The sequence below is a fragment of the Homarus americanus genome, unplaced genomic scaffold (assembly GCF_018991925.1).
Source record: "Homarus americanus isolate GMGI-L3 unplaced genomic scaffold, GMGI_Hamer_2.0 scaffold7626, whole genome shotgun sequence".
NCBI classification, from domain to species: Eukaryota; Metazoa; Arthropoda; class Malacostraca; order Decapoda; family Nephropidae; genus Homarus; species Homarus americanus.
In genome coordinates, this window is record NW_024718273.1 from 18,089,847 (window position 1) to 18,161,935 (window position 72,089).

The 72,089-nt window shown below is 42.3% G+C and overlaps 1 protein-coding gene across 1 annotated transcript; it reads left to right on the forward strand.

The window, feature by feature from the left end:
- Positions 1–10,688: 10,688 nt before the first annotated feature.
- Positions 10,689–49,794, forward strand: LOC121859629 (cytoplasmic polyadenylation element-binding protein 1-like). Its single transcript, XM_042356561.1, has 14 exons — positions 10,689–10,856; positions 16,513–16,666; positions 18,904–18,977; positions 25,239–25,361; positions 27,170–27,294; positions 29,142–29,259; positions 30,079–30,319; positions 36,414–36,605; positions 37,501–37,577; positions 37,754–37,909; positions 40,283–40,375; positions 42,611–42,776; positions 43,219–43,346; positions 49,055–49,794. The coding sequence occupies exons 1-14, from the start codon at positions 10,842–10,844 to the stop codon at positions 49,262–49,264; spliced, it is 1,872 nt and encodes a 623-aa protein (XP_042212495.1). The 5' UTR covers positions 10,689–10,841; the 3' UTR covers positions 49,265–49,794.
- The last annotated feature ends 22,295 nt before the right edge of the window (positions 49,795–72,089 follow it).

The following is a 72,089-nucleotide window of genomic DNA, read 5'->3' on the forward strand; positions in this document are numbered from 1 at the left end:
AGCTTAAATGATTAAAGGTTTGGCTTAATTTAAGATTAAAGAAATGTTATAAATATACTGTATATATATATATATATATATATATATATATATATATATATATATATATATATATATATATATATATATATACTGTATATATATAAATGTGATTAATTTGTTCATTACTTAAGTAGGCTACTTGTCTATTTACTTACCTATAAGGTTGTGTATATAGAAACATTACGTGGCAGGAAGTACATACATATAATATTGCTGCCATATGACATCACAAAAATTGTGACCAAGTCCCAGGTTGCTCATCTGACTTACTTTTATCCTCTTCACCACTGATCGGCTCGTTAGCCGCTTGGGCGATCGGTCACGTCTGTGTTACCCACTGTTGGCAAGTACTGGGCATGCACCGGCTCCTGAATGATTGTACTTGAACCTGCTCCAGTGATGGTCAAGTCTGGTCTTGAAAGAGCTTTCGCTCGGTACCGTTGTAGCATATTGAATGTGGCCAGTTGTCAAATTTCTCTTTCTTAGGCTCACTTACATAAGTACACGTAGGAGATCTCGCACTTAAGAATGGAGGTGCGAAAGGAAACTCGCAATGCAGTGCTAGGGAGTTGCCGTGTGGTCAGGAGCTAGTTGAGAGGAGGTTTTGTTTGTTTGAGAGCGTTGAATAGAAAAACCTTCACGGCTTGTTGTTGTTGTTCTGTTGTTGTTGAGATTGTCGGACCGTAGTCCGATACGGGCCTTTGCCTGTAGGCGGTCCGTTTGGTGGTTCCGGCTGGAGCTCTTGGAGCAGCCAAACCGGATTTGGGATTGGGGATGGAGGTTGTCCTACCTGCAGATATAAGAGGATACTGCAGGTTTGCAAGTGTGAGCGGATCCTCGGTCAGTGAGCGCTTACCACCAACCCCCACTCTTGAACGTGGTCAGTGAAGGTTACTAGTGTGCCCTGAAGAATGCAGTGATGGCTAGGGAAACACTGAGTAACACTGAGTTCGTTTATTGTGGATGAGAGAAATACAAGCGGTGACCAGCATGTGCCAAGCACAGCTCACACGGTCAGACTGAGGCGCCTTGCCATATGGCAGCCTCGGGGCAATGTTGCCACATAACACGTGCAGTGTTGCCACGTGATAATATATATGAATGCTACTCGGCACAGTAGCTTATGTACAGGGTTGCTACTTGGCACAGTAGCTTATATACATAACCTACATCTCCCTCCCCCCTCACGCTCATAGTCTTTGTCTTGAGCGGACTTCTTAGTCCTAAGTCGCTCCGAGCGTCGAGGTGCACTGTGGGGGGGATCCTCGTGAGGTGTAGGGGACTCGTCCTCGGTCAGGGGGCCAGCAGCAGGGGGTGGGACTGGCCGGAGGAAGCAGCGGTTCCTCCACCAGACACGGCCGCTCGGCATCCTGACCTTGTAGTCCCGCGACCGGCCGACGCCCATCACTATGCCCACCTTGTCCCAACGTGTCGTCGTCGGGTCCTGGACGCGGGCAAGGGCACCAATCTCCAGTGGCTGAAGAGGGCGGGCACGGTCGTCATACCGAGCCTTGTGCCGACGTGTCGTCGTCGGGTCCTGGACGCGGACAAGGGCACCAATCTCCAGCGGCTGAAGAGGGCGGGCACGGTCGTCATACCGAGCCTTGGCGTCCTGGGCACGTGTAGCGGTGCGGCGGTAGCAGCTCTCGGCTCTGGTCTGCCAGTCCTTCGCAAAGGCCTTGGTGTGTGCAGGAACGCAAGAGCGGAGAGGGTGACCATACAGGGTCTGGGCAGGGGTAGCCCTGGGGCGTGTGGTCGATTCCACCCTCCTGATGTGACTCCGCTGCTGCTTGGGGCTGCGTGGGCCATCTGGAGGGGGCTGTGTGCGAACCACCCCGAGGGAAGTGCGCTGCTGTCCTCCTCGTCTCGGGCTTTTGGGCTTGGGTTGGCGGCAGCACTTGTCGTAGTGTCCATAGCGACCGCAGGCCTGACACTTGTGGCCTCGTGCAGGGCACCTGTCTGTGTTAGACCAGTGGCCCTTACGGTCACATCCACGACACAGTGCGTCGGCGGCCGGGCAAGTCTTGGGGCTGTGCTGCTTTCCACAGCTGCCACAGGAAGCACTAGGCGGAGGCGTGGAAGAGCGTGTGGCAGCCTTCGCGTTGTTGGCCGCCTTCTTATCCTTCTTGTATTGTGAGATAGCTCTCACAGCAGGTGGGGCCCGTAAGGCAGAGGTGGCGGACTTGGTGGCCTCGTATGACCGACATTCAGTCACTACCACCTGGAGTGTGGAGGAAGCGTCCAGGGGGATGAGTCGCTGCATCAACTCTTCGTGCCTGACACCTGTCAAGATCCCGTGCTTGATCCAGGCTTCCTCACATTCCCGGCTGTGCGCCTTGCAGACGTCGATCTCCTCTGACAAACTCTTCAAACGTACAAAAAAGTCGTCAAAGGATTCGTTCTCCGCCTGCTTGCAGCTGGTGAAGGCACGGCGACGCAAAGCCTCGTTGTTCCGACCCTTAACATGCTCCTGTAGAAGGTCGAGCACATCCGTCACTGAAGAGGTAGAGTCGGGAGGCACGTGCAACGTGTGCTCCAAAACTCTCTGGGTCTCCAGCGACAAACACATCCGCAGTTGGATGAGCTGTTTGTTTGGAGGCATGCTGTCAAGGTCCACCATCGTGGAGTAATCTGTCCAACGCCGCCTCCACTCACGAAAAAGCTGAAACGTGACGTCTGGTGAGAGGGCGGGTGGGGGTTGAACAGATGCCTTGGGAGCTGGAGGACGCTGGTGTGGTGGAGGAGGGAGTGTACTGGTGCCTTGAAGCGCGCTACCTGCGAGTGAGGGAGGGTGGGTTAGCGCCAGGGTCGCCAATAGTGCCTCAAAACGCAACTTTTCCTCCTCTCTTCGTGTCTCCTCCCTCTGAAAATCCATTTCTCTACGTCGCTCGTCCCGGTCGTCCATCCACCTCAGAATTGTGGCAATGTCCGTCACAGGAGGTGGAGGATGAGAGTCTGCGCCGGGTGGAGGGGAAGGTGGTGGGGAGTCGTGTCTCCCATCTTGACGTTGTCCCTTCTTACCTCCCATCTTTGTGTGTGCGTGGACTGCACTGTTTAATATATAAAGTGGCGCCTCAACAGCTCGAACCACATATATGTGACATAAACAGCTCAAAAATCACGCATATGGTCCAGGTCCACTGTCCTGTCCGTGAGTGAGTGAGTGCGTGCGTGCGTGTGTGTGTCTCAGAGAGCTGAGCGTGGTGGACGGCGGACTCGGGCGGAGGCAGAGTCAAGACCAGTGTCCCACTGGATGTCGCACGAGAAGGGTATGCGCCTGCGTGCTCCGTGGGTACCGCAAAAACACAGGCCAATGCTCAACTCAGCTCTAGGCACACACTAATACACTGACACTAACACTGGCACCGTCACTAAAACGCACTGTGACGGAGCAACACTGCACATCGCGGCGAAACACAGCGCAACACAACACACTGAGTCGACGTGCATCACCGGCAGACGTAACTGTCGGCATTGTTCACACACTTAGTAAGTCCACAGATCCTAGACACTGCGCCATGAAGGTTACTAGTGTGCCCTGAAGAATGCAGTGATGGCTAGGGAAACACTGAGTAACACTGAGTTCGTTTATTGTGGATGAGAGAAATACAAGCGGTGACCAGCATGTGCCAAGCACAGCTCACACGGTCAGACTGAGGCGCCTTGCCATATGGCAGCCTCGGGGCAATGTTGCCACATAACACGTGCAGTGGTGCCACGTGATAATATATATGAATGCTACTCGGCACAGTAGCTTATGTACAGGGTTGCTACTTGGCACAGTAGCTTATATACATAACCTACAGTCAGTTTCGGAGTGGCGCGCCCCCCGAACTGGGGTCCGCACTTGCTGGGAGAGGATACTTCCTAAGCTATCTGGGTGGTGGGTATCGTGTGATGACCCGGAGAAGGTGGTGAATGTGGTTTGTTTGGGCCTTTTGGGCTAGAGTGGCCGCTGGTGTTGTGTGTTCTTCTTGGAAGTTTCGAATTCTGTTTCGGAGACTTTGTGTGATTTCGCAGTCAAGGAGGTAGTGTTCCAGTGGGTTAGCCGCTGGCTCCTGACAGTAGGTGCATTCCCTGACGAAATTTCCGATCGTCTGCCAGGTGCACTTGTACCCTAGTCGTAATCGATGAAGGCTAACTTGGGTTTGTATTGGTGTTTTCTTGTCCGCAAATGGTGGTTCCCCTTTTGTGGCCACCAGGTACCATTTGGCTGATTGGGAACCAGCGTTGAATGCGTCAAGGAAGCTCTTTTGGATGTGGAGCTTGGTAGTCTTTCTGAAGTGGTTCTTGATCTGCTGCACGCTTGCTGGCACTTGAATGTGTATGCTTCTAGAACGTGTGGCTGCCTTGGCTGCTTCGTCTGCCATGTCATTTCCACCGATCCCTAAATGACTGGGAATCCAGTGTAAGACGACAGTGCGATTTTGTCTTTGGAAGTTCTGTAGCTGTGCGAGGATCGAGGTTGTGATGTGGACGTTGTCTCTTGGTTGACTGTGTTGCAGCGCCTGCATGGCTGTTTTAATGGACTTGTTGTGTTGTGTTGCAGCGTGTTGTAGGGCCTTTGAGATTGCTATCAACTCTTTTTGTAGGGTGGAGCAGTCATTAAAAAGTCCCCATAGGAGGGTCTGACCTTGGGTGTAGAAGGCCGCTCCGGATCTATGATATTTTGGGTCCACCGAACTCTGTGAAGTATGATGCTGCATCAGCCGGTGTCTCGGTGGCTATGGCTCCCCGAGTAATTCTTTTGAGGTCCTCCTTCTGGAGGTTGGCTTTGCTATCACCTAGTTCGGTGATTTTGGTGGAGGGCTCCATGGTGGCGGAACTACATAATCCCTGTCTCGTATGTCTTGGTTGTTCCTGGCGAGTGTTTCTGCTAGTAGGTGCCCGATGACCTCGCTTGCCTCGTGCGACCAGGTGGCCCCTTGCGCTCTGTGGTCGAGGTGGAGGGAGGCACTGATTCGCGTTTTGGCAGCTGTGGACTTATCTGATCTACAGATTTTGGCGAGGAAACCGGCTGTCACCTGCTTGAACTCGTACTGCCAGGGGTGGTAGTTCAGTTTCCATTTGCCAATTGCAAATTCTGGTCCACATGGGTGCTCCGACCATGGTCCTGAGAGCATTATTTTGGATAACTTCTAGCTAAGCGATCTGGTCTACTCTCAGTCCAATGAGTGCTGTAGCACTGTAATCTACCAGCGATCTGATGGCGGCCGTGTAGTAGGATTTGAGCACGTGTATGTTCGCTCCTGCGGTTGTGCTGGTGAGCGACCTCATTATGTTGTTTCTGCTCTTCGTCCTGTGCTTGAGATACTCGAGTTGCGTCTTGAAAGTAAGTTTCTGGTCGAAACAGATTCCAAGACACTGGTGGGTGTTGGTCCAGACTACCGGCGTGTTTTGTATGGAGAGCATCATGTCTGGTGTGTCTATGCAGATGGCCATCGCTTTCGACTTGGCTGGATTTATCTTGAGTCCAAGTCTGTTACACGCCTCTTCTATAAGTTGGAGTGCATGTTGCGTGTTGACTAGTCTGTTTGCTCCTCTTACTATGAGCTGTAAGTCGTCTGCATAGCAGAGGAGCTTGGCTGTTTGTCTAAAAGGAAGTCTGACTAGATTTTCCATCTGGATGTAAGGGGCACGTTTCTCCTTTATATCATATTTCATTTATCTATTCTCTTCAATACTTATATTCTTCCATTCTTGCTTCATATATATCTTTTATATTAATCTTTTCTTGTGTATATTTATTAATAATTTTATATTCTAAGTCTTTCTCTCTATAAGTATATATCTTATATTTTTTTGCTTGTATTTCCTAAGTCAATATTCTTTTCCATACTTCATTTCTTCTTTCATATATATTATTGTATTTTCTGAATTCCATGTCCTTAGTTTCTCTCAATTATATATGTGGTTTAGTTATATTCTATACCATGGATTAATCTGGGAAACCATGTCATTCTTACTATAACACTTCTTATACTTACAACAGTAGCCTGCCACCACCCAGACTTTTATTAGAATATAACATATCTTAGTGGACCGCTAGGTATCGTGCTAGCGAGATTCTAGGCACGTGAGTTACAAAAGTTATTATATTTTTTACTTTTATCCTCTTCACCACTGAGCGGCTCGTTAGCCGCTTGGGTGATCAGTCATGTCTCTGATTACTTTTCCGATGACGCCAAGTTATTTCGGGAAATCAAGAACCAAGCGGACTGTGAAGAGCTGCAGAAGGACCTCTGTGGGCTCCAAGAATGGTCAAAGAATTTTCTGCTGAGATTCAATGTCACGAAGTGTTAGAGGATGCACCTGGGGTGTACCAACGGTAAGGAGGAGTATCATATGTTCCAATGGGATGAAGAAACTGCACTATTTGAATTGAATGTGAGAAGGACCTAGGTGTGTATGTTGACAATGAGCTAAAGTTCTCGGGCCATTGCGAGAAGAAGGTAAATCAGGCAAATAAATTATTGGGTCTTATAAGAAGGTCGTTCAGATATCTAGACGGTCCGTCCCTCGTAACGATCTTCAAGAGTGAAGTGTTTCCCCATCTGGAGTACTGTCATCCTGTCTGTTCCCCTAGATATGCTAGGGACTGTCAGTTGGTTGAAAATGTTCAGAGGAGGGCCACCAGACTGGTGCCTGCACTTCAGCACCTCAGCTACCCTGAGAGATTGGAGCGCCTGTACTTGCCTAGCTTATACTACAGACGGGCAAGGGGTGACCTAATTGAGGTGTATAAGCATCTCAAGGGGCACTACTCAGTCGAGTGTCCTTACTTGGAGCTGGAGGACGCTCGCCCCACAAGGGGTCACAGCTCAAGTTTGAAGAAGCCGCAAGTCCAGAAAACTGTGAGGGCAAACTTTTTCGGAGTGAGAGAGTTGTGAACTCTTGGAACAATCTACCAGGATGTGTTGTGACGGCACCGAGTGTGAGCTCTTTCAAGACAAGACTTGACCAACACTAGAGCAGGTTCAGGTACATTCAGGAGCCGGTGCATGCCCAGTACTTGCCAACAGTGCGTAACAGAGACGTGACCGATCGCCTAAGCGGCTAACGAGCCGATCAGTGATGAAGAGGATAAAAGTAAAAAAGTAAAAGAAGATGGCACGGTGGTGGATGTGAGGCACGAACGGTCTAGGCTGCCCACAGGACATGTAGCACCACAACTTGATGTTCGTGCCGGGAACGGAGAGTTCTTGGAGGGCGAGACCTGAGGGAGATGTCTTGTATGCTGCAAGGTCTTCGTCGTTCTCTTGAGCTACGGCGAGTTGTCTGTAATTCATGGGTGGAGATGAGGGAAGAATGCTGTATATACAACGAGAGAGGGCGTCAGCGATCTCGTTGTGGCTGCCCTTTATGTGTTGGATGTCGCTGGTGAACTCCGAGATGTAAGCCAAGTGGCGAAGAACACGAAGAGTAAGTGTCTGGGAGACTGAAGCGAAGGCGTGGACGAGGGGCTTGTGATCAGTGAAGATGGTGAACTGACGGGCCTCGAGGAAGTGCTGGAAATGCTTGACAACAAGATGTATGGCCAGGAGCTCTCGATCGAAGGCACTGTACTTGAGTTGTGGTGGTTGAAGCCGCTGTGAGAAGAAGGCAATGGGCATGAGAGTTCCGTTGATCTCCTGTTGTAAGACGGCGCCCACGGCAGTAGAAGAAGCGTCTGTTGTGAGAGTGGTCCTGGCATTAGGGGCAGGGTGACCCAGCAGGGTAAGACGTGTGATGTGCTGCTTGATAGTGGTGAATGCTGTAAAAGCCTCTTGAGTCCACATGAGAGGCTTGTGAGACGTCTTGGGGAGTCCCTTGAGAAGATCGTAGAGGGGGGACGAGAACGGTAGCAGCCTGGGCAATGAAGCGGTGGTAGTAATTGACTAAACCCAGGAATTCTCGGAGTTTCTTCGCTGTTTCAGGTGTTTCACCTTCTGTGGTAGGGGTTGCATGCCTCTCGACGAGACTCTGTGACCGAGGAAGTCGATGGAGGAGGCTCCGAAGATGCATTTGGTGGGATGAACTTTCATGTTGTTATTCTGCAGGCGTTGGAGAAGGAGCTGTAGGTGGCGATGATGCTCGGCAGGCGTCGGAGATGCAACGAGAATGTCGTCTATGTAGACAGTGACAAAGTCGAGGTCGCGAAGCATGTGGTCCATGTACCTCTGGAAGGTCTGAGCTGCATTGCGTCGTCCAAAACTCATGTAGGCATACTCGAAGAGACCGAACGGAGTGGTGAGGGCTGTCTTCTGGATATCTGCAGGTGCCACTGGAATCTGATGGAAGACACACTCCAAGTAGATCTTCGAGAAGATGGTCTTGCCGTAGAGTTTGTGGTGGAAGTCCTGGACATGCGGAATAGGGTACCTGTCAGGTTTGGTAACGAGGTTCAGGGCTCTGTAGTCACCACATATCCTCCAGTAGTTGGATGATGACTTTGGAACCATGTGAAGAGGAGATGCCCAGGTACTCTTTGAAGGTCGAATGATGCCGTCTCACAGGTGTCTGTTGAATTCCGCCTTGGCTGCATTCAGGAGCTCAGGGCGAAGGTGGCGAGGGCGTGAGGTCCTGTAATCTCGATGTGGTGGAAGATTCCCGACGTAGGTGGTGGTGGAGAGACTCGGGGTGAGAAAAGTTCCTTGAACTCCTTGAGCAGGGGGGAGAACTCGTTGGACGGCGAGAGGCAGGTGATAGTGTCAGCGACTGCGGCACCTGTACCCCGGAACGTGTGTGCTGTAGGCTCATGGACGAGGCAGAGGTGGCTTTGGTCGACGACAAGCTTGTGGAAGGTGAGGAAGTCGAAGCCAAGGATGGGTTGAGAGATGTCTGCCACCACGAAGGACCAGCGCAGAGTCTTGGGAAGACCAAGGTCTAAGGCGAGGATGTGTGCGCCGTAGGAGGCGATGGGGTTACCGTTAGCAGCGAACAGGTCATATGAGGGTTGCTTTGATGTGTCTTACGGTGAGGGAGGGATGATGCTGACCGATGCCCCTGAATCAACGAGGAATTTCCTGCCGGAGATGCGGTCGGTGATATGCAGCAGTCAGACGCCTGAAGTGACGGAGGTTGTGGCGTCTACCAATCCCCGTCAATGCCGTTTCCCGAGTAGTTGAAGGGAGCCTCACAACGTCTAGTGTTAGCACCGAAGCGTTGATGGTACCAGCAGAGGGTAGGTGCACTGTACTGGGAGTTGGCGGCGGTGTCCGAGGCAGGACGAAGGCGTCGGGGTTGGTAGGACACTGCGTGAGGCAGGAACAGGAGCAGCAGCAGCAGGCATGGAGGAGCAGAACTGCTCGAGGGTGTCCATCCTGCGGTGTAGAGGCTGTAGCAGGTCCCTCATGTGAGGTGTTGCTCGTCTGAGGAGCGTTGATCCGGTTGACAAGATCGGAGGAAAGTGACGGTGTGGCCGCTGAGTTGTCCGCGGCAGCATGGCGCACAGCAGTGTATTCATGGAATACTCTGTCTGCCATGGCTGCGTAGGTCGCCGGGGTTGTAGAGTAGTCCAGTGCGGACAGGGCGAGGCGAACTTCTGCGGAGAGCTTCTGGGCGTGAAGCTGGCGCAGGACAGTGTCAGGAAGCCTGTCTGTGAGGCGGGAATTCAGTCTACGCAGGCGTTGAGTTGCCGAGGGGTAGACTTGATAGTTATGACTTCTGAGACTTGCGTGGAAATTTCTGTGGGCAAGGAACAGACCAGGGCGACGTACTTTTGCTCGTCTTTAGCTGTTGAGCCGGTGAGAGCCGGGGGATGGGGGCTTACAGCGCCGCCAAAACCCCCCCAACTGGGTGGACTCTCTGCGCTCGCCGTGTTCCCCCGCCCACAACTTCTTGGATCCTCGTTTTGATCACTTTCTTCCGTATCCACACCGCAAGGTCTTGTGACTAGTCTTGTCGCCCCCTGGGGTGTAATAATTTAATGAAATAATAATTTAGTGACGTCAGAAATAGGTGGTCTGAATCGAGCATCACTACGCGCCCCGCCGTATGTCATGTGCCTCAATACTGTATCCGGAAATTATCATTTGGTATATTTTTATTTATCGCCATTACCCATTGTCAGCAGTCGGTTTGTTCTATGTTTTGTACATCTTGTCTGTGTTATGACTTTCACTGTACAGTACTGTTACAAAAAAGAAAGCAAAATACTGGAGAAAACCTGCGATATATGGTAGGGTTACTCGCTTCTGACCTGAGGAATGAGGGATCGTACTCGGGACGTAGTATGACAGGCAACCAGTGTACAGCCATCTCCTTCGTATATTACAAAAACAAAATATGCAAATTATGATTTATGACAAACTATACTGTTTTAATAATAGTTTATGGTACCGCCGCATTAAAACTATAATTAACTTCAGTTATATAAGCGAGAAATCAGCCTTGGCCTCTGATTGGCTGAAATCCTCAACTATGTAAATGAGTTGGACGTCACGCACCGGACTATATACCTTTAAGAAATTTCAGGTGTTGTCTTCTCCAAATATGACAATAAATTTCAATAGTCTTTTTTATATTAAATTTAAAATAACAACTAAAATAATATTGGTGAAGTTGTTATGTTTTTATTTTGGAATATATTTGTAAAAGTGTCGGTGTAGTGAGGGCGAGGAAGAAAGGCGAGCACGTGAGGCGCCTCAGTCGGTGAGTGCCAGGTCCTGTGGATATGCGAGGTTCACTCTTGTTCTTTATTTTATATGTAAAGTAGTGATACGTAGAATTTTTAGTGTTGTTATTACAAAGCCAAATTTAAGAGTGTGACGAGGAATTGACTGAAGGTGAGGTGAGGAAACAAGATTGGAGGAGTCATCATGCCTAACGGGCTGGTTAGTAATTTATTTGTTTAACTTGTACATTCTCACCGTGTATGATGGGTCTGTAACTTATATTTGGTGATTTACTATTCAATATCAAGAGGTGTTGTAGAAAATTAGAACTGGATCTCACCCATTTTACTCATAAGACCGCATTGCATCTGGAGGAGATTTAAATAGTCCAGTCGTTTAATACCTGAACACAGCCATTAATAAGTCGGTGTTGTGAGTTACGGAGGTTCTTAAGTCTTGGGTATTGACGAGTTGAGGAACTGCTGATAATTGGTGCATCTTATGTTTTACCGAGGTCCTGCCAAGGTCTCTTAAGTGGTTATGTAGAAATTGAGGTAAAACCCCTGGCTGTCAAGAGTGACACAACTAGAGCTCCGTAGTTAGCAGTGGAGGGTGATAATGGCGGTTAAGGTCGTCCGCTGGAAGTCTTCCATTGTGTGTGGGGTGGTGGGGTGGGTGTTAGGGCACCGGGAAGCCTACACGATAATTATTGGTTTTATTGACGTTCGTGTTTCTTATTTTTACATGAAAACCTATTTTAATGGTGTTATGGCATGTTTTCATCGAATATAAACTTAATTTCCTTGAAAGTGGTTTTCAAGGGAATGACGATTTTACATGTCAGACTGAATTAGCCAAAGAAACAACTTATTAGCCGGAAGGTGTACCCCGCCATATTAAAGTATTTTGGGTAAATTTGCGTAAGTGGGCCAAGTCTTTTCATTAAAACACGTTTTTGGCTTCGTCCAGACTATTTTAATTATTCTTTTCATGACATTTCCGTCGGAAATTTATATTTTTGGAGTTTTCAAATCCATGAAATGGTGAATTTATAGTTTTACAACGGTTATTTTTCGCCGTTATTAATGTTTATACAAACTAAGACAATTTTCTTGGATATTTCCAACCGGAAATTAAGGATAACATTAATTTTTCAATATTAAATTTGGGGTCAATTTATATTAATGCACCGGTCTTTATTTTTATATTAAAAATAGGTTTTCCCTTAGTATTTGAGGAGTTTCGAACAAGTTTGATATTCATTAACTCCTGATTTTTTTAAGTCTCCCCTCCCCTCCCCACCCCACCCCTCCCACAATCATAACGGAAAAATGTATTTTTCGAATAAATCGCAAATAAAATGCCAACTAGCCAACAAAACCTAACCAGGGTTGCACCTCTTCCGTTTTTCTATTCGGCTGAAGAAAACTGGTGACAGCCAAATGTGTTGTTCACGCAGTGTACAGTACATCGATTACACTTTGGACTGTTTTCTATAAAAAATGCCTCGCTATTTTTCTGATGAAACTCACCAATTGATATAAAATAATCTATCACAATGTCAGCACATCTCTTCCATCTGTTCAGCCAGGGTCTGACTAATTACCCAAATGTAGCCAAATATAGCCGGAATGAAGTCAAATAATGGTCCTACATGAATAAATCGGACTGCTAATCACTTCTCGACTTGTATTTGGTGTCAGAAAGTCACAAAAAATTGGAAAACTTTAATCTGAGATAATAGATCGCGTGCATGTACCGAGGGAGCGAGGAATTACCCAAATGTACCCAAATGTAGTCGCAATGAAGTCAAATAATGGTCCTAGATGAATAAATCGGACTGGCAATTACTGGGCATGCACTGGCTCCTCAATGTATCAGAACCTGCTGCTGTGCTGGTCAAGTCTGGTCTTGAAACCGCTTGCTTGGTTCCTGTCTTTAGTACAAGCTAGGCAATTGCTGGTGCTCTAAGCTCTGGGTTGCTGAAGTGCAGACACCAGTCTGGTGGCTCTCCTCTGGACATTTTCAACCTACTGACAGTCTTGGGGACCAGACGGGGTGACAATATTCCAGGCGGGGAAGTGCCACTCTCTCCAAGAGTTACGAGGAACGGACCGTCTAGATATCTGAAGACATTCTTATAATACATAATAACTGATGCTTGATTCACCTCCCGACAATGGCTCGAGAACTTCAATGCATTGTCAACAAAAACACCCTGATCCTTTTTTGCATTCGTTCTATTAATGCAGTTTCTTCATCTTGTTGGGACTTGATACGCCTCCTTACTATTGGTTGTCCCAGGTGCATCATTTTACACTTTTAATATTGAATCTTGGCAGCCATTTCCTCGACAATTCTTGAAGTTTGGAAATATTTCTGCAGCTCATCAGTCAGTTTGATTATTAATTTCCCTAAATAACTTAACATCGTCCGCAAACATTTGTATGGAGGTGTGTATAGCTTCTGGCATGTCATTTATGAAACAAACTATCAAACAGTGGGACCAATACACTGCCCTGTGGTTCTCTGCATTTCACGGGTACACATGACGATTTCATACCATTTAATCACCACACACCGCTTGCGATCAAACAGTCTCCGATCCACGCAAGGACACTTCCCTGAACCCTGTACCCTTCCAGTTTAATTTTCAGCCTTTCTTGGGGTACGCTGTCAAAAGCCTTGGCAAAATCTAGGTTTATATTGTTGACATTGCCACCCTGTTCCACAATTTGGGTCCAAACATCTGGTACCGTGAGTAATTGTTACACAGGAGCTTCCTGGCGTAAGTGTTGGCAATCCTTTACAAGCTTGTTTATTAGATGTTCCATCATGGCATCTCTTATAATGCTCTCAAGTACTTGACAGGCTCACTGGTCTGTAATTGTTATTGAAGTGATGATCGCCATTTTTGAAAATAGGACTCGCATAAGCCAATTTCTAGTCACTGGAGGCCTTTTTGCTCATCCATGATTTTACAGAACCGGATCTTCAGGGACTCCGCATGCTTGTTGCACAACTCTTAGCACTGGGATGCACCAGGTCAAGGATGGGATTCATGAACCTATAGCTGACAATTTTTTCTTAAAACCCCTTCTGAGAACAAAGAATTGGTGCTGTCGACCCATCTTTCCTTAAATGCAGGAAGGTGGTTTGCTTCCTTTCCTGTGAACACCAAGGAAAAGAAACTTAAACGCCTAGGCCTTGTCCTGGTCAGAATCTGCGTAACTACCATCAAGCCTCGGGTCCGATACACCTACTTGGGTATTTAATTTTGACTTAGTGTAGCAGTAAAATGCCTTGGGTTTGACCTTGCAGTTTGCCACTAGAACTCTTTTATTAGCCCTTCTACACTGACTACTTGGTTCCTGGATTTGGCATACATCCTCCTGTGCTTAGTTTGTCCTAACCCATGTCTCGGGTTTGAGTTTTCTTCTTTGTCGATTGCCGCACGGTTCATGTGGAGCGGTATTCTTTTTTTCTTAGGGGCACTGGGTTTGGTCTTGGGTATAATTTTGTTGATCAAATGGTTCACCTACTGGCTATGATATTCAGCATAGCATTCTTAAACCTTTGTGAGGCAGGCCAGTGGATACCCCTCATCTCCTCCCTCATCCCGTTGTAATTTCCCTTGTAATATTTTGAACCTTAGCCTAGTTTTGTCGTGAACCAAGTTCAGTAGACTTGCAATTTACGCGTATTTTTCTTATGTGGCTTCAACTAACTGTATATGCGAATTACCCTGGGGGTTAGGTTACAATTTCAAATTTCAAGCTCAAAACTTAAAAATGGGTTGCAAGCGCACCAAACGCACCACCCTGCCATCCCACTGGCCACCTGTTTCAGTTGCTGACGCTTTGCTGCGAGTGCATCATCGGAGTAACAGCTGCCTCTTGTGTGTCAAATTTAGTGTGCTTAAACCTCTCTTATACTCTCTCATAATGCCCAAACACAAGCCAACCACTGCCTCTGGTCAGCCAGCAAAGAAATAACGCTCTTTGATGACCTTGGAAGAAAAAGTGGCTGTGTTAGATTTGATTAAAGGCGGCATGTAGATCGCTGCTGTGGCGCAAAGGTACGGACGGAACGAATGAAGTTTGAGATCTATCAAGATTTGGGAGAGGGAAATTTGTGAAACCGTGTCTACAAATGCCGCATTTACTGCTAAGGTGACTAGCCAGGTTTGAGACATAACTCTAGTGAAGGTGGAGATGGCATTAAACATCTGGGTTGAGGATATGAACCTGAAACGTGTTCCCATCGACGGCAGCTTGCTCGGGGAGAAGGCACCGAGTCTTTATGACCACTTTAAATCCGGGGTTCCTGAGAGCGAAGTATCCACTGGCTCGTGAAGAATTTTAAAGCCAGCGCTGGTTGGCTCAACAGTTTCAGGAAGCGTTTCAACCTGAAAAATATTACTCGCTAGCAAATCGGCATCAGCTGATGAGGCAGCTGCATGGCTGTTCCCTGAAGAATTCAAGAAATGAGGAAAATGGATATCTTCCAGAGCAGGTCTTCGACGCTGATGAAACAGATTTGTTTTGGAAGAAAATGCCAACCAGAACCTACATTTCCAAGTCTGAGAAGCAGGCCCCCTGGTTCAAGGCTGCGAAGGATCTCGTCACCATGCTTCTGCGGCAACGCAGCAGGGCATATGATAAAGCCAGACGTGATTTATAGGTCTGCCAACCCTCGTGATCTGGAGGGAAAAATAAATCATTCCCGTGTGACAGTCAGAACAAGAAAGCCTGGGTGAGAGCGGACGAAGAAGGCAGCAACGACGATGAAGAGGAGGAGCCAGCTTGTTGGGTTATACACAAGTTTAGTGAAGTGTTTCAGGTGGCCGAGCACTTGAAAAACTTAGTGTATGTGTATGACCCCCTTGGAGTGCAGCATCAACTTCTCGGAGGTCTTACAAGCCTTATGGTTTGGTATAAGAATGTGTTCCAGCAGCTTAAGAAACGACAGCTTCCCATCACCATGTTCTTTAAGAAAACTTCGGCATCAACATCGTCAGCAGATTAGCCAACGCCCTCAACTTCTCAGTGACCTTGAGCTTTCCACATCCTCCCCTGTATTGTTATCTGAGTTTGACGATCCCCAGAGGTGGGAAGGGGATGAATAATCTCGAAATGCATGTCTGTCTACATACAGGTAATGTCTGTGCTCTATTAATGCTGTTATGCACTTGTTACAGAATGTATTGCATTAAAGTGGTGATTTAGGAGTTCTTGTGTATATGTACATACATATATTGTGATTTAAGGGCAATTTAGGGGATTTTTAGGCGTTTCTGACTTGACGCATTTGTGGGCTTTGTGCGTTTTTGGCTTTACACCGGGTCCCATTTTTGTAACCCCCTGCGTAAATCGAGTCGACTGTAACTTAAATCTGACGGACAACATTATGTGGTGACTGGTGCTAACTGTTCCAGCTTGGCCACCTTACACTAATCGTTTGCTATGAGTTTCTGTTGCTTGGGTGTTTGCTCCCCTCTGTAATGAGTCGGGTCTTTAGCATATGGGAACAGAAAATTATCTCTTGGTTTCTTCAAAGAGTAGTCGGGTTATTAAAGTTAATTGGCGGGGTCTCCTTTCTCCAGTCGATGTTGCCAAGATTGAAGTCCCTCAGGACAAGGTGGTGGCTAGGATTGAGCACTGTGGTAATGTCTATTAAGGTTCTTAAATTTCTTTGGTTTAATAAGCTACTGTTTGAGGATCTGTAGATACACCTGACAAAAAAAAAGTCTCCCCTTTAATTTAATTTTACACCACTTGAACTCTTCAAATACATTGACATAATTGTCTCGACTTTTTCTACACTTAATAACTCCACAGTAAATGCCTTAACAATTGAACAAATTTCTTTTCAGAATGACCTGACAGACCTTTATGGGTCACTGAACATTGGTGGCACGGAACATGAAGAGAGTAATAAGGATGCAATCCTGCGGATCAACTCCTTTCTAAACAACTCCTTAGATCTTCGTAGTCTGGCTTCAGAACATTCTCGTAAAACTTCAATTGGTAAATTTATTGGTTTTCTTTTGTGTTAATACAAGGTGGAAATATTGTAAGTTATTTCATGTACAGTATTTCTATACAGTAAGTACTGAAAGCAAGGTATTGCCGAGTGTTCAGATCCAACCTAGAAATAAGAGTGGACTGTACTCTTGGTTACTGTACTGAATATGAAAAAGATTCAGTTGCTAGCAATTTATACTCCCATAATGAGAATTGACCCAGGAAAGTGGGGGTAGGTAGAAAAAATCTGATGTGATCTTTTCTGAGAACTATTGCTTGTACAGTGGTCCCCAATTCGTTCCAGAAGGTCGTTCGTTAACCGAAACCATTGTTTCAATGGGACTTTGAGGTGTGTATGTAGAAGACTCCTGGTTGATGATGATGATGGGAATTAGAAGTGGGGGTGGAGGAGAAATCACCCCATGCTTCATGCCATCATTTAACCCATAAAATTTTAAGTTCACTAGGTGTAATTCAAGATTATTTTCTTTAAATCAACACTGCACTCCACTATATATTGTCAATATGTAAAATAAATTTCAGAATAACCAATAATTGTACTGTACAAACGTAAAATTAGTTTTATGTTCAAGAGTCTCAAGCAAGATGTTACATCTACTGACCAGAGATATAAACTGACGCATGTTCGGTGAGTTTAGTGGCTGTTTGGCGCACTAAAAACTAGTTTCCTGTACTGCAATTATGTTAAATAATTGTTAAAATGGCACCTGTTGCCAACATTCTTTCTCCCAAAAACTCTCTGCTCATTTTCCTTGACCCCTTTATCAGATAAAGATTTCACATTCAATGATAGTTTTTAAGAATGTCTATGAACCGATTTCTTGCCTGAGAAGTTGACTATTCATAATGCTTGGGTTGTACAGTACACCATTTGCAAATAAATGTAAACAAAATTGATTGGTGTGTAGCAAGGCTGGCATTACGGTACGGTTGATATTTAGTCAGAATGTACGGTACAGAATTACGGTACGATATTTTCCTTAAAGTACGGTACGGTACTATTTCGGAATGGAAAAATGAGCAAAATTCCGTACCGTACCCCAGGCTTAAAAACATGATCATGCAATTATTAACCCCTTGAGGATTGTGACGCATTTTGACAGTTTATTCTGGTTATCATTAGACACTTATGCAGCTTAGGAAGGATTTATGGGAATAAACACTAGACTAGCTGAATTAGCCATCTGTCTATTGTCTTTCATATACCCTTCACAAATTGAATAAAATCATCTAACAATAGTCGGAAAAGAGAAATGTCATCGATCTTCAAAGGGTTAATGCGTTGGTGCCTTCAGTGAGTGATCAATACCGTCCGCCAGCTGGTAGTCTGGTACTGTTAGTACTGATCACGTTGCGTCACGCCAACTATTCATGTCGTATAACTTTAGTGTCTCCAACTCTCCTTCCATTGTTGGGAGGGAGCAGTCATCCGAGGCAGGCAGGCAGTAGTAGTAGTAGTAGTAGTAGTAGTAGTAGTATCAATATTATTGATATTTTTATTATTACAGTATTATAAAAAATTTTCATATTACAATTTAATGTCTTCTGTGTATAGGCTAATACAATTTATCTCCAGTGTCCAATCAAGTTCAACACAGCACATTTACATCTATAGTCACTTCGTAATTGTTCCTTTTCAAATCCACACATGTACTCGAATACATTGTTCACAAATTGAGAATTATTTTGATTTAATTACATTTTGCCGACTGTACGATAAAAGTACGGAATTACGGTACGGTATTTTTTCCGTACTGTACGGTACGGAAAAATAATGGGGATGCAGTACGAAATTATGGTACAGTATTTTAGCCGGGTATGGAGTACGGAAAAATATTCCGTACTGTACTACCGGCGTTTGGTGTGTAGCAACTGGCTTGATATATGCTGCATGAATATTAGTGTTTTACCTAGTGTAAATTTGTCATCTTCGTTGATTTGTAATGGTTCCCTCGCTTTAAAACAATAACAATAATAATTTGGCTTCAATTCACTGTAATGTGTGTGCTTTTCAGTAAAGCCGAGGGGCAACCGCAACCCACAAAAAATTTAGTTGCGGCTTAAAGCTCCTGATGTCTTTTCTCTTGTACACTTAAACCTCAATAGTTTTGATTAGTGTTAATGAATTTGACCTGACAAGTTTTTTGAACTGAAATGTTCAATTTACATGAAAATATTTTGTAACTGCTTTTAACCATTAACTTTTTTCTGTTTAACAGATGCGTTATTGACAGAACTGATGAATGGCACAGATGGGAACAGTGGTGATATTGGACCCAAGAAAACTGGCCAGGTAATGGAGTTCTTGTTGTATCACGTGTTAAAATATGTAGACCTGTAGTACTTTCATGTTATTTTAAAGCTAATACAGTATTAGCCATTTGAACATACCAGGTACATTACAGTAAAGCCTAGAATAATGACGGTAATGTGTCCTCCAATATTGCAGTGTAAGGTGAATCATTAATTACCATTAAAAGAAAGCAATAATAATGAGATGTGTTCTAAAGTCTGACTTTTTCATATCTTTTGTGGCTTTTTGCCTTCTTTTCCCCCAAAACAATAAAATTTATAAAAAATGCAAACTATATTCTTTAAATAATGTTTATGAATGCACCTTAAAGTTATACAATATAAGTCAATAATAATATGGTCACACAAGAGATGGGATGCCATTGTTGTTGTCAGTGTTTACACTCATAAACCCAGTTATCCATCTGAAACTTCAAGAAAATAAGTCCCTGGTTGTAGCTGTAGTAAAATTAATGTTAAAAATTTAATGCGAGTTTTAAGTAATGTTATTTAATGTTAATAAATGGACAATAGAAGTAGCTAACCACTAATGGTAAAGGAAAAAAGCGAGATGGATTGTGCAACTCCAGTAATATGCAAGTGCATACATGTGAAGTCATTTCTCTACATAAGAATATGAAAGCAACACTTATTACTGTTCATATAGTTTTCAAATAAGACTTACGAATGTAAGACAAAATTTCTACTCGCCAATGGTGCAACTAGCAGACCTATTGTTAAGGGATAGGAGGAACAATGGGGATGTTTCGAGCGCAGGAACAACGTAAAACTTTATGGAGTCCCTGAGAGCCAGGCGGAGAGTAGGGAAACCCTATACGTTGAAGTTTTCGAATATTTGTACGGAGGTTCTGAAATAGCCATCCCACCCTCCATATGTGAGGAGGCTGCAACATAGCAGGAGGACATGCCTCGGTCTCTCAGGATCACACTAGTGAGTGAGGAGGAGAAATGCGAAGTTATTTGTCAGGCAATAAACTTGGCAAGGAGCGGGACATTTTGGGATGTATTCATTCACCCAGATCGCACGATATTACAGAGGGAACAGCACAGGAAGCTCATGCAGAGCTTGAAGCAGAGGAGGGAGGAGTCGAGGTTGAGAGGGGATGGGTTTACATGGATTATATCCTGGGGGAGGATAGTGGAGGCGAGTGCACCAGCGCTGAGCCAGAGGGCAGCGGTACACCCCTCCACCCGCTTTACCTCCCACCCAGGAAGAGGTGAGCGCCGTATAAACGATGACATATCGAACCTCACCCTGCAAAAGACAGTGTACTTAGCAAATGCTGCAGCTGCTGAGAATGGGGGGAGGGGGCCGGAGTTACTACCAAGTGCAGAGACGTTACCGAGAACAAATTCCTGCTCGAATGTCCTATACACTAATGCTGACATAACTCGATAAGAGGAGTTTGAAACACTACTGAAGGTACACCAACCCGATATAGTAGTTGTAGAACTGTTGTACAAGAATAGAAGCCACCCAGAGGAATGCAAGTTCTGTATTGTCGGATTTGACTGATTTACAAACCTTTCTCGAGTAACTTGCAAGAGGGGTGTGGGTATCTGCTCGGCAAGACCTTGGAGCAAGCCAGGTGAGGGTACAGGGAGACTGTTTTTGAAGAATCAGTGGTGTAAAATTAATTTGAGGAGAGATGTACTTATTGTCGGGTGCATCTACAAATCCCAAACTGCAGCTTGCCAAACCAAAGCAACTTAACTTGATAAACAACCCAGCGAGGCTCGGCCCTAGCCACCTCCTTATTGAGGGAGACTAACTATAGCGACATCGACTGTAGAAATGAGCACATGCCAAATGACTTGAATAACCCTGCTACTCTTTTTGTAGAAACTCGGAGATAATTTTCTGTTCCCAACGCATTACAAATGGAAGCAAACACCCAAGCCACTGGACCTCATCATAATGAACGAGGAGGGTATGGTGGCCAAACTGGAACGTCTTGCCCCAGTTGGCACCAGCCACCATGTAGTGCTGTCCTTCACAAATACCAGGCCAAGGTGCAAATATTAAAAGGGAAATTTCGACGGGATGAGGAGGAGATGAGGGGTATCCACTGGCCTGACTCCCTAAGGCATAAGAGCATGAATGCTACACTAAATATCCTAGCTAGTAAAGTAAACCATTTGATCGAGAAATACATACCCACGACCAAACCCAGTGCCTCAAGGAGTACAAGGAGACCGCTTCACATGAATCGTGTGGCGGTCGACAAAATAAAGAAAATCCTGAAATTAAAGACGTGGGTTAGGTCGATGATTGGCAAGACAGGAGGATGCATGCTAGGGCAGAGTGTAGAAGGGCTGAAAAGGAGTTCCAGAGGCTGGTTGTAAGCGTGGTCAAGACAAACCCAAAGACAAAATTAAAAATGCGAGTAGGAGTATCGGATCCGAGGCTTGATGGTGGTAGTTACGCAGAGTCTGATCAGGACAAAGCCGAGGCATTGAACACCTTCTCTACCTCGGTGTTCACAAGAGTGGATGCAAACAATCTTCCTGTGTTTGAGGACAGGCAGTATGACAGCACTGACCCATATTGTGTTCACAGAAGGTTATTAGAAATACTGTCTAAACTAAAGGTTCATAAGAGTCCTGGACTGGACATGGTGCATCCCAGAGTGCTAAGGGAGTTGTGCACTGAGCTAGCCGAGCCCCTGAAGATCCTTTTCTGTAAATGCCTGGCTGAGCAAAAGGTCCCCCAGTGATTGGGAAATAGCTTCTGCGAGTCCTATCTTCAATAACTATAGACCAGCGAGCCTAAAAGGCATATGTGAATTATTTGAGAGCATTGAGGTGCCATGATGGAACCTTACTACTAAACAACCTTGTAAATGATTGCCAACATGGTTTTATGCCCGGGTGCTCCTGCTTGACAATTATCCATGGTAATGGATATTTGGACCCAAATTTTGGAACGGGGAAATATCGACAATGTTTACCTAAATTTTGCCTAGGTTTTCGACAGTGTACTCCCATGAAAGGCTGAAAATTAAACTGGAAAATTGTGGGATTTGGGGAATTGTCCTAGCGTGGATAGTAGACTTTCTTCACGACTGCAAGTGGGGTACCACAGGGTAGTGTATTGGGCCTGCTGCTGTTTGTTTCATAATGACATGCCTGATGCTGTACACTCATCCATACAGAAGTTTGCGGATGATGCCAAGTTATTTTGTGAAATTGAGAACCAAGTGGACCGTGAAGAGCTGCAGAAGGAATTTAACTGCTACTTTATTGGGAATATTTTCTGAATTTTCCGGAAAATGTGCCCCTTGGAAAATCTCTTCCAAAGCCGTAATTTTCCAGAAAATTACGGCTTTGGAAAAGATTTTCCGAGAATTTTAATTCCGGCTATCGGAGAGTTCCAAGTTTGAGGGATTCCGGCCAATGGAGTTATTACTGTACGTCTTTATGTATAGGTCATAAGCATTTTTCACATCCCTGATCATATTAATGCTTTGTTCTGTTAATAGATCCACTTCAGCAAAGGTTCATTGCTTGCTCCATATAATATCCACAGACCTCTCGCCTTTTTCGTATCGTTTTAACGTCTAGTTTCTTGGCTAAGCTTGTACACTTTCTTTTGGCTTTTGAACTGACACTACTATCACTTGCTCTCTTGCTCATGTTGAATTGGGTTGCAAAAATGCTGTAAGAGACCAGAGTTTTTCTCCTTTTCCTGTTCAGATGCGTGAAAACAAAAGGCCCGCCAAGCTGTGACTGTTAATACTAGTGATGCTGGCGTCACCACTCGCAAGCCCGGCAGCCTCTATGAACTAGGCATGGTTTTTTTAGTTGTATAATACATATTGGAATTTAGTTATTTATATGAAAAAGTAATTTTATTTAGTTTTTGTTTTCGTCGTAATACAAAAAAAAATACCGTAATGGTGTAAATTGAATTGGGTCCTAAATTAACCAGGGCCTTAAATATGAAGCGTCGTTATTGGAGGCTTTCCTGTATATGAATTGAGTGACTTTATGGAAGGTGACTTGTGTGGAAATATGTTCAGAGAGTATCAGTATGGTATAATGAAGACGTTAAGATAAAGAAAATAGTGAGGAGAAATTTTAGGGATCTAGTTTGATAAAAAAAATGGAAGATAAACAAAACATTGAATGTGTTCTGAGAAAATGATGAAATTGAGAAGGTGGACGAGGATTTTGGGAAGAGTAAATATATCAAGGGAAGCTAATCTGTAAAGATAAAATGCAAGAAGTATTTACCAGGAAAGACTTTTAAATCATCATAGTTTTCTAGTTCAACATTTGCGTGGGTTAGCTGTGATTACTTAATGGCAGCTTTTCAAGCTGCATGGCCTCTAGCAGTCTCTTAAGTTATTAACTTTGTCATGTCTTGCCTCTCCCTATGTCATTCTTGTGCCCAACTCTGGCACACCTCCCCTCCACATTTAGGCTCCTGTACAGTCCACAAAGAAATATTCTGCACCTTTATGGTGTTCTACAATGACACTGGACCAAGAATTCTGAACAACACTCATTTATGTGGGTGATTCCTGTTAATTTTGCTGTATTGGCTATATGTGATATAAAAAAAGTAGATCATACTGGTTATAAATGCTTCACACAACCAGAAATACCAACCTTACGAAAGTAACATGGCATCAATCAGTGATCGTTGCAAAGGCCATCAGACCTAGTTGTACAGAAAAATTTTTTTTGTCGACTGTACCACTCCACTCTCTCATCCATTCTCTCCACATCAAACCATCTAAGCCTACCTCTATGCAGAACTTTGCCAGTATAATACCCAGCTACCTTCCTTTAAGTTTGAACAGGGTCTACTGTCTTATTACAAATCCATCTTGCCATTCTCAGTTCAGCTTTCCCAGTCCTGCCTGTTTCCTCATCTGCCTGTTTCACCGACGTACAGCATCTCGCTTCTCACACCAGCTGCATACATTTTGTGAAGTCCTCTTCCCACCAATGAAAGCTGCAGTTCACTGTACTTCCTCAGTCACCGAGTCTTGCACCGAAGCAGAATTCGGGCTCCTCACCAGCATTGATCATGTCACCCAAGTAACAGAACTCAAAGACACAGACCAGGGACATATCCCCAATGTCAATATTCTCTAGCCTTGCTATGGGTGCATGGTTACCTGCACATGCAGAACATAGTTGGCAACATCCAGTAATCTGCCATATTCTCCACTGCACCTCTTTTGTACCCTTCTTCCACACTTGCTGCACATACAATATAGAGTTTGCTGCCAACACCTTTCTTACACAGCATATGACCACTTTCCACTATGGGACCCTTAGTCACACACCTCAATAAAATCTTTTGTTTTGGTCACATTCACTCTCGGGTCCGTAATATTCCATCCTTCCACTTTTGAAATTTCTTCACTGACTGCCCCTCCAGTAGTCATCACCAGCATACAACTCCCAGTCCTTAAGTCCTCAGATATGTCCTGCAGCACCATGATAAACAGGGTCTCAAGATAGGTGTATGCAGCTAGAGCATCTTGGAACTAAAACTACTTGTTTAAATAACCATGCTTGTAAAATTACTTATTAACAATGGCTTCTTTGGCTTCAATAAGATTTCTTTTGATCATAGCCATATATGATTTGCTATTTGCATCAAACTTTGGTCAAGTATCTCAACCATAAATTGTGGTCCAACACAGCACTGGTCATGGAGTTTCCTTTTTGAGTTTTGGAGATTTTCCAGATGATACTAAGCACCTTTTCTTTCTCTACAGCACTTAGTACAACCATTTTGTATTTGTTTAGAGACTATTTAGGGCAGTATGCCTTGTTTGAATCGACAATGCTTTACTTTTATCCTCTTCACCTCTGATCGGCTCGTTAGCCGCTTGGGCGACCGGTCACTTCTCTGCTACGCACTGTTGGCAAGTACTGGGCATGCACCAGCTCCTGTATGTACCTGAACCCGCTCCAGTGTTGGTCAAGTCTTGTCTTGAAAGAGCTCACACTCGGTGCCGTCGCAACACTTTATGGTAGATTGTGAAGAAAGAGTACTGCAGACAGCACAAACCTGCCATTTGCTGGCGGACCTAGACAATGTCGAGTGATGATATTTGGAGGGAATTTTTAATCTGAAAATCAATTGGGGGGTGGAAACGGTTTACATCTAATAATGTATTTTTAGATTCCTGATATTCAAGTGTAGTTGATATCCCAATTTAATTGTGTGAAGCATGATAAAATGTATCCCATATCTGTATTCCTCTTTCCATTACAGAGTGGGAGTCCCAGTGTTGATTCCAGTATTCCTCTGAGTCGTCTACTGGCTCAGAGCTATAGCTATAGCTCTGACAGTACAATTTCACCACATGTTCCACTCACACCCAGTACCACCTCACAGGTTAGTGATCCTTCAATTACAGCATAGATTTTTTCTCCCTTCAGCATAAGTGGACATTTCGTCACCTGACTGTTGAATACCTTGCTGATATTTATTAAATTATATTTTGGAGGTGGGAGAAGCCATGGGTTAGGCTATGTTAAGGTAGGTTACTTTTGTACTGAACCAGTGATGAAATGTCCAAGAACCATAAGACATGGTAGGAGTGAGTATAGCCAAGTGAAGGTGTGTGTGAGAGACCAGGTATTTTGTGTATACTTGATGCTTAGAAGACAAAATATCATTGATTTTATATCGGTTTTGATTTTATATGAACCCAGTACCTTCTATAAATATAGTACTTTCAATAAAAAAATTCTGGATATGTACTTGTATACTGAATACAGTGGTCCCTCCCTCAGTTAACGAACACAATTCGTTCCAGAGGGTCGTTTGTTAACTGAATCCATTGTTTCAATGGGATATTGGGTAATTGGTTCCAGCTCAAAGAAAAGTACATACAAAATAAAAATAAAAATGCAGTAAAGTACGCTTACTTTGAGGTGTGTATGTAGAAGGCTCCTGGTTGATGATAATAATGATGGGAATTAGAAGTGGGGGGGGGGGTGGAGAAGGAAGGAAGGAGAGAAGGAAGTGGGGGTGGAGGAGAATCATTTTAATGCTTCTTGGAAGGCGAGTTACCTTCCATAATCATGTCAGGAACCTCTGGACTGACAGACTCTCCAACAGTAAAATCCTCTCCTTTTTGATGAGGAACACCGAGGGGAAGTATCTTTCTCACGCTGCCTTTTAGAGAAGAAACTGTCAATTGTTCTTTGTGTGGCATTTCTCCTCTGATCATTAGCTGGTTCTTGGAGGAGACCACTTTGTCCTCCACAGTACATCAGGGTGTCTTGAAGCCAGTTTCCTGAACATCTCCCAGTGGTGAACAACATCTTTTAAGTCTGAATACATATGGTCATCACTTTCCTTTTCCTCCTCACCCACTGTCTGTTTCTAGCATCTCATCCAGTGGTTTCAAATCTTCAGGAGTAAGTTCCTGCTCATGAGACATCACAAGGTCTTCAACATCATCCTTCTCCACTTAGAGTCCCATTGACTGACCATTGGACACAATCTCCTTGTCCAACTATTGTTTCTTCCTCAAAATCATGGCTGCTGTTGGCCACAGTGCTTTCCATGCAGAATTTGGGGATTGAATGGAGACTTCTTGCCATGCTGACACAATCAATTTTACAGCCTCCAGGATGTTGTATTGCATCTTCCAGAACTGTGCTAGTGATAGATTAGGATCATTGGTAGTTGCCTGATGACAGCTGAACATTTTCTTCATGTACAGCTTCTAAGTTGCTGATTACATTTTGGTCCATTGGCTGCATAATTGATGTAGTGTTGGGAGGCAAATAAAGCACTTTGACAAAGTCAAATCAGCCTCCAAAGTGCTGGCAAGTTCAGGGTCATGACCAGGGGCATTATCCAGAAGAGCCTTTAAAGGAAGTTTATTGGTGGTTAGGTAACTCTTCACAGAAGGGCAAAACACCTCAACTGCCCATTCATTAAAGAGCTGTCTCGTTACCCATGCCTTACGGTTTGACTTCCAATAAACTCCAAGTTGTCCTCTTGCCGCCTTTCGTTGCTTGAACTCCCTGGGCTTCTGTACATACTCAAAGAATTTGTAATATTTATGTTAAAACTTTTGTAACTGGTAATTTTTACCTGTGCTGTTGAGCTAATCCAACAAGATACTGGTTGGGCTGGTAAGATATTTCATGTGGCTGATTGAGAAAAATGCAATACTTTTTTTTCAGATGTGTGGGCGTAATAATGTGTTCAGTTACTTGGATAATAGCCCACACTCGAGTGGCTCAAGTGGTTCTCGTTACTCGCCAGCACCTGCAAGCATCACACACCAAATGAGAGCTTCCAATACCAGGTATACATAAATTATATTTTTGGTGTCTGTACTGTGTATGGTAGGAATCATTCATATGTCATTGATCTATGTATAGTCAGGGTGATGAGTTCACTTCTGCCCAGAAGGAAGTGGCACCGACCTGAAATGAGATGAAATTGTCGGGATAAGTCAGTTCAAAGACTTGTTCCCGTGACTTGTTTTCACCATGGCGAGCGAACTTTTGCCCATGACTGTACAGTACTTGAAAAGGAAATAAAGGTTACAGGACTGCAGCCCAAAAATATTCCTTTGTGACATTTTACCTGACTGGATTTCACTGCCAGACCACTTGGATGCCAAACCAACTTGTCACACCACCCAATGCATCTAACACTTTCACTTACCTTTATACTTTTCACCATTGATCGGCTCGCTAGCCGCTTGGGTGATCGGTTACGTCTGTTATGCATTGTCGGCAAGTACTGGGCATGCGCTGGCTCATGAATGTATCTGAACCTGCTCCAGTGCTTAACCAGTCTGGTCATGAAAGAGCTCGGCAAACATTTGTGTGGAGGAGCGTATAACGTCAGGCATGTCATTTATGAAACCAACAAACCACAGCGGGCCCAATACACTGCCCTTAGTGCAGGAGGAAACCAGAGTACTGTACCCAACTTGCTATGGTAGTGTCACTGGATAACACCCTTCTATGTCTTGGTCAGGAATTATACACAAGACACAGGGTGAGAGGAATTACCTGTTGGCACCATGTTATAATTGCCTCATTATATATTTGCTGCTTCATGGACAGTCTTCTGCTTAGATGTTGGCTTTCATAATAAGAATACATTAGTGTTCATAAATCAGAGGTGTATACAGCTCATTAGGTTCTGTGGGGCTTGTTGGTTACTTCAAAATGTCATAACCCAATTGTTCTTGGACCTTTATTTTACCTTCAGTATTCCTAGTTCCAAGTCTTTTCTATTAGCTCTTATACCATATGCTGCAACTCATCCCAGAACTTTATTTTTATTTTGTATTTATTTATTTTTTGGGGGGCTGTGGTGATAATCAGTAGAAGTCACTTGATATGAAGGCCAGGTTCCATTCCTAGATTGACAAAAGAAAAGAATGACCAGTGCAGTGAATTCTGTTCAGTGGAAATGATGCAGGTTGAATTGGAGTGGTGGCCTAAAGGTTTTTTTTACGGGGCTAATTTATGAATGCTTGCGAAAGTGATCTACCTGTACTCTATACAGTAATAATTACTGTACAGTATCCTGTGCACGTAATAACTTGAGATACTTTGATACTGTATATGATAATCTCAAATGTTTTAATCGCACGCTTGACTTGGAAAATTTGAACGTATACTTAGTGAGTTGATCCGACAATCAAACGAGTAACAAATATCCTGTGTCACTCCAATCGAACTCAAAATCATAACTGAATCTTAATCCATGCCAAACTCAACTGTGTTGTTAGTTATGAAATAAATTTGGTAATTTCTTAGAAATATTATAGGAATTCTACCATTTGTAACCTTATACCCTCTGATTCCTTTTCTCATTCTCACTGTTCCATGCTCAGTTTTGTGTTCATGCTGCTGTTGGTTAGTAAAGTATATTGTACAGTATTATTTGTAATATTGTTAATACAGTACCGTAAATGCAAATTTTCCAGGAAGTTTAATTAACATATCAGATGAAAACAATCATTGAGTGGAAGTGAATTCTAGGGTAATATTTTAGGACCCTATTTCACCTTAAATGCAGTTGATAGACAGTTCATAATAAGTGTTTGTTTTGTCTGTAGGAACAACTGCAGGATTGATGGCATCTATTATCTTGATACAGTATTTGAATAGCAAATCTCCCTCCCTACAGTGAACCTGGAAGCCCAACGATGGAGGATGCTATTCTAATGGGATGTCAGGACACAAGTGTATTCAACCATGATATGAATGCAAACAAGTTCAATGACATTACTATTGTGGATCTTGTAGTAAGTACAGTATAATCATTTGTTTACTGGAGGTTAAAAGTGGGCATAATATAGATTTGCTACCCATATTGTGCCAATTTTTGGCTTGTAAATTAACTTGTTTTTCTAATGGCCACACATTAGAGGTGGCCATGCTGAGGGAAGGAAGCCAGTGGCCTGTGTAGAATCCTGCCAAAGACATTTCTGTAAACAGGGGATACATGACTGTTCCATGCGTAGTGGTAGTGATAAAAATTTTAATTCCCAAAAGATGTGTATACTGTACAGTTTAACATGTGGCAAGTCTAAACAAAATTAAATACCACCATATATGGAGTATGTGCGTTTTTTCTCCCTTTTGTCAATGATTGTAGGGGCTGGTGTCCAATTATTAGAGGATCCAAAAAATTATAAAGTACGTTACTTGTATGAATCAATATCCTAATATATCGCATTAAAATATCCTAAACACTTGGGTCATGTATGAACATTTTATAAAATACTAAAATTGTGATTAGCCTAGGTCTTGGAAGGTGTCTCTGCTTCAGTGTCTGACTTAGTGGTTTTGTAGTGTACATATTGACTACTGTGCATTACTTAAACCTACCCCAGATGAGACACAACTGCATGGGTTCATATGAGATGACCATTATGGCTAGTGATTACTGTAATTTATTCCTTGAAATGATCTGGGGAAATTGATTAACCCAATATAACCCTTAATGGGACTAATTAATGGTTGATATTATAACTTTTCAGAAAGTTACAGCACTAATTTAATACTTTAACTTGTGCAGTACTATTATCACAGTTTTGTTTACCACTGGAGTGTTCTTGCAGAATTCATTGAGTCTGGGTAGTAACAGGAACATGCCCACAAGTCAGATTGGACACCGCACTGTTGATGGACTGATTCGAAATAATGGTGGTGTTAACAATAATCCCTTGATGAATATAAGTCAGCATGCAGTACCAAATACATTCATGGGCTTACAACAGCATCAACCATTAGGAAATCTGGGCCCCTTGAACAGTAGCATCACAAATGGCTCCATGAATTCACATACACAGCTACCCCAAGGTTGGTGAAGTCTTTGTATTTTAGCTTAGCTTGTAATGAAGTTCATTTGAAAAGTTTTTGGAAAGGTAAAGTTTTTCATTTACTTGTGTATGTCTTCTACCTCATATTAAATTACAACTACCGAATCAGAAGTCTGATTCTATTTTATATAGCTGATCACATGTAGACTGTTAAATTAGCAGATTCCTGTACTGTATTCTAGCAGTGCACTGTGGTTCTGGGTGTATTAACTAAAGGAGCATAAGAATTTGCTGGCATACAAATTATGTACTGTAATTGTGGGTCTTGGATGTCTGCCCCACAAGGTTGAAGCCACAGGTCCAGGGAACAGAGGGCAAGTTTTTTCAGAGAATTGTGAACTCTTGGAACAATCTGCCTGAGTGTGTTTTGTGATTTGTTGCATTAGCATTGTAAATAAATTAGCTACAAACAATTTACCAGTAATCATAAAGTAATTATTTCTATACCATAGTAGTTGTAGAACACTTTTTTTTTTTTTTTACTCTTAATGAAAATGCTCATACTGTACATCTTCATTATTCCATGCGATTGCAACATGAACTTTATTCCGTTATAAAACTCACACATTTAGGACAAAAATAGTTAAAGGAAAGTTGTGAAAAAAGCATTTCACAAATAGCGGTGTAAATTTTGTGTTCTGATGAGTGTACCCAGGCTGAGAACAGATCATTCATTTTTTTCCCTCTGGGCACAAAAGATAATTATACATATTGACTCCTAGAACTGAATGTTGAAGGGCCAGACAAACTATCACTTCTGCTAGAAGGGCTAAGGACACTGGGATGGGCACCAGAAGGTGCCACATAGTGCGATATCTTTGTACTTTGTTTTCCCACTCCTCTACCCTCTCCAGCAACAGATGTGGTTCAAAACTGAACACTTTTATAAATGAAATCACTGATGTGCGAGAAATCAGCATAAGGTGAAAGAAAATGCATGGAAAAGTAGTCAAGGTTATCCTAAGGGGCGACCTAATTGAGATGTATAAGCATCTTAAGGGGCACTACTCAGTCGAGTGTCCTTACTTGGAGCTGGCGGACACTCGCCCTACAAGGGTCACAGCTCAAGATTGAAGAAGCCGCAAGTCAAGAAAACTGTGAGGGCAAATTTTTTTGTAGTGAGAGTTGTGAACTCTTGGAACAATCTGCCAGAAAGTGTTGACGGCACCAAGTGTGAGCTCTTTCAAGATCAGACTTGACCAACACTGGAGTGGGTTCAGGTACATTGAGGAGCCGGTGCATGCCCAGTACCTGTCAACAGTGCGTAACAGAGCCAGTACATGCCTAGTACTTGCCAACAGTGCGTGACAGACATGACCGATCGCCCAAGCGGCTAATGAGTCGATCAGCGGTGAAGAGGATAAAGGTAAAGTAATATCCTGAAGTAAAAGGGTCCTTTAAACACAAATTGGGAGACCGGTGTGGTGGACTTGGAGTGCAGTCTACATAGTTGCCAGTTAACGCTGACGTGGCCAAGTGTGCGTCTTGTCTATCTAGTTCAGGGGGTGTCAAACTCGTTTGCCAAGGCGGGCCAGATTTAATATGAGTACACAGTATGTGGGCCAAGTAACATAATTATGAGCACTTCGCAATCACCACTTAGGTGAGTGGTACGACAAAATGAGAAAGGCGGATTTAGTCTGCGCTCGTGCGAAACCCTTAAAAACAAACAAGTAAAGTGTTTACTTACCTTGATCAATCTTATTGTTTGCTACTACTGCTTCCTGATAATTGGCACCTCTTGGTATGGACCAGTGCATCAAAGTTTGGCACTAACGACTGAGCTGTAGCAACCTTCAGTATTGAATTAAGGTGTGCATCAGTAAGTTGAGACCGAAGCTGACTTGTTCATTACAAAAAAGAGTTGTTCACAGACATGTGTATTTCCGAACATTGACTTAATCTTAGAGGCAAAACATTTAATCCTGGGATAATTTGGTCCAAAATATTGATAAAATGTGCCAACATCAGCATTCGAAAACTCGCTCCTTTACACGGGTAAGGCTGGAGCAGCAAATGGGCCGCGGGCCGCATGCAAGAGTGTGTCGGGCCGCATGTTTGACACCCCTCATCTAGTTCATACGAAAACAATTATTTTTTTTACTTGCGCAAATTTACGTATGAAAACCCTAATGCAATAATTTATATCATAGGCAATTTTGTGCTTGAAAACTCCAAGAGTGTTGATTCATTCATTCAAGCTCTGTCCCTTATTGGGAGGATCCCCTTAATGGAAGGGGTTTTCTTTTATCCTGTGTAGCCATAAAATAGTACTGTAAAATAAAAATTTCACAATTTCAGACATCATTACCTATATCTTATGGAAATGAATATTTTACAGTATAGAGAAATGCACAACTTACTTTAATTATGGGGCTTCAGTACTTGTACTTCATTATTGCCTAGCATAAAGATGGCACTGTAACAGATACTGAAGATAATGCACAAAGTTCATTTTCATGACGTAGTCAAGCAACACGCTGATGCTGATGCATAACTACATTCAGCTTGCATTACTAAAATTTTCTCTAAGCGCACTTAGTTTAAGAAAAATCATAAATTCCTATTTTCGGTGCATACTCATCTGATGTTTAGATAATAACCTGTCTAATGGTAGACTCTGCTGCCATATGGCATCACAAAAATTGTGACCAAGTCCCAGGTTGCTGATCTGACTTAATGCCTCATTTACACACAATTGTAGGGTCTCAATTGTTTCTCTTCCTACTGACAACACAACATGCATACAGTATATTTTCTCATTCTTGATTTCTTTTTCTTTTTTTATTTGTTTATTATTTTTAGTATATTATTTATATTTTTAGTACAGGTATTGTTATTAGTTTTTGAATTATAATAATAATAATAATAGTAGTATTTATTATTATTATTATTATTATTATTATTATTATCATCATTATCATCATCATCATATTTTTGCCCCCCAGGCTCTGATGTGGGTCAGTGACCTGTTCCCTGGTGGGCTGATAACCGTAAAAAAAAAAAAAAAAATCAGCTCTGCCGAGTTATATAATCTTGATGCTTGGAAGATCCTTGTGTTGTTGTATTAACTGTATTTGTTGGGCAGGTGAAAATGTCTTGAGAGGTAGTGGATAGCTGATTAGCTAAATGTTGACACAGAAATCAGTCATAACTTTTCATACCCTGTGGTATTTAGTTATCTAACAGAATGGGTAGGATTTGAAATGAAGTTTAGACCATTATGTTAATACAGGTAGTCCTTGCATAACATTGGGTATGTACAGTATTTGGGAATTACGCCTTAACGGAATAAGCTCGCCCTCCTCTTTGATTTTGTAAGAATGCACAGCTGAGTAACATTTTGGTTACGTTTCCTCTATAAACCTAATAAACCTAAATAGTATTTCCAGGGAGTTACTTTTTACTTTGTCTACTTGCTTGCTTTTGAAGGTATGGTACAGTACTGGTACTACATTAAGTACACATCTACTTAAATATTTCTTCCCCAGTAACAGTACTTCATTTTCATTAATACTTGGTCCACCCTTGCACACACACTAAATAATGGTCCTTGTAATCATACCTATGAAAGTATCCAGGTACGAACCATGTCATTAATTTATAGGAGTTCTTCCAATTGATGAAGAAAGCTCTCCAGTAACCATAACTCTTTAATTTATGTCCATCCTTAGATGGGCCTGTTACTTCATCTCGACACCCAGTCCTACCTCGGCTGGCCTTTATGCTTTACATATTTTACTTTATCCTTCTCGTAGTTTCCTAGACCATCTCGAGTATGCGTAGTTTAAATCTAAATATAGTACAATATTCTTAACTTGTGATTTTTAGTATTTAATCAGTAATATTCTTGAGAATTTTTTTTACCAGAAATGTCCCTCAGGGATTTAAACCCTATTTATATTGTTTGTACAATACATTACTGTGGTTAAACCTGTGTTCACTGGACAGTTTCACTTAATGTCACTATTTTCAGGAATGCATGTCTTAACATACAGTAGCCAGGTACACTTGTACCATGTTATTGCATTGAGATGTAGGAAAACCATTTTTTTGCTGATGTACTTCTGTGCCATACTTCATCTTCGCCACTGATCGGTTTATTAGCCACTTGGGCGGTCAGTCACATCTGTTATGCACTGTTGGCAGTTACTGGGCATGTATCAGTTCCAGCGTGTATCTGGACCTGTACCAGTGTTAGTCTAGTCTTGAATAAGCTGCTGACACTTGATGCCATCACAGTGTACTCTGGCAGATTGTTCAGAGTTCACAACTGTCGCTCCAAAAAAGTTTGCCACAATATTTTTCTGTACTTGTGGCTGCTTCAACCTTAAGCTGTGATCCCTAGTGGGGCGGGCATCAACCAGTTCTGAGTATGAGCACACTACAGGGGTAATATCCTCTGAGGTCTTAATAAATTTAATAAAGCTGCACCTTGCTCTTCTTAGTCTGTTTTGTTTTGTTTTTATCCTCTTCACCACTGATTGGCTCGTTAGCCGCTTGGGCGATCGGTCACGTCTGTTATGCACTCTTGGCAAGTACTGGGCATGCACCGGCTCCTGAATGTACCTGAACCCGCTCCAGTGTTGGTAAAGTCTTGTCTTGAAAGAGCTCACACTCGATGCCGTCACAACACTTTCTGGTAGATTGTTCCAAGAGTTTACAACTATCACCCCGAAAAAGTTTGCCCCCACAGTTTTCTGGACTTGCTGCTTCTTCAGTCTTGAGCTGTGACCCCTTGTGAGGCGAGCATCCGCCAGTTCCAAGTAAGGACACTCGACTGAGTAGTGCCCCTTGAGATGCTTATACACCTCAATTCGGTCACCCCTTGCCTGTCTAGTATAAGTTAGGCAAGTTCAGGCTCTCCAATCTCTCAGGGTAGCTGAGGTGCAGCCACCAGTCTGTTGGCCCTCCTTTGAACATTTTCAACCAACTGACAGTCCCTAGCATATCTCAGGGACCAGACAGGGTGACAGTACTCCAGATGGAAAAGCGCTTCAATCTTGAAGATCGTTATGAGGGACGGACCGTCTAGATATCTGAATGACCTTCTTATAATACCCAATAATTTATTTGCCTGATTTACCTTCTTGCAATGGCCCGAGAACTTCAGCTTATTGTCAACATACACACCTAGGTCCTTCTCACATTCAGTCTCAAATAGTGCATTTTCTTCATCCCATTGGGACATATGATACGCCTCCTTACCGTTGGTACACCCCAGGTGCATCCTCTTACACTTCGTGACATTGAATCTCAGCAGCCATTCCTTTGACCATTCTTGGAGCCCACAGAGGTCCTTCTGCAGATCTTCACAGTCCGCTTGGTTCTTGAGTTCCTGAAATAATTTGGCGTCATCGGCAAACATTTGTATGGAGGAGTGTACAACGTCAGGCATGTCATTTATGAAGCAAACAAACAGCAGGCCCATTACATTGCCCTGTGGTATCCCGCTTGTGACAGGTACGGGTAACGATTTCGTGCCATTAATCACCACACACTGCTTGCGGTCATGTAGAAAGTCTTCTATCCACGTTAGGACATTTCCCCGAATTCCGTACCCTTTCAGTTTGATTTTCAGCCTTTCGTGGGGTACACTGTCGAAAGCCTTGGAAAAATCTAGGTAAATATTGTCGATATTACCACCCAGTTCCAGAATATGGGTCCAAATATCTTGTATCTTGAGCAATTGTGTTAAGCAGGAGTGCCCCGGCATAAAACAGTGTTGGCAATCCTTTACAAGGTTGTTTCGTAGATGTTCCATTGCGGCATCTCTGATAATACTCTCGGATACTTTACATATTATGCTGGTCAGGCTCACCGGTCTATAGTTGTTCGTGGAGTGACGATCGTCCTTCTGTAGTAAATGAGTTGAGTGAACATCATGGTGGTTTCTTGGAGAGGGGATTTACTAGCAGTGCTAGTCTTAGTTAAATGTAGAGGCCTTAAAATTTTTTGAAATTCTCTGCCATTAGGGAGAGAAAAAAGTGATGGGTGGTTTGGTCTTGTGTACATATTTATTCCTGAAGTTCTTTTTGTCATAAATACATTACTCAATATATTTCTTGGTACAGGTGTAGATTTGACCAGTTTGACTCAGCTGCAAAATGCATGGATAACAAGTCAGCTCTTTCCTGGTTTGGTTGATGGATCAAGCCTCTTGAGTGGAGAGTCCAAGTCAGCTGGGCCCCTTGTTAACCTACTGGCTAATCCTACAGATCCTTACTCAATTGAGAAGGCTGCAAAACTACATAGAAATGCTGCTGGTAATTATGGCTTTACTTTTTTATATTTACATACAGTATTCATTGTCAACAGGCTAATGGTAGACTCTTGACAAAATTATGAATCATTTTTTGATCCTACACAGGCTACTGGCCTCTTTCCTCAGAATGGCCACTTATAATGGGTGGCCATAATAATAAATATTAATGGGCAAGGTTGAGAGTAGGAGGGCCAAGGGAGGGATGAATGAAATAAAAAAACTGGGAACCCAGAGAGTTGTAAAACCGTAGAGGATTGGTCAAAACCGCCCGAGAACGTTTAGTGGAGGACTGTGGTCGCCAACCCTCAGATATGAGGACTGTACGACGATTGATTGATATATTATATTCTAGCTAAAAGTCTGGGTGGTAGCAGTATTACCATTACTGGCTACTGAAAAGAATGTACTAGTGTAAAATAAAATGGATTCCTAGATACCCACAACAAAATATAAGACCATAAAGTGAAACATGGTATAGAGCAGTGGGCATAATCATAATTTTCCACCTTGTAATCGATATACAGTATAGCAGTTGGCTTAATAATAATAATAATAATTCCCTGGTTTACAACTGTGCAAGTAAGAATGTGTATACCCTTAATTACATTTTATTCTTGTGGGGGTAAAATTCCTCAATATAAAACATTTCACTTATTTCCTTGGGAACATATCCTTGATGTGTAAGAGACCCATGTATCTCCCTACTTCTATATTGTCTTGGTGAATTTGAATTGTGACACTTGCGAGTATCACTTCAGGTATGTGCGCATTTTTTGTTTAGGGAGGAGAATATGCAGTACAGTATATTGGAGTCCCTACATGTTCTGTGGAGCTTTTGAGTACCTGCCTGTACACATGACCATAAATTGAATCTTAATGCTGTATATAATTATCAGCTGTGTGTGATGCAACTTGCACTTGGAGTGGGCAGTTGCCTACCAGGATACATAAAAACCCCATATACTCGTGTAAGGTAAGTTGGTTTTTCTTGTGGTCGTCCTTGAAATATGAACTTTGATATTAAAAAAAATATTTTTGGCATAACCTGTGAACATTTTGAACTCCACTAACCTATCAGATGAGCCTTGAGTGTGTGGGTGCACATACAGTATACTGTACTCTACATACAAGTATAATTTATATTTTTAGGTGTTTTTGGGTGGAGTGCCATGGGATGTAACTGAGTCTGCACTAAAGCAAACATTTTTGCATTATGGAAATATTCAAGTGGAATGGCCTGGCAAGGAGAACTCTGCCAATCCTCCTAGGGGCTATGTATATATTCTATTTGAATTTGAAAGACAGGTATGTACCATTTGTATTTGTTTAAATTTGTTCTGTTTTCCCTAGATTGTTATAGTTTAGATTTGAAATATGAATAATGTACTTCATTAGGCATTACACTGTTGAATTGTTCGAAAATCCCTTGACTGATATTTTTGGTAAATTTCTGATGACATGACTGACATGCTTGTTTCACAATCATATGCAATGGAGCCGAGGTGTGTTTAGATGTAAAGTTGCTCTTTTTGTGGTTAGGGGTCCATATATTTGAGAGGCCTTAGGCACTTGGTGTTATATCAAGTTTGAGGAGGACCTGCAAGGTGATGAGAGAACTGTGGTGTTGAGTGGAGTATATAGGCGAACTATAGGCTTTGATAATTGAATTTACACACGACGTAATTCATACCGAGAACTATTGCAGAGTACAATATGAGAGCATGCATTGTTTAAAACTTTTGAATGGAATTGCATAAAATAATTTGTTTCAGTTAATTAGGAGGAATAATTCAATTAGACTTGCATTGCTTCACATTCCTTTGCAGTATTTATTGGTTAATACTTTAGTTCAGTAATTGTCTTTGTGCACCAATTCCATTTTGACTCTTTGGAACCTTTAAGATGTGAAACTGTTTTTGCCATCCATATCTTACATACAGTAGGTGATTTATCAGTTAATGTCCACATACTTAAGATCCGAGTTGAAAGAATTGCACACTGTATGGCCATTGTGGACATGTCATTTGTCTAGTCATAAAGTTACCAAAGGGGACTACGGTCAAACCTTGATACCGTTGATAAGGAATCAAAGGAGTTGGGAGAAAAGATAGGTTGCCAGGATCCCCAGGTTTCTGCTCTCAACCCATAAAACTTTTCTGGCCTTGAAACGGCCTACACTCGGTACCCTCACAACACTCGCTCATGGAACAACCTGCCAGAAAGTGTCGAAGGCACCGAGTGAGCGGTTTCAAGACCAGACTTGACCAGCACTGGAGCAGGTTCAGATACATTCAGAAGCCAGTGCATGCCCAGTACTTGCCAACAGTGCGTAACAGACATGACCGATCGCCCAAGCGGCTAACGAGCCTATCGTTGGTGTAGAGGATATAAGTAAAGCATCGCCTTCCTCACACTTCTCCCATACACCTTACTCCAGCAGATGTCTCTGCAACTAATATGAGGCGTCCGGGGCCTGAAGGGCGAACCGACCATTTCATAGAAAATGTGATTTTTCCAGACTCCACCAGAGTACAACCGTCCAGACCTCGTGGTGTAAAAATCTAAAGGAAATTCGACTTTCTTCCCCCTAGCATGCGGTCCAAAGTTACGTGATTCTGACAGAAAAACATGCATACCAGGTCTTGGGCTCCGAGCCAGGAGTTGGGGGAATCATACCATTAATTTATTTCAGAAAAATATTCTCCTTTATCATACATATCTGCTATGAACAAAACTTACAGTAATTCCCTCTTTGCTACTGTATTTTAGTTGACTTTACTGTCTTCTCATTGCAATAAAGTCTTTGTGGATAACTGGTTTAATAGCCCCTCAGAAACGAACGAGAATGCCATGTAAATGTCGCCAATTTGATGTTTTTGCGTATCTACCTAGGTTTAGAGGCATATCATACACGGAAAAACTAGTTAAAAATATTTTTCCTCCCCTCCTAAGTGCCTGGTTTGAGTAATTTTCATCCAAAACCTAAAATTATACAATTTGCTATGTACCAACGGTGATGCATACTATTGTACTGGTGTAAGTATAATATATATTGGTTGCCCATTGTGTAAAGAGGATGGCCGGCCCTAGGACCACCTAGGCATGAATTTAAGGTGTAGAAGCTGTTGTCAACACTACAACCACACCCTGAGTTAACGAGCTGCATGACCCAGCGTCGAGGAATAGTCCAAGAAGACCGGACAGCTCGTCAACTGCACTGGTTAACCATTGCCTCGGAACACGATCCACAAATCGATTTACATCTAGGTTCCCAATTACTGCTGGGTAGACAGGCAAATGTTGTAAAGAAATGGTGTAAAGGAAGCAAGAAAGACCAGATTAAAACTGAATTCTATATACTGTACTCGTACATTTGGCATGGGCGTTGGTCACAAGCCAGCCTCCGTGAAAAGGTTGATGACAGTTTAACTGTTAGCAGCTTGCTGCACCATTTGTATTTTAATCTACTTCATCCTCTTCGCCTCCGATTGGTTCATTAGCTGTTCAGGTGGATGCCTCCGATTGGCTCATTAGCTGCTCAGGTGGATGGTCGAGTCTGTTATGCACAGCTGGCAAATACAGTACAGCACTATATTGATTGCAGAATGTATCTGTAACAGTGCCAGTGTTTGTAAAGTCTTGTCTGGATTGAGCTCTTAAGTTTTTATTTTATCCCAGGTGAAAACACTGCTGGGAGCTTGCAGCCAGGACATAGGCATTGGTGGTAACTACTACTACAAGGTTTCATCCAGACGTATTAGACAGAAAGAGGTACAGTATTGTTGATACAGCACTGATGAAAACAAATTTTGTCACTTATGAGATTGTGTACATTTTCTTTAATACTGTAATAGGAAATAATGGGTGCATATAAGAACTATGCAGTGATCATTGTCTCCAGTTTGCCTTTATGTAACAGGTTTGTACAGTAGTATACAGTACAGTGATATCCCTGTTAGCCCGAACAATTGGTGCAGAACACTTCCGGGGATGAGAGATATCCAGGTAACGAGACGACTCTCAAAGCTAGAAAAATCCCTCCTCCCCAGAATTTTCCAGTTAACGGAAAAATTTTCTCGGAAGTTCCCCAAATTGCTCATTACATTTCTCGAATCTGGAAAACTATCTCTCATCCCTGGAATTTTCTGGGTAGTGGAAATTTTTTCTTGGAATTTCCAGAAAATGCACCTGATTTTCATCTCAAACCCAGAAAAAAAAAATCCCCATCCCCGAAATTTTCCGGGTCCGGAAAATGTGCCCCTCGGAAAATCTTTCCCTGAATTCCAATTCCGGCTGTCGGAGAGTTCAGGGTTTGAGGGATTCTGGCTAGCTAAGATATTACTATGTCATATTGTTGTACCCTTTAATACTGGGAGAAAAAAGAAAAGGGAAAGTAAAATAGGGGCTGCTACATCTTCCATGTAATAGTGTCTCATCTCCTCTGTAACTACTAGTCCAGTTTACAAGTGGATTTGATAATTTAGGGAAAATCTTTCTTACCAGAGCATATTTTTTTATCTTTGACACGTATCCACTCGTTAGCTCTGCATTACTGTGCGATCTGGAGTATATTCACAAACCCAGATTGCATGGTAATGCAAAGGGAACAGCACAAAGAACTCCTGGAGTCCTTGTAGCAGAGGAGGGGGAGTTGATGAGCCGGGACGGATGTACTTGGGTTAGAAAGAGGTCCTTGCCGAGACTGAGGAAGTAGCCGATAGAATAGAGGTGGTTGCAAAGTGGAGTTATGCTAAGGCCTTAACAGGGCCACGAGAGGTGGCGGAGAGTAATGCAGGATCAGAACAGGTTTTGCAGCAGCTAGGGACTCGGAAGTGTGTCGAAGAAATGGCAATTAGCGGACCTACTGTTAGGGGAGAGGAGGAACAACAATGGGAACGTTTCCAATGCAGGAACACTGTATAGTTTTTGGAGTCGCTGAGAGCCAGGCCGAAGAAACCGAGTAGGATAACACACGATAAGATGCAGTTTTAGAATATTTGTACAGAGGTTCTGAGATGCCATCAATCAACCTGTTAAGGTTAGTGCTGTATGTGGAATTGTGCTTTTACTTGTGCCACTTGTGTGGAAGCAGTGGGGTCAAAATTCTCCAATAGTAGCTTCTCCACATTGAGGTAAAAGTCTGGCAGACACGATTTTTTGTTGGATCATGCATGGTACATCTGTAGGTATTGTAAAGTATGACATCAGCAGCTGTAGGAAGAATGTTTTGTGCGATGCTGAAGAGTATCTTTTTACACAAATAATGACACCATGGATGAAAGATTTTGACGACCCTACCAAAACACGAGTCTTGTTGATTATTTTGAAATTCATCAGGATCTGGACAGATACTTCATTACTGTGAACCACTTAATGGTTTTAGACACAGGTGTTGCTGATTTGCGGGTAACTCTTTTTTACCAACCTCAAGTTGTAGTCGATGACAGCAATTGGTTTCGTGATTTTCACCTATGGTCAACTTAGCCAGTCTACCTTTATTGCTCTGTATGATGTTGACAACCTGTGTGCATGTTTCTTTTGCAAATTATTGCCAAGATGTCGGTGATATGAACAGCTTTGCATATGCCATAAGGCACATGTTGGAAATTTGACAAATACTGTGCCAAAGGAGCCTGTATCATGGATGAGTAGATACGTGGAGATGTGTTGTATCAGTTGCTCGACCGTGGTGCCAGATACACTATGCATCACAATACCAAGATCTCCATGCCAAACCTCTGCTACTTGCTAGGGATGTACAGAACTGTACAGCCTAAACAATAAGTGGCTACAGAAAAATATAACGGTACAATATCTGGAAGTGCATGAAGGTTTCCTTATTGTTCTCGAAGAAATTGTCTCCTTCCAGACAAGATTTTCCATGCCTGTAACTGTTAAAGGTAGTAACACCATATGTAGCTTGAAGATAGAGATTGTATAAATAAGATACAAATAAAATTATTTAAAAAATATACGTAGTGTAATTGAAAAGTCCACGTTTTTCAGGTACAGATTATTCCATGGGTGATCAGTGACAGTAACTACGTCCGTTGCCCATCATACCAATTGGACCCAGCAAAAACGGTGTTTGTAGGGGCATTACATGGTATGCTAAGTGCAGAAGGCCTTGCAAACATTATGAATGACTTGTTTGGAGGAGTTGTGTACTCAGGTGAGTAATCCAAGTAATTAATCTAAGTTTTATCCTATGTACAAACTAATTATGGAACAAATATTTATAGTAAAAGAGGCTAATGGCAACACCTGACAAGTTAGTGACCAAGTTAGATGCAACGCCTCATACTATATGTATTTGTTGCATAATTAGTTTGTACAGAATTTTGAGGTAATTGTTCATTGTACTATTTCAATAGTAAATGTTTAAATGTGGCTCAAAATTTTTATTTAGAATAAAAAGCAACTGCAAAGTCCCAAGGCATTTCACTAATCTAGCATTCAGTGAGTCATATAGGGGAGCCTTTTCTATAGTACTGTACACAACAACACTTGACCAAATTATTTGGATTGTGAGGTTAATATTCAAGGCTGTGATCAGAATTTTGATATGCTTTACCAGTTCATTACATCTTCTTATACTAAATTTATATTCGCAGGTATTGACACTGACAAGCACAAGTATCCAATTGGATCTGGCAGAGTAACTTTCAATAATGTGCAGTCCTACAGGAAGGCAGTTAGAGCAGCTTTCATTGAGATAAAAACCCCCAAATTTACAAAGAAGGTAAGACGTTTATTTTTTAGGAGACCTGTCATTAAGGGTAATGGTTGATAAACCCTTGGGTGTCAGGAAAGGTGATGATTGTATATGGATGAGGGGCCCATAGCACAGTTTATATGAATATTTCCATGCACTGGTAGGTATGAGGGTGGCGAGTCACCGAGACTGCGATGAGCCAAGAGAGCGTAGCGCGGCCGGTCGATGGGGGTGATGCGCCGTAGAAAGTAGTCCGTGACGACGCAAAACGACGTAGTATCGGATCATCGGGACGTTAAGAGAATTTTTGGTCTTGAAAATTTAGCGACATAGTACTGAAACAACGTTAAGCGCGGACTTGCTATGTTAGCTACAGTTAGTACCGAAACAACGTTAAGCGCGGACTTGTTATGTTAGCTACAGTTAGTACCGAAACAACGTTAAGCGTGGACTTGCTATGTTAGCTACAGTTAGTACCGAAACTACGTTAAGCATGGACTTGCTATGTTAGCTACAGTTAGTACCGAAACAACGTTAAGCGCGGACTTGCTATGTTAGCTACAGTTAGTACCGAAACAACGTTAAGCGTGGACTTGCTATGTTAGCTACAATGTTATCCCATGCCAAAATAACCGTGTGGAAAAATTTTCACAATTGACACATTTATACATCCATACTGTTAGCATTTGTAAGTTTCCTTTTAATTGGCACCACATCCCTGAAGATAGGGGTGGACCATCTAGATGTCTGAATGACCTTATAAAGACTTAACGGCTCCAGCGCAGGAACAATGTAATAATTTTTGGAGTCACCGAGAGCCAGGCGGAGGGAACTGTGAGTAAGGAAACACACGACAAGGTGCCGTTTCAAAATATTTGCACAGGGGTTCTGAAGATTCCAGCAACCCCTCAGGATGTGAGGAGGCTGGGACAAAAGCAGGGGGCTAAGCCTCGCCCCCTCAGGATCACACTAGGGAGTGAGGAGGAGAAATGGCAAGTTATTCGGCAGGCAAAAAACTTAGCGAGGAATTTCGGGATGTATTTATTCACCCAGAATGCACGGTAATGCAGAGGGAACAGCACAAGAAGCTCCTGCAGGACTTGAAGCAGAAGAGGGAGGAGTCGAGGAGGAACGGGGACAGGTGTACATGGGTTATACTCGGGGGGAGGGTAGTGGAAACAAGTGTGCCGACACAGGGCCAGGGGGCAGCAGTGCACCCCCCACCCACTCAACCCCCCACCCGGGAGGCGGCACCAGCTCAGCCTATCGGACAGGAGGGAACGAGCGCCGTGTAAACAATGACATTTCTAACCACACCCTGCAAAATACAGTGTACTTAGCAAATGCTGCAGCTTCTGAGAATGTGGGTGGAGCGGGTTTATTACTAAGAGCAGAGAACGTTACCGAGAACAAATTCTGGCTTGAATGTCATGTACACTAATACTGACACGTTCCTTGATAAGAGAGGAGTTTGAAACACTACTAAGAGTACACCAACCAGATATTGTAGGAGTTGTAGAACTGTTGTACAAGAACAGGAGAATCGACCCAGAGGAATGTGAGTTCAGTATTGCTGGATATGACTCATTTACGAACCTAACTCGAGAATCCTGCAGGAGGGGTGTGGTTATCTACGCTAGGCAAGACCTTAGAGCCAGCCAGGCGAGGGTACAGGGAGAGGATGTTTTTGAAGAGTCCAAGTGGTGTAAAATTAAATTAAAGGGAGGGGGACTTACTTATCGTCGGGTGTATCTACAGATCCCCAAACTGTGGCCAACTAAATCAAAGGAACTTAAGAACCTTAATAAACAATGCGGCGATGCTCAACCCCAGCCACCTCCTTATCATGGGGGACTTTAACTATGGCGACATCGACTGGAGAAACGAGTCCACCCCGAATGACTTGAATAATCCTGCTACTCTTTTTGTAGAAACTCTGAGAGATAATTTTCTGTTCCAACATGTGAGAGACCCGACACATTACAGAGGGGAGCAAACACCCAAGCCACTTGACCTCATCATAACAAACGAGGAGGGTATGGTGGCCAAACTGGAACACCTTGCCCCAGTTGGCACCAGTCACCATACAGTGTTGTCATTCAGATTTAACTGTTACCTAGTTCAAGATAAGGCCAGGCCAAGGTGCAAATATTACAAGGGAAATTACAATGGGATGAGGGAAGAGATGAGGGGTATCAACTGGCCTGACTTATTAAGGTACAAGAACGCAGACACTACGCTGAATATCATAACTAGTAAAATGACCCATTTGATCGATAAATATATACCCAAGACCAAACCCAGTGCTTCTAGGAATACGAGGGGATCCCTACACATGAACCATGCGGCGGTCGACAAAATTAAGAAGAAAACCCAGAAATTCAAGACGTGGGTTGGGTCAAACGATGAGCAAGACAGGAGGATGTATGCAAGAGCCAGAAACCAAGCAAAGATAGAGTGTAGGAGGGCTGAAAAGGAGTTCCAAAGGCTGGTTGCACGCGAGGTCAAGTCAAACCCAAAGGCGTTTTACCGCTATGCAAAGTCGAAATTGAAAACGCGAGTAGGAGTATCAGACCTGAGGCTTGAAGATGGTAGTTACGCAGATTCTGACCAGGATAAAGCTGAGGCATTGAACAGCTTCTTTTCCTCAGTGTTCACAAGAGAGGATGCAACTAACCTTCCTGCGTTTGAGGACAGACGGTTCGACACAGCACTGACCCACATTGTGTTCACAGAAGAGGGTATTAGAAATAAACTGTCCAGGCTAAAGGTCCATAAGAGTCCCGGACCTGACATGGTGCATCCTAGAGTGCTAAGAGAGCTGTGCAACGAGCTTGCAGAGCCCCTGAAGATTCTGTTTTGTAAATGCCTGGATGAACAAATGGTCCCCAGTGAATGGAAAGTGGCTTATGTGAGTCCTATCTTCAAGAAGGGCGATAGTCACTCCACGAACAACTATAGACCGGTGAGCCTGACCAGCATAATATGTAAAGTACTTGAGAGTATTATCAGAGATGCCGCGATGGAACATCTACTACGAAACAACCTTGTAAAAGATTGCCAACACGGTTTTATGCCGGGGCGCTCTTGCTAAACACAATTGCTCAAGGTATTGGATATTTGGACCCATATTCTAGAACGGGGTGGTAATATCGACAATATTTACCTAGATTTTGCCAAGGCTTTCGACAGTACCCCACGAAAGGCTGAAAATCAAACTGAAAGGGTACGGAATTCGGGGAAATGTCCTAGCGTGGATAGAAGACTTTCTACATGACCGCAAGCAGTGTGTGGTGATTAATGGCACGAAACCGTCATCTGTACCTGTAACAAGTCGGGTACCGCAGGGTAGTGTATTGGGCCCGCTGTTGTTTGTTTGTTTCATAAATGACATGCCTGACGTTGTACACTCCTCCATACAAATGTTTGTCGATGATGGCAAGTTATTTCGGGAAATTAAGAACCAAGCGGACTGTGAAGAGCTGCAGAAGGACCTCTGTGGGCTCCAGGAATGGTCGAAGAAATGGCTGCTGAGATTCAATGTCACGAAGTGTAAGAGGATGCACCTGGGGCGTACCAACGGTAAGGAGGCGTATCATATGTCCCAACGGGATGAAGAAAATGCACTAGTTGAGACTGTGTGTGAGAAGGACCTAGGTGTGTATGTTGACAATGAGCTGAAGTTCTCGGGCCATTGTGAGAAGAAGGTAAATCAGGCAAATAAATTATTGGGTCTTATAAGAAGGTCGTTCAGATATCTAGACGGTCCGTCCCTCGTGACGATCTTCAGGAGTGAAGTGCTTCCCCATCTGGAGTACTGTCACCCCATCTGGTCCCCGAGATATGCTAGGGACTGTCAGTTGGTTGAAAATGTTCAAAGGAGGGCCACCAAACTGGTGCCTGCACTTCGGCACCTCAGCTACCCTGAGAGATTGGAGCGCCTGAACTTGCCTAGCTTATACTACAGACGGGCAAGGGGGGACCTAGTTGAGGTGTATAAGCATCTCAGGGGGCACTACTCAGTTGAGTGTCCTTACTTGGAGCTGGCGGACGCTCGCCCCACAAGGGGTCACAGCTCAAGATTGAAGAAGCCGCAAGTCCAGAAAACCGTGAGGGCAAACTTTTTCGGAGTGAGGGTTGTAAACTCTTGGAACAATCTACCAGAGTGTTGTGACGGCACCGAGTGTGAGCTCTTTCAAGAGAAGACTTGACCAACACTGGAGCGGGTTCAGGTACATTCAGGAGCCGGTGCATGCCCAGTATTTGCCAACAGTGCGTGACAGAGACGTGACCGATCGCCCAAGCGGCTAACAAGCCGATCAGTGGCGAAGAGGATAAAAGTAAAAAAAAATAATGACCCGAGGACTTCAGTTCGTTGTCAACACACACACACACACACACAGACAGACAGACAGACAGTGGTCCTTCTCACATTTGGTATTTTTTAGTGCGGTTTCTTTGTCTTGTTGGGACAGGACATGAGAAACACCTCCTTACTGTTCGTGTGACCTATGTGCATCATCTTACACTTCATGACATTGAATCCTGACGCAATTTCTTCAACCACCCTTGAAGCAGAGAGTGATCTTCGTGACTAGTGTGTCTCATCACTTATAAAAATTTATCAATCGTTACATTCCTGGAATTACCCTCTTATAGCCTAAAGTATTTTAAGTATTGTGCTTTTCAATTTGCCAATACTGCATAGGAAAGATCAAAGATGTGGCAAATGTGCTTGGTAGTTTTAAGAACTTGGTTTATTGTATACAGAGTGTATTTTGTTGGATGATAATTCTTAAGCCCTTTAGGGGTCAAGTGTCAATAACTTGTAATAAATCTGTCAAACGAATTATCATCTCTAAAGGATAATAATTACTATCCTTCAGGCTGTCTTTATCAGATCAAGTGTTCATGAGAAAGGAAGATTAAAGTTTAACTGTTTGACACGTTGGTCACTGAATAGCTATTTTCTTCGTAAGCATTACTTCTCCCATGCAAACTGAAGTGGTCCGTCCACTTTACCATTCCTCTCCACCTCATCACTTCTGCCCCCCCCCCCTCTCTCTCTCTCTCTCTCTCTCTCTCTCTCTCTCTCTCAATATAATTGTGTAATGTCCGAGAGTTTATTCATGACTTTTACCTTCTATTTTTGTGGTGTTGACACGATTTGTTTTTGGAGGGTTTAAGTCCCCTTTTTGTGCTGTGATCCTTCAACTAATTTGTATGTTTTTAATTATCGACAAGTTGTATTTTGTCTCTAATCCCACAAATCGTCATAGTTTAGCCACTATATATGTCCAATATAAAACACATCGGGACCATTGGTGTAAGTTATTCAATCTACATCGTAAGATCTCTTCCTGTACATCAAAGCCAGTATATCCTGGTATCAATAGGAGCAGGTCTGTTAAACAACTTGCTTAACATTCGTGTTCTATGTACAGGGTATTTATCACAATATATCAACTCATATGTATAGAAACTTAATGCACTGTTCAATTGATGTATGGATAAATGAATACTGTAACATGGAATGTAATAACTGGCTTTTTCAACCTAAATAGTGACATGAACATAAATTTCCACAACCACCCTGCAATTCAGTGTGGCTCAGGTATGCTTGCCTTGGGGCCCCTTTGCAGACTCGCTGCTTATCTTGATTAAATAATCAGCAGCAGTTTGAGATGTGGGTTATGTTGACCACATTATTTTGAGGCACATTTATTACTTTGCAGGTGCAAGTGGATCCATACCTTGCCGATTCGCTCTGTCAGTTGTGTGGCATGCAGCAAGGGCCATACTTTTGCCGTGATGAGAACTGCTTCAAGTATTTTTGTCGGTCTTGCTGGCAGTTGACCCACCCAATGGATGTTCATGGAGGCCATAAGCCAATAATGAGAAACTCAAAGCTGCGCACTCAAACAACTCTCAGTAGAGTTATATAACTGCTATCACAATGTGCAGTATTTAAGTTACAAGGAAAGAATTTTAGTTTAGTAGCCTCAAAGCATACATTGTTTCTCTTGATGTGGAATTGATTATTTAACGCAATAATTTGTGTACTTGGCATTCCAGCTGTGGATGTGCTCATCATTTATGGTGAAACTGATTTTAGTGATTTTTTTGTATGCTTATATGATGTTGCTCGACCTATTGCCATTGATGAAGTTAACGGTGTTGGTTTAAGGTTTTACTATGTGATATTGGCATTTGGTACTGGACTATGAAGATTTTCATATTTGGAAGCCAGCAGCATTTACTAGGTTATTTCCGAGTACTTTTAGATACTGCATAAATGTTATTAGTATCATCCCCAGCATTTTAACATATAATTGTGTTTAAAGCTGTAGAGAAAAACCTTATGGCTCTGCATTATTTTAACATTGAAACCTCAGGGTTTTAGTGCAGTCTAGCAGAGCATAGTTTTATATAAATTTCAGTTCTTATTTGTGTTGGGCACAAAACTGAAGGAAGTGCAACCACACAATTTTAGTTCATTTAAGTCCTTAGTAAAAAAAAAAAAAAGGCGGGGGGGGCAAAGGATTGAATTGTTTTGGCCAAGAGTACCAGAACGTGGTCCATATTTTAAAACAAATTTTCATAATACAAGTAACATGTTTTTATGGGCATGCCAGTTGGGAAAGTTAAGAATTACATAAGGTGAAGATCAAAGTTCAGCCTTCAACAGTCGTTTCACTTGTTTGAAAAGCGACAGGGTCACAGATGAAGGACCAGGAGAAAGAAATGTAGGTAAATTGTAATGGAGTTGGTACTGGCTAATGTGTAAGGTGTATAGGTGGGATTGATTTATTTGACTTGAGAAAATTATTAATTTTACATCTTTTTAGGGAATATTCTATAGAGAATTTGTGTAGGTTTGTGGGTGTTGGCTAATTTTTTAGCACTGATCTTAATTTTGGACCATTGAGTGGAAATATTACTATCTTTAGACTTGAGGACTTTTACTTTTGTGTGTGGGAGATTAATTCTTCTAATTTCTGCTCGGGTGGTCTTGTTTTAGCACATTACTAACTTTTACTTTAATGATGGTTTCTTATTACAAATTTGTAAATTTTGGCAGATCTGTCAAAATGGGTGTTTGAGTTTAGATTTATTTTACATTCTGCTGATGCTTTTCCAGAAGTATTTTACCACATGATGAAATTTTGGGGATTTTGATAGTTGAAAAAAAGAACTTTAATTGTACTTTGGGTTACTGTCTTTTTACTTGATGAGTCTTCAATTATAAAGGATTTGATCAATTGAAATTACATATGACAAATATTTTTAAATAAAGGTGTATGTATCATGTTGAAGAACATGTAATTTTAGATAAATTTTGTTGACGACCTGGTATGTTTACGGACTACTCTTCTACACTTCTCCAAATTGTTCCTTATGAAAGATCCCTTGCTTTTAAGTATGGGACTGATATGGTAATTAAAAAGTAGCAAAACGGTTACTCTGCTGTTACCGGGAAATTTGTTTGTTTTTGTTTTGAGGTTTTGTTTCTAAAATGTTTGTTTAATTTGGGGGAATACATTATTTGGCACTGTATATTGTTTTCTTGGCCCTGCTTAGATAGGTCTTTTGATTTCATTTAGGTATTTTGCACACTTATTTGGTACTAAATTATAGCTGACTGGGGATGAGTCACATTAACTGAACAACCCTGCATCCTAGCAGTTCCACAACTGACAAAAACTATCTTGTGCTTGTTAGACCTCACCTGGGTTATGCAGTTCAATTCTGGTCACCATATTAGAATGGATATAGAATCCTTAGATAGAATTCAGAGGAAAATGACGAAACTAATCCCAGGTATTAGGAACCTTGAGTACAGAGACGGGTTAAAGCATCTTAATTTGCACTCCCTCGAGAGCTGTAGAGTGAGGGGCGATATGATAGAGGTGTATAAATGGAAGGCACGGCTAAACTATCCAACCCTGAGTAAACTCTTAACAATGGTTTTAAATTGGACAAATTTAGATTTGTTGGGAAGTAGGTAAATGTTCATTTGGAAATGGAGTAGTGGAACAAGTTCTCAAACAACATTAACTCGATAAGCTGGATAGCTTCAAACATAGGTTGAATGGATATATGAATGATAGGGGGTTGGGTGTAAATGGAACTGCCCAGTATGGGCCAATAAGCCTGCTGCAGATTCCTCTATTCATGTTTTTATTATCAAGACCATCAGTCTTGGTGTAGATTACAGTATTCATCAACCCCCCTTAAATTTTATTGCTTATTCAATTAGCATGGAGTATGTGGTCATTCAAGACCAGATTTGACCAACACTGGCATGGGTACAGATACATTCTGGAGCTGGTACTTGCCAACAGTGTAGGACACTTGACCACTGGTGGTTGGCTGGTGCCGTACCATCACCATGGTGTGTCCCAGGAATAATCGCCTGACAGTTAAAGGGAAGAGCATAGTGTTGTGTACTATAATAATTGCTGCTATGTGCAAAAAGAAGAACCAAATGCAGAAAAGGGAATGGTGCAAAGAGTGGTTAGGTCGAAGAAAAGTATTGTGAAGTCATGCCACGATTTTACGGGAACTGCTCACTTCAGTATAGAACGAGGATATCAAAACAAAGTTTGTCTCCCATAATACGTGCAACTTGTCAAGCCATGGTTGAAGTACTCAAGGAAGATTACTTGCAGGTGAGATTTGTAATACATAAATTTTCATTGAATTATGTTAGAATTATGATATACATAGACAGGAAGCTATGGGACTAGAGTGAGGAGAGCGGCAGGAACGAAGAACACCCACGAATGTCCTCATTACATAATACATTGCATAAGCTTATTTGGTTATACACTGGACATCTGGACCGAGCGGGGAACATATACGTTTCACATTTGCAGTACTTAAAGTCGTCTCTCCATATCCGGCAGCAAACCACCAGGCAGGCGGACCATGATTTCCCTCGACGACGGGCACTCCCTTGGTTTGCCTGCCAATTTTGCCCGATAACTGGCGTTTAGCGCGTGCCCGCCGGGCACTGCTCGATCTTGTGGACGGGCCTTAAAATTAACTAATTCCAATAAAATTAATTAATATTGGAGTTAGTTAATTTTACTGCCACACCAGCCCGTTAAGTACTGTACTCCTGTGTCCCTCAGGACTTTTTTAGTTTAAGGTTGAAACAGGACGACCTTCAAGGGAAGATGATGTTCAATAATACGGGCGTAAAAGCATTTATAAAGGTCTTAAGGTGGAACCTCAAAAGTGGTACAAGGTAGTGTGGATTTGTGCTTTAGTACTGGTTTACTTTTACTTGTATCCTCTTCACCACTGATTGGCTCGTTAGCCGCTTAGGCGATTGGTCACCTCTGTTCTGCACTGTAGGCAAGTACTGGGCATTCACCGGCTCCTGAATGTACCTGAACTTGCTCCAGTGGTGGTCAAGTCTGGTCTTGAAAGGGCTCATATGCTGTGCTATCAACACTTTCTGGCACATTGTTACAAGAGTTCACGACTCTTGCTTGGGAAATAGTTTGCCCTCTCAGGTTTCTGGTATACTGCGCACATCATTGTCATAAATAAAAACCCCATTTAATTCATATTACGCTATATAACATTCAAATCCACCGCGCTTGTAGAATCACGGGAAACACTGTTAAAAGATAACTCACCTACTCAATGTTACTAGACCATGTGTTGTATTGTACCCAGGTACAGTTATATCATATTAATTGTATGTATTCATAGCATTAAGGAGAACTCAGGGTATCCATAAGATGAATGTTAAAGTCCAGTTGAGCCGGGCTAGTGTACTGTAGGACTAAGTGTAGATCATGGTTTGAAGGTCATACTATTTACGTCTGTGAACGTGTAGCGAACATAACTTCCACAGATATCATGAAAATACATGAGAACAATGATCTGGATAAAGGTATCAGAACTATGTGAAGTGTTGGAAGTGATCTAGAAACTATGCTTCAAAAAGAATATCTTGTATACCCACGCCATGAAAATACGACGCTAGGCTTTGTTTGGGTTGGCGCCTCGGGTGTGCTGCGTTGATATTATAACCCAATGAATTTACCCACGAACTAGCAAACCAAGACCTTACCTTAGGGTGTAATTTAGGATTAAAATATGTGTTTATACGGCATGAGTGACAATATACCGAATAGTGTTCAGGTGAGAACCGTAAGAAATTAAAGATTGGAAACTGTAGGCCTACTGCCGCTCAATAACGAAGGCCTGAATGCCGAACACACTTTGTTACAGAGACGCAACACGACCCGATCCGCGCGCCTGCTAGCTATAGTAGGAAAGGGGCCACCAGACTGGTGCTTGCACTGTGGCACCTCATGCTCCCAGAGATTAGAATACTCAGTGGCGTAGCTAGAGTGTGTGCCGCCCGGGGCGGCCCTTGAGTTTGACGCACCCCCCCGGTGACCCTACAAAAAATACATATTGCATAGTGACTCACTCTTTTATATATATATATATATATATATATTAAATAGTTTGCCTTACTGTTGTCAGACAAAAGCCACCCCGATCAAAGTAGGGGGCTTTTGTCTGGGTGGCTTTTGTCTGGGTGACTTTTGTCGGGGGGCTTTTGTCTGTACCCCAGTGAGGATAGTGTCTTAGTATAAAATCGCAATGCTGTGAAACAAAATCTTAATATTTAATCTCAGTACCGCAGCAAAAGTCACATCAATATTTTTTAACCAATACTTTAATATTTCTTACCTTATAGTATTATGTCTTCCAACGAAGTAAATAACTGGATCGAAAACACAAGAGAACTTAAAAGTCGTCTAGCCTCCCCTCGTCTTGTCACGATGGAGACTTGTGGAGAACTGAAGTGAATTGCTTGTAACTGGTGGATTGGTCGGCTGTACATGAACTGATATGACCCGAGACTGCATGGTTTTGCAGCTACTGGAGACGTTAATTCTTCCCTTTGTATCGGCGGCAAGTTAATCCTCGTCGTGTCTGACCTAACACCTGACCCACACCACATGAGCTCACTGGCGTACTTGTTTGAAGTTGTTTCCTTAATCCTCAACAGGTTACAGGTTGTGTGTGGGCGGGGGGGCGCATAGCAAGGGTGTAGCTCATGACGTGGCCGTGATGATGTGGGTCAGGTGTTAGGTCAGACACGACAAGGATTAACTTGCCGCCGATACAAAGGGATGGATTAACGTCTCCAGTAGCTGCAGATATGGGTGATGAGCAGACCCAAAAGTGCCGCCCCGGTGCCGCGGGGCGGACCGCCCCCCCTGCCCCCCCCCAGCTACGCTAGTGCTGAATACTTGCAGCTGCTTAGCTTCTACATAGGTGGGTAAGGGGTGACAATGGAAGTCTATATACAGTACACCTTGGAGGACATTACTCAGTCCAGTGTTCATACTAGGAGCTGGCAGATAGGTGGCCAGTAATAAAGTCACAGGAAAAAAGTCATAATTTTGGCTAGGAAAAAGTCACAATTAACTTATGGTGGCCGGTAATAAAGGTTAGGTTAGGTTAGGTTACTGAAACTGATTGACATATTAACCTTAAAAAATGTGAGAATTCGATAGTTAACTTTTCTTTTTTTCCTGTGACTTTTTTACCTGGATTCTAGATATGTACCCACCTAGGAATTCCCTGTGAAAACCATAGATAGATACGAGCATATTTTCATTCAGTAAAATTGTTATACATTTTAATAACTCGACCAATTACACTGTTATAACATTTAAAAAAAATGAAAACGCACTATCTTCGTTATGCATCCGTAATCTACAATAGTGTACCCTAAATCGTTTTCTATGGATTTGCTTTACATTCAATTTGTTAAACTTCACTACGAAGGGTTTACTCTTGTATTATAAGCTTAATTTTTTATAACTGTATAAAGAACAGATTCAAGTTAATTTATTATAGATATTGATAAGGAAGGTAGAAGCACATGGAATAGGTGGATCAGTATTAAAATGGATTAGGTCATGGTTAACTGGTAGGAAACAAAGAGTCCGCATAAATGGATTAAAGTCAGACTGGGGTGCGGTCAAAAGCGGAGTTCCCCAGGGATCTGTATTAGGCCCTCTGCTGTTTGTTATATTCATTAATGATCTTGATTTAGGCATAACTAGTAGGATCAGTAAATTTGCAGATGATACCAAAATGGGGAGAGTGATAAATTCAGACAGTGACTTTGAACACCTTCAAAGAGATCTAGATACCTTACATGAGTGGTCAGTAGACTGGCAAATGAATTTTAATACTAATAAATGCAAGGTACTACAGATAGGGAAGACGAATACAAACGTTAAGTATAAACTAGGTAACACGGAAATAGAAAACTCAGTTTGTGAAAAAGTTCTAGGTGTATTTGTTAGCAACGACTTGAAACCTAGAAAAACACGTATTAGTCTGCAAATGGGAAGGGCAAATACAGGATTCTTTGGGTTCATATCTAGGTCTGTGAGCACAGAACTGCTGACGTTATCTGAAACTTTTACCTAGCATTAGTGAGGCCACACATGGATTATGTGGTTCAGTTCTGTGTCCTTATTATAGAATGACACAGATTCTTTGGAGAGAGTACAAAGAAGAATGACAAAAATGATCCATATTAGAAACCTTCCATATGAAGCAGACTATGCTTAGGGCTTACATTCATTAGAGGCGTAGAGTGGGGGATATGATAGAAGTGTACAAGGGGTAAGTGATTAACAAGGGTAAAAATGGAAGATGTTCTGAAGCTCAGTAATAATTAGAGCAACTAGAACAAATGGCTTTAAATTAGATAAATTCCGATTCAGAAAGGATATGGGCAAGCACTGGGTTTGGTACAGAGTGATATGTGATGGACTGTCGAGTGCTATAGTAGGATCGGGGACGCTAGGGAGCTTCAAGACGCCGAGTGCTATAGTAGGATCGGGGACGCTAGGGAGCTTCAAGACGAAGTTGGATAGGCACATGGAAGTGCTGGGATGGGTGTGAAAGGGATCTGCCCTGTATGGGCCAGTCGGCCTCCTGCAGTATCCCACTTTCTTATGTTCTTATGTTCTTATTGAATGTTGCGAACAACATTTGCATGTGCGACGAAGGTAAACGTCACTGACGGCAAAACGTAATTGTCTGTCACTAACAAATTGATAATACACATTCTAAATTATTAAACAAATTGTAGACCGCATTCTATAAAGTGTAAATATGTTGTAGACCGGCCGCTAGCGTAACACCAAAAAGCTATATACCAACGAAAACATTGAAAACGGATTAATATGTAGACGAGAAATAGAGGATAATAAATGTTTTGAATTTGGTGTCGTGTCGTCGTCTCTGGGTACTGTAATCTCTTTATCCCTTTCTCTTCCGTGCATTTCTTGGATTAATTTAAAGATGTTTTAAGGTTACTGTCTGTGTTTTATTCTTGTTTTCCCTCGGAGAGAATCTTTGATCGCTTGTTCATATAATTAGTTCCATTGCTGTATTTGTGATCAATTCAGTTCATGAGCTTCAGATAACATAGTTGTGAACACGATAATGATTATTAGACACCCCACAGAGTCAGGTCACATCATGTCGTCACTTTATTTAAGCTAGTGAGGTCTTTCACCCCCCCTGGTCAACCTCTCGTCTGGTCACCGATCATTAACTCAGTACTCAGACCTATGTCCCTCTACCTTCCTCTCCTGGAACTTTCCCTCGTAGTTTATTCAATTTTTATTATATCTGATTTCATTATGATTAATATTTCCAAACTCATACCTCACTATAGAGTTAATTATTAGTTTTTTTTTTATTATAATGTCAAATCATTTTCCGGGCAGGTTCGGCTAACATTGTCTATGGAAACAGTGTCCAACTATTTCCAAGACTTCATTCGATTCTAGATTTAGTTTGATTGTCCCGGGTTATCTAGTTAAAGTTTCGTACAATTTGAATAATCTTACGATTATGTCTAGATACCCAGCAAATTATGTCATCCAAGAGAAATTCCATTTTCATTCTATCATCAAGATTTGGTAGTCTGAAATTGGGCCCTACACGCCTGACGGCACACTGTATGTCTGTGTCTGGGTGTTGGAGGGTAAAGGTTATTATTACACAGCAGTTATCAACCATGACTAATATTTGTTTTTGTTGTGTTAGGTAGAGTTAAAATTTCTCATCCAGGTATCACACTGACCCTCCCTCGACCCCTGACCAAACATAGTTATGTTTAAGCTTGATTTGGTTAGACTCGTGGTTCGTAGTTATACTTTACACCTTGGTGACAGGTGGAGGGGAGGGTCAGAGTACTCTTAAACTAGACTAGGAGTGGGCATCAGGTACAGGGAGGGCTAACTATCCCGTTGACCTGAATGTAGGTAAGCAGGTACCCGAAAGACGACAAAAGAATTCTCGGAACACCACCCAGCGTCTTGGGACCTGTACATTATAAACCATGAATAAAGTTGGAGCCGCAAACGGGAATATAAGTGACTGGTGACACAAGAACATGGCGTACACTGAATTCAGATGAAAATTACTGAGAACAACAGGAACACACATGCGAAACTTTTCGTATGGATAGAAAAAAGAGAAATGAAGTTTAATGTAACGGTTTAAGACTACGGTTTAAGACTAAGTAAACATAACAAGGGAATTAATTACATTATCAGCTCAACAAGGAAGATGTAGAGAATTGTGAGTGCGACTCATAAAAATTTAGTACAATAGTAATAAAAAACAAAACATTTTGTTAATGTACGGTACGGTTAATGAAACTACTTTTATATAAAGGAGTTTCAGTAGCAGAAGCACAACTGATATTGTTACAACTGTGTCAAGATCCAAGTAATTTCAAATACAAAAACAAAAATTGTTTCATTCACACATTCAAGCTAATTTAGACTTACATGATAACAATACCCCAAGTTAACCAACCTAAGTTAACCGAACCTAACCTAATTTATCCTACCGTAACCTAATTTATCCTACCCTAACTTAATTTATCCTGTCCTACCAATACCTTCATATTCAGTAATTATACACAAAAATCTTGATATTAATCTTGTGGACGAGACTTGTGATGCCCGTATATGGAACTCCCTGTGTACGAAGCGAGCAACACTCCTTTGTCTAACATAGAAGAGACGTGTTTAGTTTGTTATCTTACTTATAGTACATAATAGATATAAATTCTCGTGAACTGATAAAAATTGCGAAGTTAATCTCGAGCGCATTTAGTAAACCTTCCACATGAAGATACGTCAAGAAATATGAACTTTTCTTCTGTTGAATGAGGTAAAGTGAGGGAAGGGTCGATGTCTTGTACAAATGCAAGATGGGGTTAAGTGATTGTGATATAGAAAGCTCTCAAATCGACATACATATCGAAATAGTAGATAAACTAAGATAATGCGCTTTATACGAAGGAAATAATAAAGCTTAATTCGGGGACAACTGTAGATGACTAAACAAGTTTCCAAATAATATCAGTACACGGATATTGTACCATAAACACGCGTATGGTAATGTTGCTCTCCATGGGCCGACTCTTGTTCATAAACCAAATGAACGATCTAGATACTGGGATCAACAGTAACATTGCAAGTTTGCGGATGACACCAAAAGAGGGCGGCAGATTAATTTAGGGCAGGATTCAAATGCACTAGAGGGGGATTTCAATAAACTACAGGAGTGGTCAGAAAATGGCAAATGAAATTTAGCACCAGCAAGTGCAGCGTATACTTAATATTGGAAGAACAAATACTGTCAGTGTATACAGCCTTAACAACATCAACCTAGAGAAGTCGACTTGTGAAAGACTTAGGGGTACTTGTAAGCCCGGAACTTCGACCTATAAAACAGTGCATTAATGTTCGAACGGAGGTCATATTGCAATTATATCTTGCGCTAGTCAGGCCGCACCTCGATGTTCTGGTGGCTTTAGTATATAATGGATACCAATTCATTGGAGTCGGTGCAGCGAAGAATGACGAGATTGATTCCGGGACTTACACACCTTCCCTATCAAGATAGATTAAAGAAACTAAACTTGCACTCCCTAGAAAGACGAAGAGTGCGGGGAGATATGATAGAAGAATTTAAGCGGGTGAAAGGAATCAATAAAGGGGATATAGATAAAGTTCTTATAATATCCGAGCAGGATAGGACTCGTAGCAACGGATTTAAGTTGGATAAGTTTAGGTTTCGGAGGGAGTTAGGAAGGAACTGGTTCACAAATAGGGTGGTGGACGAGTGGAATAAGCTTAGCAGCTTTGAAGAAAGTGCTGGGACGCTGGAAAGTTTTAAAGGGAGGCTAGATAGATTCATGGACGATAGAGAGTGGTAGTAACTCTCGACAGGAGCTGCCATGCACAGGCCAACCGGCCTATTGTAGACTCCTTTTTTTTTTACTTCTTATGCCTCTTGTAATTTCCTTTACCCTTGTGCATTTATTTCAATTCCCATATTTCCTTCATCGTATATCAACCACATAAAAATTTAGTAAATAACATCCTAACCTAAGCCTACAGTTTCTAGTGTAACGTTATACTCAAAGATGGGGAGTATTCAATCCTAATGTGATGTAAAGCCTACGTTAGTAATAAAGCCGGCAGATGGCTGGCTTGGACTTGCACCTACAACACCTGCCTCCACTTATTTTAGTCTCAATTATCTTGTTTGGCGGAAACCCTGAGAATGGTTTTCCTGTTTGCATGAATAAACAATGATCAGGTCGTGCACGAGGCTGTCTCTTCCTCCTAGCCATCTCACGTAACACAATGATCACCCAGTATGGTGCCAGACATACTGTTTGCTTCTTGGAATTTATCTCACTACAGTCTAAGTTATCTTCCTAGTTAACAAACTTGTGGCGAGCAACGTGAGGGGCAGCCTGGCCACTAAACCCACATGCGGGAACATGTGGACAAAAGCCTTACGCGCGCCGTTTGTCGTCAGCACATTAATAATAATAATAATAATAATAATAATAATAATAATAATAATAATAATAATAATAATAATAATAATAATAAACGGTTTATTAATAGAGTTGCAGCCGGTGGCTGAAAATATGCAAACTTACATGTGATTTAGACATAATAAAATACGTTCAATACATTTACAGGGCTGTACAGTACATAAATCAGGAGCTGTTTATTATTTTAACAATAGATGGGATGGTGCTATTCTTATATCTATCGGTGCGGGCTCTTATGGGCTGAATTTTGTTGTAGTGGCGGACTGTGCGAGGTGGGCGGGGGACTGCCGGTACCGAGTGTAGGACAAAAGCCCCCTAGGACAAAACCCCCTAGGACTAAAGCCCCCTAGGACAAAACCCCCTAGGACTAAAGCCCCCTAGGACAAAACCCCCTAGGACTAAAGGACTAAAAGCCCCTGAGGGGACAAAAGGGGACTAAAGCCCCTGGGACAAAACCCCCTAGGACTAAAGCCCCCTAGGACAAAACCCCCTAGGACTAAAGCCCCCTAGGACAAAACCCCCTAGGACTAAAGCCCCCTAGGACAAAAGTCCCAAAGGAGAAATAATAAAAAAAATAAAATAATTATTTAATTTTTTTACAGTTTATGAACACAGTTGTGTTCTGACCTCACTAGAGGAAAACTCACGGCAAACAGTGGATGAGGGCCACAATTATGATGTGGTATATCTCAACTTTAGGAAAGCCTTCGACAGAGTCCCCCACTGTAAACGCCTTAGTTAAGGACGTTCAGGTGACGGGCAAATCGAAGGGAATGATTGAAACCCGTCTTTTGACGCATTCAATATTTATTGATGTTGTCAAAACCTGCAGACAACAAGGAGTTCATTAGTATTACATGGTGATCTATCTGATACATAATTAGTTAGTCTCACACAATATATCTCAATTATAATTGATTATTGAGCATAATGACATGATACAAAATTCATAACTCTATTAATCTTAGCTACACTTCATTCCGCGTTGTCTTATTGCTCCAGATAAGGCAGGAACGAGTGGGCATAATTAGCCCACAATATTTCAGTACTGAGGGGTATGTCATCACTTTGGCTGTACTTACAAGTGCGGGTCAATGTGAACCAGTATGGTATTCCAAGAGAAGATAGTACTGTGTAAATTGTTCCAGTACAAAAAACTCGGCCAGGATTGGGAGTTGTTGTTCACCACTGCCAGCAGAGTGTTGATCCTCACAGCATCACTTGAGGGGGCAGTCTCCTAGAGTCCAGGCGGCCACGCCGCCTTTTAAACCATACATTAGCAGAGTCAGGAGCTCTTCTCCGTAAACACCGCCCCCAAGCTGCCACATCTGTCGAGGTATCAGGTTGCGTGGTGTGAGGGGCATCACTCGAAGGGCGATCTGTGTCATGAGAGCCATGCCACCCTCTCAGCGCTCACGCCAGTGTGATGACACTCCCGGTGGTAACACCCCCAGCTGCCACATCTGTCGAGGTAACAGGTCGCGTGGGGGGGGGGGGGCATCACTCGAGAGGGCGATCTGTGTCATGAGATCCATGACACCCTCTCAGCGCTCACGCCAGTGGTGATGACACTCCCGGTGGTAAAGCCCCTCCCCAGTCGCTACATCTGGTGTGGTAACAGGCCGCGTGTGGGGAACTATGGTCGCAGGCTGAGATCTAATGTTTTGTTCGGGTAAGGCAACAAACGTCAGCACTAACACCAATGATAAAAGCCAGCGGCGATAACACCCACGAAAGACTAATAAGAAAAGTGGAGGCTCATGGCATTAAAGGAGATATTCCAAAATGGATTAGGGCGTGGTTACAGGACAGGAGACAGCGAGTGAGCATTAACGGCACTAAATCCGACTGGAGCAACGTCACTAGTGGAGTTCCCCAAGGCTTAGTACTTGGACCATTATTATTTATTATATACATAAACGACATAGATATCGGCGTAGACAGCAACATAAGTAAATTTGCTGACGACACTAAAATAAGGCGTGTGTTTAAATCTGACGAGGACTCCGCAAAACTACAGGAAGATCTAAATAAATTTTTCGAATGGTCTGAAAAATGGCAGATGAAATTCAATGTGGACAAATGTAAAGTACTCAGTATAGGAGATGTAAACAGGGAAACCAGATACCAGATGAACAACAATTGTAACCGACCAATGAGCGACTGGGATAATGAGACCCTTACATGTAGGACTCGATTGTTCTTTATTCCGTCAAAACCTGCAGAGTACAAATTAGATATGTTACTTATGAGATAATTAATTCACTCGTACGTTCCTTCACTATTAACGACTACATATAATATATTTGAGTAAAGTAGGGTGTTAAACTATATAAAAACTTACGTGTTTCGGGTTCTAATGTAGGACTTATTAACTCCCTGACTTGATGGCTCACTGGACGGCTAGACGCTAGAGACTAGTCGAGCTAGTCAGCCCACAACTCCGCAAAGTTCGTTGTCAACACTCCCTATGTCTCTCTCATGTCTCTCTCTCTCCCTTTTAGTTTATCCAACTGTGGCGGTAACATTGATGTTATTGAGAAATCCGACTGCGAGAAAGATTTAAGAGTAATGATAAGTAGAACTCTTAAGCCAAGTAAACAATGTGTATTTGCTCGTAACAAGGCTAATAAAGTACTTGGGTTCATACAAAGGAGTGTTAGTTACAAGACTAGCGAGGTCATCCTAAAACTATATCTTGCGCTTATGAGACATCACTTGGATTACAAGTTCAATTTTGGTCACCGTATTACAGAATGGATATAGAAACCTTGGAAAGAATTCAGAGGAGAATGACAAGACTAATCCTGGGCATTAGGAACCTTGAGTACAGAGACAGGTTAAAGCATCTTAATTTGCACTCCCTCGAGAGACGTAGAGTGAGAGGCGATACGATAGAGGTGTATAAATGGAAGTCAGGGTTGAACAAAGGGGACATTACAAAGGTACTCAAACTATCCAACCAGGAGCGAACTCGTAACAATGGTTTTAAATTAGATAAATTCAGATTTAGGCGCGAAATAGGTAAACATTGGTTTGGAAATAGAGTAGTGGACGAGTGGAACAAGTTACCAAATATCATCATTAACTGGAGTACGCTGGATAGCTTCAAACATAGGTTGGATGGATATATGAGCAATAGGAGTATGGGCCAATGGGCCCGCTGCAGCTTCCTCCATTCTTATGTTCTCTAACCTAACGTAACCTAACCTTCGGAAATTCTGTTATAGTTATAAAGAAGTATACAAGGAATGTTTATTAGATCTGCAATGACGTATGTTGTGTCTACTGGGGTAATTACTCCCCTGACATTCAGTGACCTCACTGGGCCCTAGGGTCACCTCAGTAAATACAGAATGAACATGAAGGTAAAATATGTCGTCTTTTTTCTATTTGTTTAATAATGTTCTATATCAAAATTGCAAGAGTTATAATATTCTAATTATTTATATTGTAATAAATTCATATTTGAATATATATATTTTTAATATTTCTAATGACCCTCTCTTTAACATAAAAACAGGGGGCTTCTGTCCTATTTTGCACTTTTACTGAGGGGCTTTTGTTCCTAGGGGGCTTTTGTCCGGGCCCTAGTCCACTACCAAATCCTGCTAGTGCGTGGTGGTGGAGGTCACTGAGGGATGGCATTTCCAGGGTGGAGAGAGTGTTGTTGTAGCCGGAGTAGTCTGCGCCGAGCATGATTCTGCAGGCCCTCTTCTGCACCTACTCTTTATGTGTTGTATTATATCTTGTGTGATTTTTAATTTAACGACTGGAATAATTTAATATTCCAGTACTATACACATTTACTAATCTCTCGCTTCTGTACTGTCGAGTCAGGAGCTGTAAACAACTGTGACAGTGTGCCGTAGACTGTTCAGCATCTAATCAACAGGTCTTTTATAATGAACTCGTGGCCACACCTAAACATCTTCTGGAAATCCTCAGTGATGTTGAGAAAGTGAGTGTGGTAGTGCGTGGCGGGGGAGGAGGAACTAGGGGTAGGTACAGTAGGTCATGTGAGCACCTGGACAGAGGTCAACACCACTCCCTTGGGACACGTCCTGTCGTCCTTACCGCTACTCATCCAACATAATTAAACACGGGTCATGAAAACCACTGTTGCCTTTTTCATAATATAAATACATATCATTAATTAAATTCAAATATGCAGAAATTAACAGCTAAAGGAATCAGTTTTATTCTAATGACTTTGTATTTACATCTGTTAAATGTAAAATATGCTACACTATTTAACTGTAAAAGATGCAAACACCAGTTAAATGTAAAAGATGCTACAGTACACTATTTAACTATAAAAGATTCTACACCAGTTAACTGTAAAAGATGCTACAGTACACTATTTAACTATAAAAGATGCTACACCAGTTAACTGTAAAAGATGCTACACCAGTTAACTGTAAAAGATGCTACAGTACACTATTTAACTATAAAAGATGCTACACCAGTTAACTGTAAAAGATGCTACAGTACACTATTTAACTGTAAAAGATGCTACACCAGTTAACTGTAAAAGATGCTACAGTACACTATTTAACTATAAAAGATGCTACACCAGTTAACTGTAAAAGATGCTACAGTACACTATTTAACTATAAAAGATGCTACACCAGTTAACTGTAAAAGATGCTACACCAGTTAACTGTAAAGATGCTACACCAGTTAACTGTAAAAGATGCTACAGTACACTATTTAACTATAAAGATGCTAGTTAACTGTAAAAGATGCTACACCAGTTAACTGTAAAAGATGCTACAGTACACTATTTAACTATAAAAGATGCTACACCAGTTAACTGTAAAAGATGCTACACCAGTTAACTATAAAAGATGCTACACCAGTTAACTGTAAAAGATGCTACAGTACACTATTTAACTATAAAAGATGCTACACCAGTTAACTGTAAAAGATGCTACAGTACACTATTTAACTATAAAAGATGCTACACCAGTTAACTGTAAAAGATGCTACACCAGTTAACTATAAAAGATGCTACACCAGTTAACTGTAAAAGATGCTACAGTACACTATTTAACTATAAAAGATGCTACACCAGTTAACTGTAAAAGATGCTACAGTACACTATTTAACTATAAAAGATGCTACACCAGTTAACTGTAAAAGATGCTACAGTTAACTAAAAGATGCTACACTATTTAACAAAAGATGCTACACCAGTTAACTGTAAAAGATGCTACACCAGTTAACTGTAAAAGATGCTACACCAGTTAACTGTAAAAGATGCTACACCAGTTAACTGTAAAAGATGCTACACCAGTTAAATGTAAAAGATGCTACAGTACACTATTTAACCATAAAAGATGCTACACCAGTTAACTGTAAAAGATGCTACACCAGTTAACTGTAAAAGATGCTACACCAGTTAACTGTAAAAGATGCTACACCAGTTAACTGTAAAAGATGCTACAGTACACTATTTAACTATAAAAGATGCTACAGCAGTTAACTATAAAAGATGCTACAGCAGTTAACTATAAAAGATGCTACACCAGTTAACTATAAAAGATGCTACACCAGTTAACTATAAAAGATGCTAAGTTAACTGTAAAAGATGCTACACCAGTTAACTGTAAAAGATGCTACACACTATTTAACTATAAAAGATGCTATGATGCTACACCAGTTAACTATAAAAGATGCTACACCAGTTAACTATAAAAGATGCTACACCAGTTAACTGTAAAAGATGCTACACCAGTTAACTGTAAAAGATGCTACACCAGTTAACTGTAAATGATGCTACACCAGTTAACTGTAAAAGATGCTACACCAGTTAACTGTAAATGATGCGGGGAGATATGATAGAAGTATTTAAGTGGGTGAAAGGAATCAATAAAGGGGATATAGATAAAGCTCTTATAATATCCGAGCAGAATAGGACTCGGAAGAACGGATTCAAGTTGGATAAGTTTAGGTTTAGGAGGGAGATAGGAAGAAACTGGTTCACAAATAGGGTGGTGGACGAGTGGAACAAGCTTAGCAACTTTGTAGTAAGTGCGGGAACTCTGGAAAGTTTCAAAAGGAGGCTAGATAGATTCATGGATGATAGAGAGTGGTAGTAACTCTCGACAGGAGCTGCCATGCACAGGCCAACCGGCCTATTGTAGACTCCTTATTCTCTTATGTACTTAACCACAAACGGCAGGATATGGTCATAAATTAACGAGAGAGAAATATGACAAACTCTTCTTTTTATTCATCTTCGTGGATATGGAATATGAATTTATATTTTACCTACAAAGAACGTCTGATTAAAATACATTTCGAATGTTCACATGAACTTGACGGTGGTGATGACAAAGTGTCTTCACTGTGGGCAGGTCAGAGGTCAATGAAATACAGTTTGACCTGAGGTGAGCAGATGAGCTTAACCTCACGTCACACTCTCTTACGAAATCATTAATACCGTAATGAAGAACAGAGGTCAGGTGAAGTGACCACCACCACCTCCTTCAACCATAGATCCCCTACTTAAGTAAACTAGCAGGTAGTGGACCAGACACACCCATTAGATCCCTCCACCACTACCACACATTTGAGTAGTGCAATAATATTCTTTGAAATATTACAACAATATTATAATCCCAACACTACCAATTAATACAACAACACTCTACAGTAAGGTTGTTACATGTGATCCCCGCACACACGTCCATCATGTGTGGAGAGCAAACAAAGGATTATGTGGCCACCAAACAGGTGTGAGCACTTCCACACACCTGTGATGGTGAGGGTGTCGTGAGTCATGGTCACTTACACTGTACTGAGTGGCGGTCATCGCCGCGTGTTAATGCTGGGTTCAACACCATTAACTGGAACTCATTGGAAAAATGTAGATACAGTACAGTACAGGTTGGACAGATAAGGAGTTATGAGAGCACCTTAAAGTCTCCTGTAGAAGTATGGATGAGCAAAAGGTCCTTAGCTAATGGTTTCTGGGACTTGTAAAGGGGTCACCCCGACTTGGTCAAGGCGTAGTAGTCTCCCGGAAAGATGACAATTTAACTGGAATGGGATGGACGTGGTCAGATATCCGAGCGTAGATTGAAGACACCATGAGGGTTGTGAGGGAGGTGAGTCATGAGGGTTGTGAGGGAGGTGATTCATAAGGGTTGTGAGGGAGGTGAGTAGTGAGTGTTGTGAGGGAGGTGAGTAGTGAGTGTTGTGAGGGAGGTGAGTAGTGAGTGTTGTGAGGGAGGGAGGTGAGTGTTGTGAGGGAGGTGATTCATGAGGGTTGTGAGGAGGTGAGTCGTGAGGAGGTGAGTCATGAGGGTTGTGAGGAGGTGATTCATGAGGGTTGTGAGGAGGGCGTGTGAGGTGAGTCGTGAGTGTTGTGAGGGTGAGTTGTGAGGTGAGTCGAGTGTTGTGAGGAGGTGAGTCGTGAGTGTTGTGAGGGAGGAGGGAGGTGAGTTGTGAGTGAGGTGAGTCGTGAGTGTTGTGGGGAGGAGGTGAGGGTGAGTGTTGTGAGGGGGTGAGGGAGGTGGAGTCGTGAGTGTTGTGGGAGGTGAGTTGTGAGGGAGGTGAGTCATGGGGGTTGTGAGTGGAGTCTGAGCTTGTGAGGGGAGGTGAGCGTGAGTGTTGTGAGGGAGGTGAGTCATGGGGGTTGTGAGGGAGGTGAGTCGTGAGTGTTGTGATGGAGGTGGGTCGTGAGTGTTGTGGAGTGTGAGTCGTGATGTTGTGATGGAGGTGAGAGTCATGGGGGTTGTGAGGAGGTGAGTCGTGAGAGTTGTGAGGGAGGTGAGTCGTGAGTGTTGTGAGGGAGGTGAGTCGTGAGTGTTGTGAAATTTTCCCTCGAGTCTTGAAAGAGTGTAGGGAACAGATTAGCGGACCCCTCGTAAACTTATTTACAAAATCATTAGACACCGGAGTTGTGCCAGACTTGTGGAAACAGGCAAATGTAGTACCCATATTCAAAAGGGGAGACAGAGCATCAGCGTCAAATTACCGGCCGATCAGTTTGACGTCAGTAGTGGGGAAATTTCTTGAATCAATTATAGCAGATAGCATCCGATCGCATCTAGAGAAAAGCATATTATTCTACGACTCTCAACATGGGTTTACAAAGGGAAAATCTTGTCTAACAAATATGCTAACGTTTTTTAGGAAAGTCTTCGAGGTAGTAGATACTGATGAAAATTACGATGTTATTTACTTAGACTTTAGCAAAACGTTTGACAGAGTACCGCATGAGAGGCTTCTGAGAAAAATTAAGGCTCATGGTATCGAGGGGAAAGTTTTAAATTGGATAAAATCATGGCTCACCGATAGAACGCAGAGGGTCAGCGTAGATGGTGTTAAATCTGAGTGGGGCCGTGTAACCATTGGGGTTCCCCAGGGGTCAGTACTAGGCCACTCTTGTTCATAATCTACATAAACGATCTAGATACTGGGATCAGCAGTGACATAAGCAAGTTTGCGGATGACACCAAAATAGGGCGGCAAATTAATTCAGGGCAGGATGCAAATGCATTACAGGAGGATCTAAATAAACTGCAGGGTGGTCTGAAAAATGGCAAATGAAATTCAACACCAGCAAGTGCAGCGTACTTAATATTGGAAGAACAAATACTGATAATGTATACAGCCTTAACAACATCAACCTAGAGAAGTCGACTTGTGAAAGAGACCTAGGGTACTTGTAAGCCCGGACCTACGGCCTAGAAACAGTGCGTTAATGTTCGAAATAAGGCAAACAGAGTATTGGGTTTTATATCTAGAAGTGTAAGTAACAAGAGTGCAGAGGTCTTATTGCAACTATATCTTGCGCTAGTCAGGCCGCACCTCGATTATGCGGTTCAGTTCTGGTGCCCCTATTATAGAATGGATATAAATTTACTAGAGTCGGTGCAGCGAAGAATGACAAAAATGATTCCGGGACTTAGAAACCTTCTTTATCAGGATAGGCTAAAGAAACTTAACTTGCATTCCCTAGAAAGACGAAGAGTGCGGGGAGATATGATAGAAGTATTTAAGTGGGTGAAAGGAATCAATAAAGGGGATATAGATAAAGTTCTTATAATATCCGAGCAGGATAGGACTCGGAGCAACGGATTCAAGTTGGATAAGTTTAGGTTTAGGAGGGAGATAGGAAGAAACTGGTTCACAAATAGGTTGGTGGACGAGTGGAACAAGCTTAGCAACTTTGTAGTAAGTGCGGGAACGCTGGAAAGTTTCAAAAGGAGGCTAGATAGATTCATGGATGATAGAGAGTGGTAATAACTCTCGACAGGAGCTGCCATGCACAGGCCAACCAGCCTATTGCAGACTCCTTATTTTCTTATGTTCTTATGAGGGAGGTGAGTCGTGAGTGTTGTGAGGGAGGTGAGTCGTGAGAGTTGTGAGGGAGGTGAGTCATGAGTGTTGTGAGGGAGGTGAGTCATGAGTGTTGTGAGGGAGGTGAGTCGTGAGTGTTGTGAGGGAGGTGAGTCGTGAGTGTTGTGAGGGAGGTGAGTCGTGAGTGTTGTGAGGGAGGTGAGTCATGAGTGTTGTGAGGGAGGTAACAGGTTGTTGGTATAATAAAGGGACGTAAACAACATTACTGCCCCAGCTTGGTGACGTCTATAAGTCTCCTTTGATCATTTACTTGAATAAGAACTACTTAAGTTATTGTGTATATTAGGGATCACCTGAAGAATCGTCGCCCCAGAGTCCGGCAGGGCGACAATTCTTCAGGTGAACTATTGTCGTTTGTTTTAGTGAAGGTTGAGGTAGGGATAACTCCTACCATCGTGAGAAACGTTGAAAATCTGCATTCACAGATAGATGTACTGAGGAATACTCCCAAATTATATAACATTGTAACATTATAAAATAATTTGGCTGGCGTGGCCCAGAAGCGTTGGTGTTCCCACGGTGTTGGCTCACCTGTACCGGGTGTCCAGGGAGCCCCCTCCCCCCGCCCCCAGGTGACATCGCTTTGTGTCGCGTGGTTACCTGGGCGTCGACCTGATCCCGGGGCCACTCTGAGGCTTCCCCGTGAATTATGCGCATTATAACGATCATTTGGCGATTGATTCGGTGCCATGCAACCTGGTAATTGGCGGTGGCCAGGTGTGAAATGTGTTGGTCGGCGGCGGCGTGTGGGGATGGTCCGCTGTGACGCTCATGTTCCCCTTATTTACATCAAACGTTCTTTGTCACACAGTTTACGTGATATGCAACCACTTCCCTTTGCCTTTATAACTATCCCCATATAATATATATACAACAACTGTTGTTGTAACGTAAAAAAAACTTGTGTGAACCCAGAGCTGTGTTGTAACTACTGTTTGTCTTCTTCACGATGATGTGTCATATTAGTTCCTTCTACTTGTTGTCCTGCGCCACAGTATTATGTGCACCATGATGACCCAGTGTGAGGGACACCAACTACTACCACCACTACTACTACTCGCCCTGTCCGGGGATTGAACTTGGATTCACCAGCATGTGATACGAGCCTGCTGACCATTATACCACAGGCTGCCACTTCTACCATCACTACTCCTTAATTGAGCGTGACCCCCCCCTCCCCCCACCTACTTGTCATTACCCCTAAACCGTTTTCACAATCTGATTCCACTGTTTCTACGTTTCCGTGTTTTCATTTCCGAGCCCCACAACTGTACATTTCCACACATTAAATTAGAACTCTCATTTTTCGGTTCATTATATTTAATTATATGTCCTATTTTTGTCTTCATTTTGTTAGCTATTTTTCATATTCTGTCTGTTTTTCTTGATATTTCTGGTTAATTCATTATTCTTCTATATACGGTACACTTTTTATCTGCCCCCTAATAATATTCTCTAGGTAATTATTCATCCATGTGGGGTCATCATCATATAATCTTAGCTGACAGTGTGGTATATTTAGCTTTGGGGCTTTAAGAAACACGTTATTGATATCAGCAGGTAACTTAATAAGGTCAAGTCACTCTCTGAGTCTCCGGTCACTTCTGATGGGGTCATGTTAAGTACACGTCAGTACACTTAATAGTCTCCCCTCTGCTGGATTCACCTTAATGTTCCAAATATATCTTTATGGTCGGTGTTTCCTCACCGTGTCCACGTTACTGATAAGGTTTTGTCTATGTGACCAAAGTTAAATTCTCCTACTATGTAAACATTACTGTCCTAATTATTTCATCCCCAATAAATTACCTGGCAGTTTATAGTAGAGAACATAATTTAATATTGTTGTTTGTTGTTGTTGCTAATGATAAGTTCAGACAAAAACAGACGATTTTTCATCTATGACACTTTTTGGCGCATTTTACCCATAACAGAGATATCGGGGGTTGAAAATCAGAAAACTAATAGAAAAGTTACGTATTATAGCTTTTTTTCTTTCAACCAAATCTCAGGATTTTTTCATCGCAAACAATAGTTTAGACAATTCTAAGACACTTCTCTTCTATGACGTTTCCCTCGCAAACGACCCAGAACCGAGATATTTAATATGCTAGGGTCCCGTAGGCGGACCATAAGGCAAGATTATGCAGGTCTGGTTTTTGCGATCAACCTCGTATCTCGCTTATGGGTAAAATTACAGAAATATATTATAGAAGAGAATCGTGTTACTGTTGTCTGAACTTTTTATTAGAAAAAAATTTTCTGGCTGTAGTAAACTGTAAATATTTGTGGCCAAAAGGTATGGACCGACGGAAATCGTCCTGTTATTTTACTTTTACTTTTTATTATAAATTTTATTTACGATGAATAATTATTACATTTTCGCCCCCCAGACCCCGATGTGGGCTAATCCCCGTAGAAAAAAAGGTGAGACCTACACTACAACAGTGGGTATG

Excerpts from the sequence above, each read along its gene's own strand:
- LOC121859629 (XM_042356561.1), top strand. Across the intron at positions 29,260-30,078 it reads TTACTATTGTGGATCTTGTA|AATTCATTGAGTCTGGGTAG; the intron begins GTAAGTACAGTA and ends GTGTTCTTGCAG. Across the intron at positions 42,777-43,218 it reads TGGAGGAGTTGTGTACTCAG|GTATTGACACTGACAAGCAC; the intron begins GTGAGTAATCCA and ends TTATATTCGCAG.